Here is a 72,089-nt window from a genome sequence, read left to right as displayed (position 1 = left end):
GCGCCAGCTTGACTGTAATTTAGAAAGGGAGACACGCTGTGCCTGGCTCCATGTGCAGAGGGCAACAGCCTGCTTGGAGTCAAATGGGCTGGAAGGGATAACCCAAGACATCTTACACAAGTCCTGGGGCAGTCTCTGAGTACCCCATGGATAGTGAGAGCAGGAAAACATGAGGGCTCCAACAGAGTCCTGTGTGTGTGAGAGTGAATGTGAATGTGTTCGTGTGAGTGTATATAAGTGTGTAAGTGTTTGCATTTGTGTGAATGTGAATGCATGCGAGTATGTGAATGTGACCATTTGAGTATGTGAATGTAAGTGTGAAAATGTGTACAAGCATGTGAATGCGTACAAATGTGAGTGTGCGTGTGTATGGCCATTTATGCGTTTAAGTGAATGTGACTGTATTTGTGCAAATGCATGTGTGTGAATGTGTGTGTGACCATATGTGTATGAGTGTGCCTGAGTGTAGGTGTGTCATGTGCATGAGAGTGTGTTTGCGTGTGTGAATGTGTGTGGTGTCTGAGGGTTCCAGGAAGGAATCACATAACCAGAGGTTTCCATGGCAGCTGAGATACCCGCTGGTCCTTAAATAATTAACCAGCCAGAGCTTTTAAATACATTTCAAAACAAATATTCATTTCCCTTTAATGCAGTGCTGATTCCCCTTTTACGCACTGCCTGAGGCTAATGCGAGCCTGACTGCAGTTCTCCCTCGGATGCAGCAGCAGCATCTTAGGTTGTCGTGGAAAGCAGTTCCTGTTGTCAGGGGACCAGCCCAGGACCTCACCTTACCCAGAAGAAGGAGAGGGTGCAGGGAGGGAGGTGCTCTTCCACTCCCCTTCAGAAGGTGGCGTTCGGGATGTCTAAGGGGTCAGCTGTATCTCCGCTCCCGCACTCCTGTTCACTTGCTAAGGGTCTAGCAGGCAGACTCCTCTGAAGAATTTCCTCCTGCATATGCCTCCTAAAAGAGAAGTCTCCCCTGGTGCACAGCCTTTCCAATCATTTTGTTCTCTGGTGACAGTTCACCCTGACTAGGGCGAGTGAACCCAGCTTCTCCTCTCTCCTCTGCATACCACAGTGTATGTACCATCTTGGCATATGTAGCCTCTACCTAAAATCCATCTGCTAATTTGCCTCCTTAGGAGGGAATCAGCCATCTGACATGGCCGTTGCATTATTTTCTGTTCTTATATATCTGATCTTCTCATACCCGCATCCCAGAGGCCTAGAGCTCCATAGAACTGGGTGTCTGTGTGTGCTTGTGGGTGGGGTGGGGAAAGGGTGTGCTAAATATTTTGAATTATGCCTTGTCTGGGTCTGATGTCTGAGTTTTTCAACCTCAGTGTCATTTGGGTCAGCAAGCGACATTTGGGGAATCTGGTAACCACAGCATCAGTGGAGAGGCCCATGAGCCAGAGTTCGCATCACAACTCTGGCATGATGCTTTCCTCCTAGGTGACAGCAGGGTCGTCAACTCTGCCATGTTTAATCACCATCCCAACAGGACTCCGGTCAAGGCAGGCGGTGGTGATGGCTCTGGACTATATGCCAATTAACAATAACAATGAAAATAATGCAGCCAGTATTTGTCGAATACTTACTAGCTCAAATGTTCCGGATTAGGTATTTTACCTGCATGACCTCATGGCCTCCTGACCTTATTATGTATGACAAGGTATTATGATTAACCCCATGTCACAGAGGAGGGAAGCAGGCCCACAGAGTTTACTTAATTTGCCTGAGGTCCCAAGATGGCCAGTGCTGGGGCCAGGATTTGAACCTCGAACTGTATGGTCAATGCCTTTAGCCACTATGTTCACTCATGTGAACAGACCCATAGCTTGGGGAAGAGCAACCCAACCCAGTCCCTAAAAAAGAATCTGAGTGGACATGGATAAGGTCTGAACATCCTCAGTGGAAGTTCTGTGTCCTAATTGAACTGGGGTCCACTTGCCCACACAGTAAGACCAAACACCCACACTGAAGTTTGCAGTGGGAAGAATGAGGACATTCCTTTGCAGGGCACCAAGCAAGGAGAATTGAGCAGCTGACACTTAAGACTCTACCTCACTGATGGCATACAAGCAAGAGTTCTTACAGACAGGGAAAATTTCAGGAAAGCAGAAATTACAGGCAAAATCATAAATCAGTACATGGAGATTTTACACTGGTTTGGCCTCAACAAGTGGGATATCTTGAAGTAAGACCTTACAGGTTATAGGTAGATTAAAAGAGTTTCTGATTTGCAATTCGTTAAGGAAGAGAAGTTTTGCTTCAAAATTGGGATCAGCAGAAAAGAAGGATAGCTCTGGCTTGTGGGTGTGACTTCCCCCAGGCCCTTTAGGAAGAAATTTAGAACAAAGAATGATGATCAGAGTTCAGGGCTCAGCTCCTCGACCTGAGGTCTGTGTGCCAGCAGATCCACTTGGTGGGGTTTAGGGTTTCTGAAAAAAAACTCAGGAACATATGTTAAGATGTTACCTTTAGTTTCTATCAGGAACCAAACATCCTGTGACTCTAACTTCCTTGGCTATTGTTTTAAGCTGCTGTTGCCTTCTTGCTTATTATGTTGCCCATTTACTTCCCAGGGCTAGCTAGGTGTCTGGAATTTCCCTTGAATGAACTAAGATTTTACGTCACTTCCATGCTTGCAAAGCGGTGTATGGGGTGGGGAGGGTTAGCAGAGGGCCCTTAAGAGGAATTCCCACTGTTTCAGGACCAGGAGCCTCACGCATGAAGAGAACATAGAGTGGCAGTTACAAGGTGCAAAGGGAGGAGACTTGAGGTGCCAGGCTGGAGGGTGACCCCACAGCAGAGGTGGAAGCAAGTGGACACTCAGGGTTTGTGAGTGGCTGTTTTTTCAAACCTCAGGTGTGAGAAATGAGCAGTTGCAGCTGTTAATGATGGTCTCAGTCTGTGCAGTAGGATGGTTGTCCAGTCCATCCCACAGCTCTGTGCCTGCAAGGTGAGGGATACCATTACCTGCCTGTGGGGAGCTGAAGAGGAAGCAACAACTGAGATGTGCAGAAGCTGCCAGAACCCAGCTGCACTGCCCTCTATGGCCTGTCCACCCTCCACAGCCCTGCCCTGCAACTCTCCGCACTCCTCTTTGCTGCCTTTGTTTCTCTGTTCTCTGCTGTCCTTTTCTTCACTTTGTCATCCATACCCTCATTCAACAGACATTTGTGGGGCACCTATTATGTTCCAGGTAAGGGAGATGCAGCCTTGAAAGCTAGAGCCTCTGCCCTCAAGGCATTTATAAAGTAAAGCACAGAAAGATACAGACACACGGCGTGGTCAGTTCTGCAACCCAGAGAAGCAAGGGGCCATGACAGAGAGAAAGGAAAGATGAAGGAGACAGGCATTAGTTGACCTTGCTTTTGATGGAGGAAAGCAGAAGGGAATGTGATTGTTAATTGTATGTGTTAACTTGACTGAGCTAAGGGAGGCCAGATGGCCAGTAAAATATTATTTCTGTGCATGTCAGTGAGGGCGTGTCCGGAAGAGATTGGCATTTGAATCAGCAGACTGACTAAAGAAGGTGGCCCTCCTCAATGCCAGTGGGCACCGTCCAATCTATTGAGGGCCTGATTAGAACAAAAAGGCCAACATATACACCATGGAATACTATGCAGCCATAAAAAAGGATGAGTTTGCATCCTTTGTAGGGACATGGATGCAGCTGGAAACCATCATTCTTAGCAAACTATCACAAGAAGAGAAAACCAAACACCGCATGTTCTCACTCATAGGTGGGAACTGAACAATGAGATCACTTGGACGTGGGAAGGGGAACATCACACACTGGGGCCTATCATGGGGAGGGGGGAGGAGGGAGGGATTGCATTGGGGAGTTATACATGATAAATGATGAATTGATGGGTGCTGACGAGTTGATGGGTGCAGCACACCAACATGGCATAAGTATACATATGTAACAAACCTGCACGTTATGCACATGTACCCTAGAACTTAAAGTATAATAAAAAAAAAAAAAAAAAAAAGAAAACAAAAAGGCCAGGGAAGGGCAAATTCACTGTCTCTGCTTGACCTGGGGAACCCCTTTTCTCTTGCCCTTGGACGTTGGTGTTCCTTGCTCTCTGGCCTTCAGACTCGGACTTGGACTTAAACCATCGGTGCCCTGGTTCTCAGCCCACTAGGCTTGGGTAAGAACTATACCACTGTTTCCCTGGACCTCCAGCTTGCAGATGGCAGACTTGGGACTTCTCAGCCTGTACAAGCATATGAGTCAATACCTCATAATAAATCTCTTTTTATATATCTGTACATATTCTGATGCTTCTGTGACTCTGCACAACCCTGATGAGTACAGTGGATGAGGCATCTGAGAAAATGTCTCCTGAGTCTTTCTCACTCCTACTGCCTAAGCCCAGGGGCACAAACAGGACTTCCAGTAAGAATTAACTCTCTAAGTATCGCTCCAAACTCACAGCTTCTCTCCTGAGAGCATCTTCTTCTTCCTACCTTTGCCCACTGCCTGAGCACCTCATCCTGGACTTTCTTTGTTCACTTGCATAAGTCCTGAGGTCCCTGGAAGGTCAGCACTCACTTCTCCCAGGCTGGTGTGGTCTGAAATCCTTCCTTTAACTTCTAAGCATGGCTTAGAGGAGGATGTGCTTTGCCAAAGTTGAATCAAGCATGCAACATCCACCAAATGACCCAAAGTTAAATAAATACTGTGCAAGCAATTTACGTGCTCTGAGAGAATCAGTGCTAAAGAGCTTTTTTGAAGAGTCAGGAGAAGGACCTAATGGTAATCACAGTCTGCGTTTGCATGACACAATGTGGTTAATAAATTCCTTAACATGCCCTCTCGTTGGTTTCTTATTGCAATCATCTGTGATGGTTGTACAGTAACCCTCATTTGATGGGTGAGGGAACGAGGGCTCTGTAAGGGCCAGTGGCTTGCCCAAATCTGGACTCAGCTGTGAGGCTTGATGCAGAGTCTACACCTTTGGGCTCCAGGTGCTGAGGCCCTTTCCCCCTTACTCAGATAAATCAGTGAGGAGAAGGGCAGCAAATCCAAGAAAGAATACAAGCATAAGAACAGCACCAATTGGGAGTGATCATAGCCACGTGAGGCCCCCAAGCAAGTTCCCTTCCAACCTCAGCTTACTTAGGCAGTGGGGCTCCTGCCCAGGCTGAGAAAACCTTGAGATTTAATATGTGGTCAAGTCAGATTTTAGACTGAAACAGCAAAATGTCAGTGATACCAAGGGGTAAACATACAGAGTCCCAGACTGACTGTCTTTATGCAGTGTCTATAACACCAAGCAAATGGAGAAAAGACAATCAGGAATGAGTAAAGGAGCAGAATTTTTGCTAATTTCTCACACATCATTCCAAATGTTTTACTATGGAAAATTTCAAAAATACATAAAAGAATGCTCTTAATTGTTTTAATTTTTATTTTGATATAATTGTAGACTCATGAAGCTGTAAGAAGTAAAACAGAGAGGTGCTGTATAGTCTTCATCCAGTTTCTCTGAAGAGTAACATCTTGCAAAGCTATAGAACAAAATCAAAATCAGGAAATTAGCATTGATATCTAACCACCCAACAGGTTCACCTTGGCTGCTGCCTAGATAGAGCTGTTTTATCAAGACAGGGGAATTGTAGTAGAGGAAGAGTAATTCACACAGAGCTGTCTGTATGGGAGACTGGAGTTTTATTATTACTCAGATCAGTTTCCCTGAAAACTCGGGGGTTGGGGTTTTTTAAGGACCATTTGGTGGGTAGGGGCCAGTGAGTTTGGAGTGCTGATTAGTTGGGTCAGAGATGAAATAGTAGGCAGTCAAAGCTGTCTTTTTGCACTGAGTCAATACCTGGGTGAGGGCCATAAGACCAGATGAGGCAGTTTATGGATCTGGGTGGTGCCAGCTGATCCAGCAGGGCCTACAAAATATCTCAAGCACTGATCTTAGGTTTTTACAATAGAAATGATAACCCTAGAAGCAATTTGGGAAGGGTCAGAATCTTGTAGCCTCCAGCTGCAAGACTTCTAAATCATAATTAGTCCTGCAAAGGCAGTCTAGTCTCCAGGCAGGAAGGTTTGTTTTGGGAAAGATTGTTTTCCTGTTTCCAAGTTAAACTATAATCTAAGTTCCTCTCAAAGTTAGTTCAGCCGACACCCAGGAATAAATAAGAACAGCTTAGAGTTTAGAAGGAGGATGAAGTTGGTTATGCCAGATCTTTTTCACTGTAACAATTGTCTCAGCTATAATTTTGCAATGGCAGTTTCGGATATAACCCACCATACTTACTCAGAGGTCACTAGTTTTTTGTATGATCATTTGTGTGTGTACATATTAGTTCTATGCAATTTATAATGCATATAAATTCTACATACGTAGATTTATGTGACCACCACCAGAACCAAGGTACAGAACAGTTCTATCCCAAGGATTCCCTATACCATCATTTTGTATCCACATCAGCCTCCTTTATCCTCCCTAATCCCTGGAAACCACTGATCTATGATCCATCTCTATAATTATAATATTTTAAGAATGTTATATAAATTTACATGTTAATATGTAAATATATGCATTATGTAAATGTATTGGTATGTTATATAAAATATTAAAAGATAAAGTAAACTTCAAATACAATTACTAGAGACAAAGAGGGACATTATATATTAATAAAAGAATCAGTCCTTATTTATAAGAAATTCTTTTAAATCAAATCCTTTGAAAGCTAATTCCTGGGACTTCTAGGTTTTTATAGTTAACATATTAATTTATTTCTGACTTCAATAAATTGTTAACTTCAAAGTTTTAATTTATATCTTTAAAATAAATAAAAGGATCAATTCACCAGGAAGACATAAAAATCCTAAATGTGTATGCACCAAACACCAGAACCTCATGATACATGAAGCAGAAACTTGATAGAGAAGACAGGAGAAATACAAAAATCTGCAATTATAGTTGAGGACTTTTGTGCCTCATTCTCAGCAATTGATAGAGTACTAGAGAGAATATTGGCAAGGATATAGAAGAAATTAACAACACCTTTTGTAATGCAAACAACCTTTTGTGATGCAGAAGGTTTGTAAGACAAGTCTCAATCAATTTAGATGTTTATTTTGCCAAGGTTAAGGACATGCCTGTGACGTAGCCTCAGGAGGTCCTGATGACAGATGCCAAAACAGCTTGGTTTTATGCATTTCAGGGAGACCTAAGACATCAACCAATACATGTAAGATATACATTGATTTGGTCCAGAAAGGTGGGACAACTTGAAGTGGAGGGTTGAGAGGGATTGGGCTTCCAGATCGTGGGTGCATATGTGGATTCAAATATTTTACAATTAGCAGTTGGTTGAAAGAGTTCATCTAAAGACCTGGAATCCATTAAAGGGATTGTCTGGGTTAGAATAAGGGATTGTGGAGACAAAGGTTCTTATTATGTAGATGAAGCCTCCAGGTGGCAGGCTTCAGAGAGAATAGATTATAAATGTTTCTTATCAGACTTAAAAAGGTGCCAGACTCTTAGTTCTCTTCTAGATGACGGACAAGACCTGGGAAGGGAAAGGGATTCTCTGTGGAATGTAGATTTTTCCCACAAAAGACAGCTTTGCAGGGCCTTTTCAAAATATGTCAAATAAATATATTTTAGGGTAAAATACTTTGATTTCTTTCAGGGTCGGCTATCTCTCATGTGATGCTGTACTCATGTCACACCAGAATTTGGTGTCTTGTTGCTACAAAACGTCTTAAGAGCTCTGTTTTAATGTTAATGCTGGTTCATTGTGCCCGACTTTCAAAGGGAGGAGGGTATAATGAGGCATGTCAAACCCCAACTTCCCACCATGGCCTGAACTAGTTTTTCAGGTTAATTTTGGAATGCCCTTGGCCAAGAGCAGGGTCCATTTAGATGGTTGTGGGACTTAGAATTTTCTTTTCAGTTTATACAACCAATCAACAAGATCTAATTGGCATACGTAGAACTCTGTCTAACAACAGTAGAATACAGTTGACTCAAACAACATGGTGAACAATTGCACAAGTCAACTTGTACAAGGATTGTTTTTTCTAAAATACAGTATTCATGGGATATGAAAGCTGTGTATATGCAGGGCTGACCTTTCTTATATGTGGGTTCCACAGAGCTGACTGCAGGACTTCGGTATGAGTGGATTTTGTTAGTAGAAGTCGGGGACCGGGGAGTAGGTCCTGGAACCAATCCCCTGTGTGTATCGAGGGATGACTGTATAATTTTTTTTCAAGCAACCATGGAAAATTCATCATAATAAATTATATCCTGGGCCAAAAAAAAAGAGTTAACAATGCTAAAATAATTGAAATCATCAAAGATATTTAACATCATTAAACATTAGGAAAATGCAAATTAAAATCACAATGAGATATCACCACATACCTATCAGAGTGACTAACACCAAATACTGGTGATGATGCAGAGCAAGTGGATTACTCACACACTTCTGGCAGGAATTTAAAATGGCACAGCCACTCTGGAAAATGGTTTTGGCAGTTTCTTACAAAGCTGAACATGTACTTATCTATATGACCTATAAATTGCACTCCTGGGCATTTATCCCACAAAATGCAAAACTTATTTTCGTGCAAACACCTGTATAAAAATGTGTATAACATCTTTCTTTATAATAGTCAAAAGCTGGAACTAACTTCAGTATTTTTCAATGGGCAAGTTTAATCAAATTGTGTACATGCCTATCATGGAATACTACTCAGCAATCAAAAGGAAGAGACTTTTGATGTGTGCATCACTAGGATGGATTTCAAAAAACATTACACTCAGTGAGTAAAACTAACCTCAAAAGGTTACATAGAGTGTGATTTCATTTATAAAAAATCTCAACCACTTTTAGGAGGAAATACTAAAAAATGTTGTTCTAAGCATGCCAACCATCATGTCCAGCTTTTCATAGGAACCACGGCTCTGAAACAGATGGAATCCACTGCTCCAGCACCTGGCTTGCCCTTGTGTGCCACCCTTTCGTTGTTGTTTGGGGGATGTCTCCCCTTAAGGTAGAAATGGCTCTGGATCAAAGCCAATATGTCTCATGCAATTATAAAACAAATTATAGAGTCACAGAATGTTAGAGGGAAAGAACCCTTAGAGATGATCTCGTTCAGCAGTTCACAACTCGGGCTGAGCAATGGCATCACCTGAGGAGTTTTCAAATAGACTGATGTCTGGGGCCTAACCCCAGAGGTTCTAGTGTAATTAATTTGAGGAAGTTTCCAGGCATCACTATTTTTTTAAAAGCTCCCCAAGTGATTCTGAAGTTCAGCCAGGTTTGAGAACCACTGACGCATCCAAGCTCCTCATTTTATAGATGAGGAAACTTTAGGCCTCCAGAGGTGAAACAGTAGTCCACGGTAGGCCACATGGCCAGACTGTGTTAGAGCAGTCTCTTGAATCCCTCCCCACTGTGTGTGTGGTGTGTGGCACTTTCACATTCATTGTCACATCCATCCCCCTTACAAGACTTTGAGGCAAGACTCACACTTATAATTACTCCCATTGTAGAGATAACACAAGTGAGGCACACAGAGAGAAAATGGTGTGCTTAAGATACTGCACATTGCAACAGAGAAAAACCACAAGTTTGGCCTCAGCTTCTAGCCCAGCAAGAGGACCTAAAAGGAGAGCTGAGCATTCATTTATCAAGATGATGTGATTGAGAGACAAACTACAAACCCAAGCATATGGAGGACTACAGAGCTTTCCAAGGGCACCCTCCTGGACCAATTTCTCTTGCATCTGTTCAACGTAACTCATTAAAGTATCCCCAATTTTCATAGATCTTCATCTGTTACTGTCAGCCCCTATTGGATCTCCATTTGCACCCAATTTATCTCTGCCCCTTACTAGGAATGAGAACGAACAGCCCCTGCCCTTCTCACTTCTGAGGTTGCTTATTTACAATTGCGTTTCAGTGCAAATTGGCCCATTTATTCATTAGTTTTAATGGGTCCCTTTCAATGTCTAGTTACCATCAGAGATGTTATAATCGTTCACTGTAGCATCCTGGGTGTCTACATTTTATTGAATATGGTTTATGACAGTGGGAGTGGGGGTGTGGATGTGGAGAGAAGGGCACGAAGAAGGCAAAATGAAGAAGCTAAGCCTGCAATAGACAGCTTGGTCCCTTGGGGATCTTGGTGTTTAAGGAGGTCCCGGCAGTGACTGGTGGAGGGCAAGCAAGTCCAAGGGCTGTCTCTCAGGGATTCTCTGAGAGCTTGAAGAAGATGCCCCAAACATCCAAAGAGGAACGAAAGCCAACTCTTGTCTTCATGCCAAATACACTTGCTGACAGTTGTCTTGGTGCCGTCACTGCTTGGAAACTAAATGCCGTCATTGTTGTTTCTCAGCTAAATCATTTTACAAGAAGCATCTGTGAAATTTAAGATATGTATCAGAAAATGTCAGTGGTGTTTTTGGTTTATGTGTTATTGCTTTTCTTTTATTCTTTTTATTTTTTATTTTTTTTAAGTTGAAACTGGTTCTTATCTTTAAGCCAAGTGAAATTGTGTGTACAGTATTCAAGAAATAAACCTTTAGCAGGCAACATCTCCCAAAAGGCAGCCCATGGTTCTGGAAAAACATGGGACTTGAGCCACAGCCTTGGGTTTGGATATGGCACTTACTAGCTTTAGGGCCAATCCTTTGCATTTGAGTTAGTTATACACAAAACTTGGTTAAATCACTCAATGGGAGTTGTATGTGTGCTTTAAATACCAACCTTACAGTAAGATTTTTAAAGTCTGGTTAAAAAGGATAAAGACTCATGAGGTCCTTTTTAGCTGGATCTAGGCAGAACACAAGGTCAATTCTCCCTCTGAATTTGCAGGTCACTAAGTCTCCTCCTTCTGGTGCTGATAACTTACTCATCATTGCACCTTCGTAATTATCTGCTCTTTCATCCATCTTCCTGTCCGTCTATCCATCATCCATCCATGCATCCATCCACCTAGTCATTCTGTAGCCCCCATTACCTTTCGTTTGCAGGAAGCCTCGCATTAGAGGTTTTAGGGAATCGTTCCTGTAGCTGGCCACTCTGCTAACCACAATGTAGTTGAAAGCTCCAGCTCTGAAAGATACTGGCTTAGGACTGTATTGACATTCCTAGGCCGTAGGCATTTATGTTCATAGACCCTTTAAGTCCATTACAAACTGTGTGTGTGTGAATGTGTGTGTGTGTGTGTGTGTGTGTGTGTGTGTGTGTGTTTGTAAAATATTTTATGACTGTGATGGTATAAATATAAACCAGGATGGAGTATATGTTTTTTTCTGATTAAAAATAATACATTTGGGGGGATCCCCAAAAGTATTGTGGGCCTTTGCCTTCATGCTTATAGTAGAAATACAGTCCTAAAGCTGATCTCTGCTCCCAGATCCAAACAATACTCCCACTCACCTTTCTAGAAAGGTTGTCTTTGTCTAGCTAGGAGAAACCTCTGAACCTAAAGATGATTTCAGCTTGAAAACTAAAATGTATTCTGGGTGAGTAATGTCTAGCCTAGGAAAATCCAACTGGGAGCCAGAGCCCAATAAAATATTCATAGAGTGAATGAATGAATGAGTGAACAGTTTACTTTTATAGGATTGTACATCTCACCTTTGCTTCAAGAGAAGATAATCCAAAAATTGTAATCAAAGGCTGTGTTTACTTAAAAAATGCCAACTGGTGCCAACTAATCAACCAAGTTCAGAAAATATAGGACATTCACATCAAAAGAAAGGATGGGTGAGCACCTAAGGCCACATGCCAGATTTGTTTTTTATAGAAACACATAGCAATTTTGTTAGGTTAAAAACAGGCATGAGCTAGTGCCATCGTTTAATGGATCACCTACAAAATCTAGGCACTTTAAATGCATTATCTTTCACTCTCACCAAGCTAAATATTTTAACTCCATTTTATAGTTGAGAAAAGGGAGGAAGAGTGATTAAGTGACCTGCTCAAGACCAGGGACCCCTATGATGTTGTTGCTACATGGCCTTGGATAACTTCCTTACCTTGCAGAGGTTGTCCAGGTATTAAGTGCAGCTCGTATGCTATACATTACTAGGCAAATGCAAATAATCTTTATGTTATTTTCAATCGTAGTTTAAGAATAAATTAATGGTAATACTTATATTTTTGAAACTTGACTCCCCAAGGTTTTGTGAAATTTCTAAGCAAGTCACGAGCAAAAGAATAAAACTTAGAACTGGGATTCTCCCTCACCTGTGGAGTGCCTACCTTACCTTACCTGCCTTACCTGTGAAGTGCCCACCTTACCTTACCTATCCACCTGTGGAGTGCCACTAAAGAGACCTTGGAGAGAAGACACATTTAGGGTGACCAGATCCTTCCTGTTTGCCCAGGACTTTTCAAGTTTTAGCTTTGAAAGTCTTGACACCCCTCAGTGATCCTAGACTTATCTTCCTAACCTGCTTCTGGTTCCTACTGAAAGCAAAAGGGGGCTTATTAGGAGGCAGATGCATTGTCTTCATAGCACCATGCATGCTGTATGTAATTGTCCTCTTATTATGGGTGAAGAAAGTGAGGCTCAAACAGATGCCCAAGGTGACCAGCTGTGAAACAGGGATGATCTGAATCAGTGTCTCTCATTCTCAGAGTCATGGTCTTCCTTTTACATTGTGCTCTGGGAAAGACCTCCTGGCCTGAGTGGCCTCTGTGCTCAAGTAGCATCTGTCACAGAAGACCCAAGATCTGTTTCCTCTGAAGGGATTCCCAGCAGCAACGATCAGGAGGTGGTTAATTTGGTGCAGACAGGATATGGTTAATGTGGCAAAGGGTTTCTAACTGCAGGATGAAGGCATCACGGTCTGTTATTTTTGGGGAGGAGGGTGGGAAGCTTGCCTGGAAGTGGGTGGGAGGGGAAGATGCTTCGGAGCCTGCCTGCCCCGCTTTATTATTAGGTTAATTGAAACCATAAAAACAAATTCCGATTTGCATTAAAGCCCTGCATAGCAGATGGCGACAAGTTCCGAGGATCATAAAAAGAGGATTGAAAGTTATAAAGCATCTTGGGCTCATCAGTGCCAGAGTGCTAGAGGAAAGGCATTGTGGGAGATGGGCTGCAGCCCTCTCCAACTCACAAGTCAATGCCCGGGACTCCATGACCCCAGTCCTGCACCCCGTACCCCCTCCTCGTGTAGCACACAAATTACCCACCTGGGATAGGTTGTTTTCCCCAGGGCTCATAAGTTCCAGAAATGTCAAATATTTTTCCTTTTGCTCACTCTTATAGCATGTCTTCACATCAACTTTCTTTGGGGAAAACAAAGTTTGCCTTTAGTGCCTCTTTATCTCTACTCACGGGCATGAGTCAGTTGGCGCTGCTATAAAAAATACCAGGGACTGGGTGTCTTCAACAATGTGAATGCATTTTCCACAGTTCTAGAGGCTGGAAAGTCTAAGATCAAAGTGTCAGCTGATTCAAGTCCTGGTTGAGGGTTCTCTTCCTTGTTTGTACATAGCCACCTTCTTGCTGTGCCCTTACATGGCAGAAGGGGTGAAGGATCTCTCTAGAATCCTTTTTTGGAAGGCACTAATCCTATTTATTAGGGCACCACCCTTATGGCCTAACAATGTCCCAGAGGCCCCACCTCCACATACCCTCACATGGGAGATTAGGGCTTCAACATATAAATATGAATATTCAACGTATAAACCTGATACGAAAATTCAACATATGAATTTTGGAATGGGAAACAAATATTCAGCCATAGCACCATCTTTCTCCTTTGAACCTAGTACTATTCTTGCTACCCATCCCCAACAGTGTCAAATTTGTCACTCTCCCCTAAATATCTTTCCTTGGGAGTTCTCAGGCTCCTAACATACCTTTTCTGTCTTAGTTTGTGCTGCTGTAACAAAGTACCATAGACTGGGTGGCTTATAAGCAACAGAAACTTATGTCTTATAATTCTGGAGGCTGAAAAGTCCAAGATCAAGGATCCAGCATGATAGAACGTTGGTGGGTCCTCCTTCAGGTTGCAGACTGCTTACTTTTCATTGTACGCTCACATGACAGAGAATAGAGAGGAGAAGTAGGTTCTCCTGTGCCTCTTATAAGGGCACTAATCTCAATCAGGAGTGCTGTATCCTCGTGACCTTATCTAAGCCTGCTTACCTCCCAAAGCCCCACCTGCACATACCATCACACTGGGGTAATCCCCGGTTTTGACATATGAATTTTGAGAGGACACAAACATTCAGTGCATAACGTGTTTCTTTTTCCTTGTCCACTGAATCTGCCACGTCTCTCTGCCACTTCTCTTTGCCCATTCTCTTCCAGAAGAATGGAAGCTAATGAAGTGATTCACATTCTCTGTCTATGGTGAATACTTCTCTGTGATATCCCCACCCTTGCCCAACCACCTCCTCACTTTCAGTAATCGAGAAAACAGAATTCTTTAAACAAGAAGCTCTAAAGATCTCAGTGCTGCCAGTGGTCCTCCCACCCATCTCAGAGAAGAGGACCCCTGCTCTGCCACACCTCACACCTCATCCCAATTTGTCACATCCCCTCTGGACTTGGCTCTGTCAGTTATCTTCTTTCTCCTGCATCTTTGAATTTTTCTCTCTCCTCTGGTCTTTCTCTGTCTACACAACCGTCCTAGAAATAAATCCCCACCCCGTCCTGGCTCCCTCTTATTCGATCTTCAGCACAGCCTCCAGCCTCTCCATGGAGTGGTTTTTGCCTACTGCCTCTGCTTTCCTGTTTCCATCCCTGCCATGTCACTAAAATGCCATCCACTTTGCCCCCTCTCAACCTCCATGGGGCTGTTTGGCCAGCCCGTATCTGCTTGTTGACCTGCAGACACTATTTGTAGAAGGTCAAATGTTCCATATGCCTTCAAAGTGTATCAGGAAAGACTATTTCTCCCCCCACCACCCATACATGTGATTGGAGATCTTATAGGACTTTGTATGCACCTCTATAATTCAACAACAACAAAAAAGTGCTATCATGGTTACTCAAGTGTGGTCCTACCCTCTAGAATGTTGTGTTCTTTGAAGCCAAGGGACCCTACCCTGGTCACCCTTGTCTTTAGTTCTGGTAAGACAGGCATTCAGAAAATGTGTTGTTACTTAAAGGGAAGATCAGAAGAATGCCATTTCCATGGTAATTTCCTGCTGATGCCTACATAAGGAGTCTGAACAAAGTCTTCGTGCCAAGCCCTTGCCATCGTGTCATTGTAAGGTTGTCTTCACCAACCTGTAATTTAATGGGTCACATATTTAAGCTGCAGTACAAATTGAGTTTTCTAAGATGTGAAAGGAAGGAAAGGCAAGAGTAGACATTCATCAATCTTGTACTGTGTAGGAGCCACCATACTAGTCACTCTGTATGCATTCACTCAGGCAATCACTGATAGGCAAATGTTTTAAACCATATTATTTTAGAGAAGAGGAAAGAGAGGCCAAGGAAGGTTAAGCAATTTGGACGTTGGGGACAGAGATAAAACAAGATTGGCTATTTGTACATAATTGTTGAAACTAGGTGATGGGCACATGGGGGTTTGCATTAATCAGGGTTCTCTAGAGGTACAGAACTAATAAGATAGATGTATATATGAAATGGAGTTTATTAAGGAGTATTGACCCACACGATGACAAGGTGAAGTCCCACAATAGATCATCTGCAAGCCAAGGAGCAAGGAAGCCAGGCTGAGTTTCAAAACCTCCAAAGTGGAGCAGCCTACTGTGTAGCCTTCAGTCTGTGGCCGAAGGATGAGAGCCCCCAGCGAACCACTGGTATAGGCTCAAGAGTCCAAAAGCTGAAGAATCTGGAGTCTGATGTTCGAGGGCAGGAAGCATCCAGCATGGGAAAAAGATAGAGGCCAGAAGACTTAGCCAGTCTCATCTTTCCACCTTCTGTCTGCTTTTATTCTGGCCTTGCTGGCAGCTGATTAGATGGTGCCCAACCAGATTGACAGTGGGTCTACCTCTCCCAGTCCACTGACTGAAAGGTTAATCTCCTTTGGCAGCACCCTCTCAGACACACCCAGGAACAATCCTTTGCATACTTCAACCGATCAAGTTGACACTTAATATTAACCATCACAGGATTTATTATACTATTCCCTATTTTTAAATATGTTTCAGTTTGTTCTATATTAAAGTGAGGAAAAAAGCTGCTCACTATCACTCAGCTAGTGTATTAGTTACCTATTGCAGCATGACAAATTATGCCAAAGCTTAGCAGCTTAAAACACTGCACTTTGATTATCTCCCTGTTTCTGTGGATCAGAAATCTGGGCTCAGCTTAGCTGGATGTTGTGGGTTCAGGGTCTCTCATGGGCTGCAGTCATCTCCAGGTTCAGGTGGGGTGGTGAGGATCAGCTTGTAAACTCATGCATGTCAGAGCCTCCCTGGCTGTTGTCCAGAGATATCCGTTCTTTGCCACATGATCACTGCCATAATATTACAGCATGGCAGCTAACTTCCTGTAACGTGGGGGCTCTTAGAGACAAGGAAACGGAATGCCTGAGATAAAAGCCACAGCTTTTTTATAACCTAATCTTGGAAGTAACACCCCATTACTCTACTGCCTTCCACCCATTAAAGTTAAGGGAAAGCCTACATTCCAGGGGAAGGGGCTACAGATGGGTGTGAATACCAGTGGGGGCCCTCTTAGAGGCTGCCTATCAGAGCTCCAGAGCTAGGAAGTGCCTTCCCTAGGCTTTAAACTTTTTTCCATTTAACACCAAATTATGTGTTTTTCTACTGCTCTCAGCACCCTCATGGATTCACCATTGACAGGTTAACACTTCAGTTCCAATTCGCTTATCACATTGATCCAGCACAGTGCAGGTCTGTTTGCTGAGTGTGACTTGGAATTTGGTTCCAGTTGGAAACAGGGCTTCAGCATCACATGAATCTAGAGCATCATTGCCACTTGTGAAATGGAAAGTAACAGATGAGAAGCACGAAAGCCTCCTCTGAGAAGTGGTCCAGTGGGAGCTCTGGGCGGCAGAGTGTAGGAAGAGGAGCTTTTGACAGGGGTATCCACTGAGGGCAGAAAACTGCATTATCTTTTTACCATCAGCCCCCAGCAGACTGTCTAGTAGACGGTCCTTCCATGTTTGTGGAGCAAACACAAATGCATAAAATGAGAAGGGGCTGTAGGTATGTTAGAAAAGGAGGTGGAGAACCGAAGATGGCCGAATAGGAACAGCTCCAGTCTCTAACTCCCAGTGCGAGCAACACAGAAGACCAGTGATTTCTGCATTTTCAAATGAGGTACTGGGGTCATCTCACTAGGGAGTGCCGGACAAGCGGTGCTGGTCAGCTGCTACAGCCTGACCAGCGAGAGCTGAAGCAGGGCGAGGCATCGCCTCACCTGGGAAGTGCAACGGGGAAGGAAATCCCTTTTCCTAGCCAGGGGAACTGAGACACACAACACCTGGAAAATCGGGTAACTCCCACCCCAATACTGAGCTTTAAGCAAACGGGCACACCAGGAGAATATATCCCACACCTGGCCGGGAGGGTCCCACGCCCACGGAGCCTCCCTCATTGCTAACACAGCAGTCTGCGATCTAACCGCAAGGCAGCAGCGAGGCTGGGGGAGGGGTGCCCGCCATTGCTGAGGCTTAAGTAGGTAAACAAAGCCGCTGGGAAGCTCGAACTGGGTGGAGCTCACAGCAGCTCAAGGAAACTTGCCTGTCTATGTAGACTCCACCTCTGGGGACAGGGCACAGTTAACAACAACAACAACAAAAGCAGCAGGAAACTCTGCAGACGCAAACGACTCTGCCTGACAGCTTTGAAGAGAGCAGTGGATCTCCCAACACGGAGGTTGAGATCTGAGAACGGACAGACTGCCTGCTCAAGTGGGTCCCTGACCCCTGAGTAGCCTAACTGGGAGACATCCCCCACAAGGGGCAGTCTGACACCCCACACCTCACAGGGTGGAGTACACACCTGAGAGGAAGCTTCCAAAGTAAGAATCAGACAGGTACACTCGCTGTTCAGCAATATTCTATCTTCTGCAACCTCTGCTGCTGATACCCAGGCAAACAGGGTCTGGAGTGGACCTCAAGCAATCTCCAACAGACCTACAGCTGAGGGTCCTGACTGTTAGAAGGAAAACTATCAAACAGGAAGGACACCTATGCCAAAACCCCATCAGTATGTCACCATCATCAAAGACCAGAGACAGATAAAACCACAAAGATGGGGAAAAAGCAGGGCAGAAAAGCTGGAAATTCAAAAAATAAGAGCGCATCTCCCCCTGCAAAGGAGCGCAGCCTGTCGCCAGCAACGGATCAAAGCTGGTCAGAGAATGACTTTGACGAGATGAGAGAAGAAGTCTTCAGTCCATCAAACTTCTCAGAGCTAAAGGAGGAATTACGTACCCAGCACAAAGAAACTAAAAATCTTGAAAAAAGAGTGGAAGAATTGACAGCTAGACTAATTAATGCAGAGAAGGTCATAAACGAAATGACAGAGATGAAAACCATGACACGAGAAATACGTGACAAATGCACAAGCTTCAGTAACCGACTCGATCAAATGGAAGAAAGAGTATCAGTGACTGAGGATCAAATGAATGAAATGAAGTGAGAAGAGAAACCAAAAGAAAAAAGAAGAAAAAGAAATGAACAAAGCCTGCAAGAAGTATGGGATTATGTAAAAAGACCAAATCTACGTCTCATTGGGGTGCCTGAAAGTGAGGGGGAAAATGGAACCAAGTTGGAAAACACTCCTCAGGATATCATCCAGGAGAACTTCCCCAACCTAGTAGGGCAGGCCAACATTCAAATTCAGGAAATACAGAGAACGCCACAAAGATACTCCTCGAGAAGAGCAACTCCAAGACACATAATTGCCAGATTCACCAAAGTTGAAATGAAGGAAAGAATCTTAAGGGCAGCCAGAGAGAAAGGTCAGGTTACCCACAAAGGGAAGCCCATCAGACTAACAGCAGATCTCTCAGCAGAAACTCTAAAAGCCAGAAGAGAGTGGTGGCCAATATTCAACATTCTTAAAGAAAAGAATTTTAAACCCAGAATTTCATATCCAGCCAAACTAAGTTTCATCAGTGAAGGAGAAATAAAATCCTTTACAGATAGGCAAATGCCTAGAGATTTTGTCACCACCAGGCCTGCCTTACAAGAGACCCTGAAGGAAGCCCTAAACATGGAAAGGAACAACCGGTACCAGCCATTGCAAAAACATGCCAAAATGTAAAGACCATTGAGGCTAGGAAGAAACTGCATCAACTAACGAGCAAAATAACCAGTTAATATCATAATGGCAGGATCAAGTTCACACATAACCATATTAACCTTAAATGTTAATGGACTAAATGCTCCAATTAAAAGACACAGACTGGCAAACTGGATAAAGAGTCAAGACCCATCAGTCTGCTGTATTCGGGAGACCCATCTCACATGCAGAGACATACATAGGCTCAAAATAAAGGGATGGAGGAAGATCTACCAAGCCAATGGAGAACAAAAAAAAGCAGGGGTTGCAATCCTAGTCTCTGATAAAACAGACGTTAAACCATCAAAGATCAAAAGAGACAAAGAAGGCCATTACATAGTGGTAAAGGGATCAATTCAACAGGAAGAGCTAACTATCCTAAATATATATGCACCCAATACAGGAGCACCCAGATTCATAAAGCAAGTCCTTAGAGACTTACAAAGAGACTTAGACTCCCATACAATAATAATGGGAGACTTCAACACTCCACTGTCAACATTAGACAGATCAACGAGACAGAAAGTTAACAAGGATATCCAGGAATTGAATTCATCTCTGCACCAAGCGGACCTAATAGACATCTATAGAACTCTCGACCCCAAATCAACAGAATATACATTCTTCTCAGCACCACATCGCACTTATTCCAAAACTGACCACATAATTGGAAGTAAAGCACTCCTCAGCAAATGTAAAAGAACAGAAATTATAACAAACTGTCTCTCAGACCACAGTGCAATCAAACTAGAACTCAGGACTAAGAAACTCAATCAAAACCACTCAACTACATGGAAACTGAACAACCTGCTCCTGAATGACTACTGGGTCCATAATGAAATGAAGGCAGAAATAAAGATGTTCTTTGAAACCAATGAGAACAAAGATACAACATACCAGAATCTCTGGGACACATTTAAAGCAGTGTGTAGAGGGAAATTTATAGCACTAAATGCCCACAAGAGAAAGCAGGAAAGATCTAAAATTGACACTCTAACATCACAATTAAAAGAACTAGAGAGGCAAGAGCAAACACATTCAAAAGCTAGCAGAAGGCAAGAAATAACTAAGATCAGAAGAGAACTGAAGGAGATAGAGACACAAAAAAACCCTCCAAAAAATCAATGAATCCAGGAGTTGGTTTTTTGAAAAGATCAACAAAATTGACAGACCGCTAGCAAGACTAATAAAGAAGAAAAGAGAGAGGAATCAAATAGATGCAATAAACAATGATAAAGGGGATATCACCACCGACCCCACAGAAATACAAACTACCATCAGAGAATACTATAAACACCTCTATGCAAATCAACTAGAAAATCTAGAAGAAATGGATAATTTCCTGGACACTTACACTCTTCCAAGACTAAACCAGGAAGAAGTTGAATCCCTGAATAGACCAATAGCAGGCTCTGAAATTGAGGCAATAATTAATAGCCTACCAACCAAAAAAAGTCCAGGACCAGATGGATTCACAGCTGAATTCTACCAGAGGTACAAGGAGGAGTTGGTACCATTCCTTCTGAAACTATTCCATTCAATAGAAAAAGAGGGAATCCTCCCTAACTCATTTTATGAGGCCAACATCATCCTGATACCAAAGCCTGGCAGAGACACAACAAAAAAAGAGAATTTTAGACCAATATCCCTGATGAACATCGATACAAAAATCCTCACTAAAATACTGGCAAATCGGATTCAGCAGCACATCAAAAAGCTTATCCACCATGATCAAGTGGGCTTCATCCCTGGGATGCAAGGCTGGTTCAACGTTCACAAATCAATAAACGTAATCCAGCATATAAACAGAACCAAAGACAAGAACCACATGATTATCTCAATAGATGCAGAAAAGGCTTTTGACAAAATTCAACAGCCCTTCATGCTAAAAACGCTCAATAAATTCGGTATTGATGGAACGTACCTCAAAATAATAAGAGCTGTTTATGACAAACCCACAGCTAATGTCATACTGAATGGGCAAAAACTGGAAAAATTTCCTTTGAAAACTGGCACAAGACAGGGATGCCCTCTCTCACCACTCCTATTCAACATAGTGTTGGAAGTTCTGGCTAGGGCAATCAGGCAAGAGAAAGAAATCAAGGGTATTCAGTTAGGAAAAGAAGAAGTCAAATTGTCCCTGTTTGCAGATGACATGATTGTATATTTAGAAAACCCCATTGTCTCAGCCCAAAATCTCCTTAAGCTGATAAGCAACTTCAGCAAAGTCTCAGGATACAAAATTAATGTGCAAAAATCACAAGCATTCTTATACGCCAGTAACAGACAAACAGAGAGCCAAATCATGAATGAACTTCCATTCACAATTGCTTCAAAGAGAATAAAATACCTAGGAATCCAACTTACAAGGGATGTAAAGGACCTCTTCAAGGAGAACTACAAACCAGTGCTCAGTGAAATCAAAGAGGACACAAACAAATGAAAGAACATACCATGCTCATGGATAGGAAGAATCAATATCATGAAAATGGCCATACTGCCCAAGGTTATTTATAGATTCAATGCCATCCCCATCAAGCTACCAATGACTTTCTTCACAGAATTGGAAAAAACGGCTTTAAAGTTCATATAGAACCAAAAAAGAGCCCGCATTGCCAAGACAATCCTAAGTCAAAAGGACAAAGCTGGAGGCATCACGCTACCTGACTTCAAACTATACTACAAGGCTACAGTAACCAAAACAGCATGGTACTGGTACCAAAACAGAGATATAGACCAATGGAACAGAACAGAGTCCTCAGAAATACTACCACACATCTACAGCCATCTGATCTTTGACAAACCTGAGAGAAACAAGAAATGGGGAAAGGATTCCCTATTTAATAAATGGTGCTGCGAAAATTGGCTAGCCATAAGTAGAAAGCTGAAACTGGATCCTTTCCTTAATCCTTATATGAAGATTAATTCAGGGTGGATTAGAGACTTAAATGTTAGACCTAATACCATAAAAACCCTAGAAGAAAATCTAGGTAATACCATTCAGGACATGGGCATGGGCAAGGACTTCATGTCTAAAACACCAAAAGCAACGGCAGCAAAAGCCAAAATTGACAAATGGGATCTAATTCAACTAAGGAGCTTCTGCACAGCAAAAGAAACTACCATCAGAGTGAACAGGCAACCTACAGAATGGGAGAAAATTTTTGCAATCTACTCATCTGACAAAGGGCTAATGTCCAGAATCTACAAAGAACTCAAACAAATATACAAGAAAAAAACAAACCACCCCATCAAAAAGTGGGCAAAGGATATGAACAGACATTTCTCAAAAGAAGACATTCATACAGCCAACAGACACATGAAAAAATGCTCATCATCACTCGCCATCAGAGAAATGCAAATCGAAACCACAATGAGATATACCATCTCACGCCAGTTAGAATGGCAATCATTAAAAAGTCAGGAAACAACAGGTGCTGGAGAGGATGTGGAGAAATAGGAACACTTTTACACTGTTGGTGGGATTGTAAACTAGTTCAACCATTATGGAAAAGAGTATGGCAATTCCTCAAGCATCTAGAACTAGATGTACCATATGACCCAGCCATCCCACTACTGGGTATATACCCAAAGGATTATAAATCATGCTGCTATAAAGACACATGCACAATATGTTTATTGCAGCACTATTCACAATAGCAAAGACTTGGAATCAACCCAAATGTCCATCTGTGACAGACTGGATTAAGAAAATGTGGCACATATACACCATGGAATACTATGCAGCCATAAAAAAGGATGAGTTTGCGTCCTTTGTAGGGACATGGATGCAGCTGGAAACCATCATTCTTAGCAAACTATCACAAGAACAGAAAACCAAACACCGCATGTTCTCACTCATAGATCGGAACTGAACAATGGCATCACCTGGACTCGGGAAGGGGAACATCACACATCGGGGCCTATCATGGGGAGCGGGGAGGGGAGAGGGATTGCATTGGGAGTTATACCTGATATAAATGACGAATTGATGGGTGCTGACGAGTTGATGGGTGCAGCACACCAACATGGCACAAGTATACATATGTAACAAACCTGCACGTTATGCACATGTACCCCAGAACTTAAAGTATAATTTAAAAAAAAATTAAGAAAATAAATAAATAAATAAATAAATAAATAAATAAATAAATAAAAGAAAAGGAGGTGGAGCCCATTGGGAGGAGACCAAAGTCTGACCCACACTGAAGGTGTGGCCCTAGTGGGCCAGATCCATGGGAGGGGGTAGGAATCCTTCCCCAAGGGCAGGCCTCTGCAGGTAGTAGTGTAGGCTGAGCAGCTTCCCAGGGTCCCTGGCCACTCATTCATGGTCTCCTGTGTCTCCAGAGATGTCAGTCACTGACCCTGGGACCCAGCTTTGGGCCCTGCCAACATGACTAGTAGAGGGCTTTCTACCAGAGTTTTCAGTGTGTGTGCCTCATAGCCCCAGGGTTTGTAGAGGTGACTCAGGTGCTGCTGGAGTCACCCCTACAAAGGGAAGTTGAAAGACAGGTCACTGGACTCCCAACTTCTGCTCCCACAGTGGTATGGTTTTGTGAGTTGGTTGAGAGCGTGGGTATACCTGGGCTTACAGGCTTTCTTCTTTGAGCCTGCATGGTTTTCAAATTTCAGCTCCATTACTAACAAGCTGTGTGACTGGGGCCTAGTGATATAGCCTCTTTGTTCCTCCCTTACTGGTCTATAGAAGAGGAATGGTAATGGTATATATTACTTAGGCTTTGTACATATGAAATAATTCAATTCATGTAAAACTCTTAGAAATCAAATGTTAGCATAAAAATTATTATTATTATCATATAGGTGGTCTGCTGTTTTGGGTTGTGTTTTGCCTGTGGGCTGGAATGACAGGCATCTTGTCCCTTCTCAGCAAAGCTTCAAGAAGCCCTCCCAACCCAGAGGGGCCCCAGGGAAGTGACACTTTTTGCTTTCGTCTCAGACAGGTGAGAGGCAGGCACAATTCCAATCCCAGGAGGCACTGGGACTGGAGAGGGGGGATGGATTTCTTGTAGTTTTTGTTGTTGTTTTAATTTCTGAACGCATTTCTCCAAGGGTTGGGGGAGGCTGCAGAGCGCGGGGAAGTCTGAGCACCCAGGAGCCTGTGCGGCTCTGATTAGATGGCTTAGGCCCAGCAACAGCAGCTGTTAATCCTGACTATTAATTAGAAGATATGGGGAGAGAATACCAGTCTGTGAGCTCAGTTAAGCCTGAGCAGCACTCTGCCTTCTTCTGCAGTGTAATCCACTTTGAGACTTGGGAAAGCGTGGGGCCCAGGAGAAGCACCAGGAGGGCTGGCACGGGCAGATACCTGCCGTCAAAGGCCCAGATGTCTCTGCTCCCAGAAGTTGCCAGCTCTTCCGTGGGGACGGCACTTTACAGTTTCCTAAGCCCATTCAAATGTGCTGCAAAGGCACCGGTCTTTATTCCTATTTGGAAGGCCAGTAGGGGAGCCTTGGAGAGCCTGTGGGAAATGCAACAATGAGTATAGGGGCCAGGGCTCCCCCAAGGCCTGCACCCCCATGTCTTGCTCTCCATGAGGACCTGGCAGGAGAACTGCTGGTGCTTCACTTGCTTGGAAATCAAAGCCTCTAGGACCCGCTGATGACTTTGCAGGTCATTGTGTTTGACCTGATGTCCTTGTTCTTGCTGGTAGGAATGGAGCTGGCCATGCCTACAGGGAGCAGTTTCCTCTCCTAGCTCTAGAGGTTGCTGTCCAAACTCCACAGCCTGGTCCTCAGGATTCTCTAAACTTACCTCCTGAGGTTCCCCACTGCCACCAGCGACCCTGTACCTGGACCCATCTCCTTACAGTTTCTAGAGAACCCTAGTCCTGATCTCATTCTGTCTTCAGCACCACCATGAGAGAAGTCACGCTAGGAATTCAAGTCTCTCATTCTAAAGATGGGAAAGCTCAAGGGGTGAGACTGCTCAGGTCAGGTCATCAGAATAAGAGCAGGGAGCAGGCTTGAGATGCATGTCTGCTGATTCTTTTGTCTGATCCTTAGCATAGGCATCTCCACTTCCATACTTTCCCTCCAGTCACTCTTTGGGCTGAATGATTTTCCCCACTCCCCTGCCCTTACAGATATCCTCTGTTCATTCAGGGCCTCTCAAGTCTTTGTTTCCAAAGGGCCTTCCTCAACTACATGGTGTCCATTTATCTTCCTTTCTCCTGAACTCTCCTGAACATCATTGATACCACGGGCACATTCTGCACCAGGAAAGGATGTGTCTGGGCACCAGTTCCTGGTTGAGGGAGGGAACATGGAAATGAAATGGAAGGCTGGGGCTCCAGTCCTGGGTGTCATTTCTGACCAGCTGTGTAAACTGGATCAAGTGCTCCACTCCACCAGTCCTGTTTTCCCATCTATGAAATAAGCAGCTTTGTCTGTGGTGGGGGATGGCTGAGAGTCAGGGATGTAGGTGAAGGAGGTATGGGAGAAGCTATGCAAAACTGATGATTTCTAGGATTGCATCATCTCTGAGGTAAGTTAAAACAACTGCTGAGAACTGACATAGCTAGAGCTGGGCTTTCTTTTCTACCTTCTCCTTTCCCATCTCATCAGAAAGCACTTCATGGAGTAGCCCAGGGAGAATGCAGCAGCTGCCAGGACTGAAGGTCCAGAATGTGAACTTTGAAAACAGAACATCCAGGCTGAAACTCTGTTGGTGATGATGATGATGATGATGATGATGATGATGATGATGATGATAATCTCAAAAAATTTTTGAATACTCATCATATAGCAAATTTTATGTTAAGGCTTTACATGCATAATACCAACTACTCTTCGCAGAAAAACAGGAACTGTTTTATTTGTTTTACAAGTAAGGAAACAGAGGCTTACAGGGGTTAAATAATTTACCATTCTGCTAGCAGGCAGCATTTTGGGTTTTTAATTCACACTTTGTAATTACCAGTGCTTGCATTCACTGCAAAGTTACACAGTCTCTTCAAGACTCAGTTTCTTCCCTGAAAAAAATGGAAATAAAAATATGTACATGTTTATTATTGGTGCTTTGTCTAAGTAGTATCACACGTGTGGCCTGCTTACTGTTCTGTTACTGACCCTGGTTCATTTCAGGGTCTCAGTCACAGGCAGCGTGCTTCCTTACTCAGTGAGATGTGTATGGCTTCATAGGGAAGTGGTGCACTGCCATAAAGCACCTTGCACTCTGGTCACTTTGAGATCAATCTCTATCAGTTATTCTCTGTCCCATCTACACAGTTCTACTTTAAATAGAAAAGCATTTACAGATGATCTAGCTCAAATATGACACTTAACAGATGAGAAAACTGAGACCCAGAAAAGCCAGGGGTCTGCTTAAGATAGCATGGCCTTTTGTAGACACAGAAGGGATTTATACCCATGCCTTGTCCCCTCCAGGCAAGGTTCTTTTAGTAATCATCACATTAGATGCATTACACGTCAAATTGGCCGTATCTTTTTGCTGTTTTAAACTTTTTATTTTGGGATTCTTATAGAGTGACATGCAGTTGCAAGAACTAATACAGAGATTCCCTTTACTCAGTTTCCTCGAATGATAACATTGCATGTAACTACAGTACATAGTACAACCAGGGTATTGACATTGGTAAAGGCAAAATACAGTTTTTGCATCACCCCAAGGATCCATCATGCCTTTGTACAGACACACTAACTTCCTCCTAATGACCCTCTCTTAACTCCTGGCAACCACTAATCTGTTCTCCATTTCCGTAATGTTTTTCAAGAATGTTCCATAATGAGGTTGCCTTTTTTCACTCAACAGAATTCTTTGGAAATTCATTCAGATTTTTGCATATATTAATAGTTTGTTCCTTTCTACTGCTGAGGAGTACTTCATGATACGGACGTACCACAGTTTGTTTAAACAATCATTTGCAGATGTCTTTCACATCTGTATTGTTTCCAGTTATTGACTATTACGGCTCTGGCTGCTGTGAACATTCATGTACAAGTTTTTGTGTCAACGGAAGTCTTCATTTCTTTGGGATAAATGTCCAGGAGTATGGTAGTTGCATGTTTACTTTTATTTTAAGAAACTACCTAAATATTTCCCAGAGTAGTTGTATGTTGCTTTTTATATTCTCATTACCAATGTGTGCGTAATCCAGTTTCTCTGTCATGGTCAACACTTGGTGTTGTCTCTATTTTTCTCTTTAGCCATTCTGTTAGGTATCTAGTGATGTCTCATTGTGGTTTTAATTTGTATTCCCCATTGCCTAATGATGTTGAACATGTCATGTGCTTATCTGCAACCTGTATACTCTCTTTGGTGAAATGTTTCTTCATGACTTTTTTTTTTTTTTTTGAGACTGAGTCTTACTCTGTCACCCAGGCTGGAGTGAAGTGGTGCAATCTCAGCCTACTGCAACACCCATTTCCAGGGTTCAAGCGATTCTCCTGCCTCAGCCTCCTGAGTAGCTAGGATTACACTTGTGTGCTACCACGTCCAGCTAATTTTTGTATTTTTGGTAGAGACAGGGTTTCACCATGCTGGCCAGGCTGGTCTTGGACTCCTGACCTCAGGTGATCCACCTGCCTTGGCCTCCCAAAGTGCTGGGATTACAGGTGTGAGCCAAGGTACCTGGCCCATGACTTTTGCCCATTTTGTAATTGGATTTTTTTTTTTTTTTACCATGGGGTATTGAGGTGTTTTCATATACTGTAGATATCCATTGTTGGATGTGTGGTTTGCAAATACTCTTGTCCAGTCACTAGCCTATATTTTTATTGTATTAACATGGCATATTGCAGAGCAAAAGCAACTTTAATAATGTTCAATTTATTATTATTACTTTTTGCCTGTGGAAGTCCAATTTTCTAGCACCATTCGTTGAAAAGGCTATAATTCCTCCATTGAATTGCTCTTGTACTTTTGTCAAAAATCAATTGGCTTTATCTGGGTAGGTCTATTTCTGCATTCTGTATTCTGTTTCATTTATTTATGCATCTATTCTGCCACAAGTCTTAGTTATTACAGGCATATAACAAGTCTTGAAATTGAGTAGACTAATTTCTTCTCATGCTCAAAATTGTTTTAGCTATTCTAGCTCTTCTGCCTTTCCTTATAAATCTTAGAATAATCTCATCTACAACTACAAAAGTCTTGCTAGGATTTTGATAGGAATTGAATTAAACCTGCACATCATTTTGCAGAGGATTAATATCCTTACATTGTGAAGTCTTCTGACCCATGAACATTGTATGTCCTTATTATTTATTTAGATTTTCTTTGATTTCTTTCATCAGCATTTTGTTGTTTTCAGCATACAAGTCTTCAACATGATTGGCTAGATTTACACTTAAGGGCTTCATGTTTTCTGAGAGATTGTAAATGGTGTTGCATTTTTAATTTTGTTGTTCATGTGTTTATTGCTAGTATATTAAATATAACTGATGTTGTGTGTTTATCTTATATTCTGAGACCTTCTGTAAGTTTTTCTGTCATTATTGTTTTGAAGGGGGAGTTGGGAATTACTGTGTAGATAGTTGTGTCATCTGCAAATAAGATCAGTCTTTTACCCCAAGACTGGGAACAAGATAAAAATGTCTTCTCTCACCATTCTTGTTTGACATAATGCTAGATGTTCTAGCCAGTACAGTAAGGTAAGAAAAGACAAGACATACAGATTAGAAAGGAAGAAATAAAACTGACCTTATTTGCAGATGTCAGTCTTTCACCACTAATATAATGTTACCTGTGGATTTTTGTAGATACTCATTATGAAGTTGAGAAAGCCTCCTTCTATTCCTATTTCTCTGAGAAATTTCATCAGATTGTTTTATTAAAATATTCTATCAAATTCTTTTTCTGCATTGAGTTATGTGATAATATGATTTTTCTTCTTTATCTGGCTAATAATGTAGTTCCTTTTTAGCTGGCTTAGAAAGCTGGTTCAAAGTATTGGATCAATCTTTTATCCTTGAAATAAACCCCACTTGGCTATGGTGTAGCATTAATTTTCATATATTGCTGAACTCTATATGCTAATATTTTGCTAGGAATTTTTTGTCTATATTTCTAAAAGATATTATTCTACAGTTCTCTCTCTCCCTTTCTTTCTTGTACTGTCTTTGCATGGTTTTGCTATCAGGGTAAAACTATCCTCATAAAATTAATTGGGATGACTCCCCTTCACTGTTTCACTCCTGTTTTCTGGAAAATATTTTGTAGAATTGATGTTAATTCTTTCTTAAATATTTGGTAGAACATTTTAATAAAACCACCTAGGCCTAGAGATTTTATTTTTATGAGTTTTTAAACTATGAATTTGATTTATTTAATAGTTACAGGATATTCAAATTTCCTGTTTCATATTAGATGAGTAGTGGTAATTTGTGGTTTTTTACAGGAGTCAGTTTCATCTAAATTATCAAATTAATGTGTGTAGAGTTGGCCACAGTATTTCTGTATTATTTTCTGAGGTCTGCAGAGTCTATAATGATAGCCCATGTTTCACTCCTGACATTGACACTTTGAGTCTTCACTCTGTTTTCTTTGTCAGTCTAGCTAGAGGTTTGTCGATGTTACTCATTTTGTCAAAGAATCACTTCTTTGTTTTATTGATTTTTTAAATTTTTTTCTGTTTTTATTGATTTCTACTCTTTGTTATTTCATTTTCTTCTGCTTGCTTTGGATTTCTTTTGCTCTTCCTTTTCTAAGTTCTTATGGTGGGAGCTTAAATGATAGATTTGAGAGCTTTCCTCTTTCCCAATATATATATTTAGTACTATAAATTTCCTTTTCAGAACTGCTTTAGTTATGTACCAAAAGTTTTGGCATGTTGTATTTTGATTTTCATTTAGCTCAATATATTTTTTCAATTTCATGTGACAGTTCCTCTTTGACTCATGGGTTACTTAAAAGTGCATTGTTTAGAAAACCGGAGGAATCACATTACCTGACTTCAAATTGTACTACAGAGCTATAGTAATCCAAACAGCATGGTACTGGACCAATGGAACAGAATAGAAAATCCAGAAATAAATCCGCACACCTAGGTGCCAAGAACATACTCTGGGGAAAAGATAGCCTCTTAATAAACAGTGCTGGAAAAATTGGATATCTACATACAGAAGAATGAAACTAGATGCCTATCTCTTGCCGTATATAAAAATCAAATCAAAATGGATTAAATAATTAAATCTAAGACCCCAAACTATGAAACTACCACAAGAAAACACTGGGGACACTCTCCAGGACATCAGTGTGGGCAATAATTTCTTGAGTAATACCCCATAAGCACAGGCAACGAAAGCAAAAATGGACAAATGGGATCATATCAAGTCAAAAAGGTTCTGCACAGGACCGGGTGCGGTGACTCACGCCTGTAATCCCAGCACTTTGGGAGGCTGAGGTGGGGGGAACACAAGGTCAGCAGATCGAGACCACCTGGCCAACATAGACCCTGTCTCTACTAAAATACAAAAAAAAAAAAAAAAAAAGAGTCGGGTGTGGTGGTGTGTGCCTGTTGTCCCAGCTACTCGGGAGGCTGAGGCAGGGGAATCGCTTGAACCCAAAAGGCGGAAGTTGCAGTGAGCCAAGATCGTGCCACTGTACTCCAGCCTGGTGACACAGACTCTGTCTCAAGACAAAGCTTCTGCACAGCAAAGGAAACAGTCAACAAAGTGAAGAGACAACCTACAGAATGAGGGAAAATATTGGCAACCTACCCATCTGATGAGGGATTCATAGCCAGAATATATAAGGAGCTCAAACAATTCTGTAGGAAAAAAATCAAATGATTAGATCAAAAAAATTGGCAAAAGATTTGAATGGACATTTCTCAAAAAAAGACATACAGATGGCAAACAGGCATATGAAAAGGTGCTCAACATCACTGATCATCAGAGAAATGCAAATCAAAATTATAATATGAGATATCATCTCACCCTAGTTAAAATGGCTTATATCCAAAAGACAAGCAATAACAAATGCTGGCGAGGATGTGGAGAGAGAAGACCCCTTGTACACTGTTGGTGGGAATGTCAATTAGTATAACCACTATGGAGAACAGTTTGGAGGTCCCTTAAAAAGCTAGAAATAGAGCTACCATGCAATCCAGCAATCCCAGTGCTGGGTTTGTACTCAAAAGGAAGAAAATACACATATTGAAGAGATACCTGCACTTCCATGTTTGTTGCATCACTGTTCACAATAGCTAAGATTTGGAACTGGCTTAAGTGTCCATCAACAGATAAACAGAGAAAGAAAATCTGGTACATATACACAGTGGAGTACTATTCAGCCATAATAAAGAATAAGATTCAATCATTTGCAACAACATGGATGGAACTGGAGGTCATTATGTTAAGTAAAATAAGCGAGGCACAGAAAGGCAAACATTGCATGTTCTCACTTATTTGTGGAATCAAAATCAAAACAGTTGAACTTACAGAGATAGAGAGCAGAATGATAGTTAACAGAGGCTGGGAAGGGGAGTTTGGGGTGGTGGGGAGGTAGGAATGGTTAGTGGGCACACACACAAAAAACAGAACGAATGAATAGGCCCAGTATTTGATAGCTCAGCAGGGTGACTACAGTCAGTAATTTAATTGTACATTTTAAAATAACAAAGTATAATTGGATTGTTTGTAACAGAAAGGATAAATGCTTGAAAGGATGGATACCCCATTTTCCATGATGTGATTATTATGCATCACATACTTGTATCAAAATATCTCATGTACCCTTCAAATATATACATTTACTAGGTACCCACAAAAATGAAAAATAAAAAATTACCAAAAAACACAATAAAATAAAAATTGTTAGGTGCACTGTTTAGTTTCCAAGTGTTTGGAAATTTTCTGGTTATAATTTTACTATGGATTTCTAGTTTGATTCCATTGTAGCAGAAGGTACTATTTACAATCTCAATACTTAAAATTTGTTGAAGTTTGTCTTACAGCCCAGGATATGATTTACATTGGTGTGTATTCCATTAGAACTTTAAAAGAATGCATATTCTACTGTTGTTGGGTAGAATGTTATAAATGTTGATTACATTCTGTTGGTTGATGACATCGTTGACTTCTTTTATATCCTTGCTGATTTTCTGTCTAGTTTTTAAATCATTTGTTAAAAGAGGAGCATTGAAGTCTCAAACTATAATTGTGGGTTTACTAGTTCAACTTTTAATTGTGCAAGTTGTTGCTTCACATATTTTACACCTCTGTTGTTGGTGCATACGCATGTAGGATTGATATGTCTTCTTGCAGGTTTGACCCTTTTATTATTATATATATTAGACTCTGGTAATTTTCTTTGCTCTGAATCCTATTTCATTGGATATTAATATAGTCATCCTTTGCTTCTGTTGGTTAATGCTTTCACGATATGTCTTTTTCCATCCTTTTCCATTCTACTTATTTATGTAGTTATTTTTGAAGTAAATTTTATAGGTAGTCTATAGTTGGGTCATGTTTTAATATATTTTACCAATCTCTTTTAACCGGTATATTTAGATCACTTACATGTAATGTAATTAATTATATGCTAGGGCTCAAGCCTGCATTTTTGCTTCTATTCTATGTTTTCTTCTTGTGTTCCTTGTTTATATTTCCCTGTTTTGTTTTTCTTGTCATCTTGTGTGTTAATTGAACATTTTATGGAATTCATTTTTCATTTATCTGTGGTGCTTTTAAATGTATGGGCTCTTTGGAGGTTGTCTTAGGTAATAAGTTAAATAGACTTTTCTCAGTCTACTTGAATCATTTTATCAGTTCAAATGAGAGAGCTTTATCTCTCTTTATATCCTGGTACCCTCCCTTGTTTGTAATATAATTTAAATATTTTCTCTACATTTAGAACTACTTCAGATGGTATTGTAATTTTTCATTCAACAATCAAATATAGTTTAGAAAACTCAAGAAGAAAATGAAACTGTATTGTATTTGCCCATATATAAATACATATATATATTTTTTGCTTACCATGTTTTCTTCCTCCCTACATAAATGTAGATTTTTGCTATAGTCCCACAAGTTCCTGAGTATCTGTAGGTTTTTTGTTTGCTTCTTAGATTTTTTCTTCCAGTATACTTTTTTTCTTTGTTGTTAAGATTGGGTGATTTCTTTTTTTTTTTTTTTTTTTTTTTTTTTTTGTGAGACAGAGTCTTGCTCTGTCACCTAGGCTGGAGTGTAGTGGTGCAATCTCAGCTCACTGCAACCTCCACCTCCTGGGTTCAAACAATTCTGCCTCAGCCTCCCACGTAGCTTGGATTACAGGTGCACACCACCATGCCTGGCTAATTTTTAGTTGATTTCTGTTGTTTTATCTTTCATTTCATGAATTCCTTCCTTGGACTCTTTCATTCTTCTGAGCCCATTTATTAAGCTTATTTTAATTATTGTATTTTGCATTTCTGAAATTTCAATTTGGTTCTCTTTGATAGCTCCTATTTCTTTACTGAGACATTCTATGTAAATTTCATTTCCAGTGGGCTCATGATTGCTTATTTGAGTATCTTTATGATGGCTGCTTTAACATCATTGTCAGATAATTCTAACTTCTCTGCCACATTTGCTGTTGGCATCTATTGGTTGCCTTTTCCATTTAGTTTGAGGTTTTCCTGATTATTGGTATGACAAGTAATTTTCTATTGAAACCTGGATATTTTGGGTTATGAGACTATGAATTTTGTTTAAATGTCCTATTTTAGCCAGCTTTCTTTAATACCATCCAGGCAGAGAAGCGGTTGTGCCAACTTGCTGCTGCTGACTACAAATAAAAGTCCAGGTTTGCAACTTGGATTCTTTTGCTACACCCAAGGAGTGTGGTTCTTGTTACAGAGATGGGAGTTCTGCTCCCTGCTAGGCCTCCACTGATAAGTCTCTGGTTGGGAGGGGTTTGAGCAACTGATTACTATTCCTTCTGTATTCTATACTGACACTAAGTGGGCAGCAGAGTGTGGCTTACTATCCCCTGGTAGGTAATGCTGAGTTGATGTTCAGGCCCCCTACTTGCTCTTCTCTGCTACTACCCCAGCAAAAAGCTGGGGCTCCTCACTTTACCAAACAAGACTGTAAGTCTAGGCTCCCTACTCTACTTTTGCTGGCATGGGTGGAGGTGGGATTACAGTCTTTTCTGTAGTGTTTGACTGAAGTAGAGCAGTTATTGTCTAAAAGTTTTATGTCTTTCTAGGTTGTTCTTTTCCTACTTGTTTGGCTAGAAAAAGAAGACTTTTGTTTAATCCTCGCCTACCTATTGGTATTTCTGGGTTGCTGGTTTTTCAGTTCCAAATAGGAGTGTACAAAGCAGAAAGGAAATTCACGAAACTTACCCCCATGTTGTTCCTTAGGTTCTGAAGTCCCCAGCCAGTTTCCCTTCTTTTCTTCATTTTTCAGAGTTTTCTTATATCTGTTTTATATATAACATGCAGGATTTTTAGTTACTTTGTGGGAGGAATAAGGAAAAGTATGTCTAGTCCATGGAAATCCCAGATATATATTTTATCACTGCTGTTGTATCAGAGGGAAATTCCATTTAGGTAAGTGAATTTTCAAAGAAAAACTTTGTTAGGAATACATAAAATAGTGTCAGGAAATATGGGATCAAATCTATCAATCCAGCAACATTTTCTTCCTGGCATCATCTTTTTAGGCAGTCCTCGTTTTTCAGTGCCTCTTTTTTTTTTTTTTTTTTTTTTTGAGACGGAGTTTTGCTCTGTCGCCCAGGCTGGAGTGCAGTGGCTGGATCTCAGCTCACTGCAAGCTCCGCCTCCTGGGTTCACGCCATTCTCCTGCCTCAGCCTCCTGAGTAGCTGGGACTACAGGCGCCCGCCACCACGCCCGGCTAGTTTTTTTTTTGTATTTTTTAGTAGAGACGGGGTTTCACCGTGTTAGCCAGGATGGTCTCGATCTCCTGACCTCATGATCCGCCCATCTCGGCCTCCCAAAGTGCTGGGATTACAGGCTTGAGCCACCGCGCCCGGCCTTCAGTGCCTCTTAACTCATGCACCATAAATGGTCTTCTTCTGGAGTGTGAGTTGTCCGTAACCTCCCTCTGAAATTATATATAAAGTTTTATAGTTCATGCATATACATGTTTATCTGTACAGGTTATAAACTTTTTAAAAGAGTCTCCAAGGGCATATAGCCTCTCAAAGTTAAGACTCTCAGCTCTAGGAACTGTAAATGTTACCCTTTTTCAAAACACCATCACCATACTTCCCATGCAGGCCGCTTTGCCTCTCCTGTACTATGCTTTGGCATTGTGCCATTGAGAGGCTCAGATTAATAGTCTAACAAATGTCATCGTGGGGATTTTGCTAAGAATGTTTTCCTCTAGAGCATGGTGTCCTCTTCATGAGGACTCATGGGAGAAATTCCTCTTGGGCCTCATCATCAGGAAGAGCTGAGTTCTGCTTTTCTGCTTACAACTGGCATTCTTTAATAAAATTTCTTCCTATTATAGGCAGTTTGCTTCTTGCAACCATGTGTTTTATCCTGTCTTTGTTTTGGCTGTTGGAAAACCCAGAGTCACATTTTGAAGCACTCAATTGCCACAGTACCAGATCTAATGGTCTGCATTCAATGGTGTGTATGTTAGTTTTTCCTTTATTTTTATTGCCATATTTTCTCTCATAGTCTCCTTAATAACTCCCTTGAGTATTTATTTCATTCTTTTGTATTGTGGGCATTTTATACACAACATCAAATACTTACAGTAAGGAGCAAGAATAGATATATAGATGGACAAACAGAAAGACAAGTAGACTTATCCCTTGAGCAGTGTTGGGGTCTATTCTGTCCAAATGCCATGGCTTCAGCACAGTGACAAGGATGCCTCGTGCTCAATCATCATTCCCCAGTTGCCTTTTTACTGTTGTACATACCTGCAAGGGAAGAATGCTTGTCCCTAAGCTGAAGTCCTGCTTTACCCCCAAATTCCCAAGTGGGCTTGTTTGAAGGTGGTAAGAAAAGAGGGTACCTCCTTAATAGGGTAGAATGAGTGATAAGTCCTGGAGCCTCCTTCCCATCTCTTTTCATCAGACCACCTGCTTGATGGGCTCTCTTCACTATAGACCCTTTAAAAGTAGGTCCAAAATACACAAGTGCAAGAGAGGAAGCTACTCTCTTCCTTTGTTTCCTATCTTCCCTCTAGCCAATCACTCTCTCAAGAGATCATTTTATAGGATTATTTTATTATGTTCCCTATTCCATTGTCAAGGCAGGCAGAGCTGCAGTGCTTTAGGGGATCATGGCTTCTGGCTACTTGCAGCATGAAGTGGAGTCGTGCTCACATCAGGGCTTCCTGGTTGTCCCCAAAAAACCATGGAGACCTTGACAACTAGCATATACTGTTTCAGATAATAAAATATTAACTTCCTCACAGGGTTGAGGTGACCTGCAACTTCACTGGTAATCTCCACCTGTAATCCTTACCTATAAATCTCACCTTACAGTTGAAGATTTAAATTAGATAATATAATTAAAATTGCTATGTAAGTTATAAGACATCATGAAGATGCTAGTTGAGATTACTATCATTATTATCATTGCCACCAAACATACCTCTTTCTTTCCCACCTTGGAGTCTTAGCTCATATTGTTCCTCTGAAGTGTCTGTCTCTCCTGGTCTCAGGTCAGTCTTTGTCTGTCCCTCAAATACTTCTTATTCTCCAGCCTGTCACTGGACTGTCAACTTCTCCTCTGTCTCATTTGTGTTCTGTAAGACCTTAAAGAACTAAACTAGTGATTCTCAAACTATAGAGCACTTAAGAATCAGCAGAGAAACTGGTTAAAATAAAGATTCCTGAACTCTACCCTATTTTTTAACAGGAATCTCAGGCATTTTTAACACAGGTGGTCCAACTGCTAAGCTGCTTCCTGACCATGGAGGATCCCCATGGTCAGGAAATATAGGTCTTTATGTTAGTTTGTCAGGGCTACCATAATAAGCTACAATGGATGGTGTGGCTTAAACAACAGAAGTTTACCTTCCTTGTGATTCTGGAGGCTGGAAGTCAGAGATCAAGGTGTTGGCAGGGTTGGTTTCTTCTGAGGGACTATCTTTTCCCTATGTCTCTTTATATCCTTTTCCCTCTCTGGATGTGTCTGTGCTCCAGTTTCCTCATTTCATAAGTACACCAATCACACTGGATTAGGAACCACCCTCATGAGCTCATTTCAATGTAATTTCCTTTCTAAAGACCCTATATCCAAACATGGTCACATTCCCTTATCAGGGGTTAGGACTTGAACATATGAATTCTAGAGGGGCACGATTCAGTCAGTAATAGTTAGATACCCAAGGCAGTATTTCTGAAGACCCTTTGGAAAAATGAAAAGGATTTATGTATCTGTTAGGACTGAGTTTAGCTGCAAATAACAGAAAGCCAACAGCAGTAGCTTAACAAGATAGAGGCTATTTTTTTCACTTTACAGTAAATCTCAGGTGAAAGTCCAGGACTGACTGAACAGTCCATAATGCCCTGTAGGTGCCTGGCTCCTTTTATTATTCTGCCCTGGCATCCTTTTCGTGTGTCTCTCTTTGGAGGCCAGAATATGAATGCTGCATCCTTGGGAATCTCTTGTCCATTCTGGTCAGGAAGAAGGGGTAAGAATAAGGCAAAAGTTATGTGTCAGCTGAGTCAGCTGTTGTATACCTATTTGTATATACAAATATATTGATAGGTACATATATAATACAACAGACTTACAGGAAGTACAGCCTGGAGATACTCACTTCTACCTTATTGGCCAGCACTAGTTCACATGTCCATAACAGATAGGAGGGAGGAAATATGCCAGGGGACTCAGTAAGACAAAGAGAGATGCAGAAGGTAGCACAGACAAGGTCAGATGTTAGAAATCAGGAAAAGCAAACAAAACAAAACTAGGAGAATGGGGAGAAAGAGAACTGCATCCCAGACAAGAGATGTAGGCAGTCAGTGTTCTTTGCAAAAGACCTTGCAGCAAGAACCATGTGTGGCATTGTGGAGCAGCCGTACCTGTAGCTCTGACCCTGGAGCAGGGATGACCTTCACCTTCCTTTGGGGCCGGATCTGCTTTCCCAGGCGGAAGCAGTTAGTCACTCTCAGCCAGAATGTAATTGCTAATACCACTCCCACTTACTGGTAAATTGTCCTGTAGTTAACCTTCATCTGGGCTCCGGCTGGAAGCCCACTCCTGCTGTTCAGAAGGCACACCCAGTGGTGCTGAAATCTCCCCAGGTTTTGTCTCTGGAATTGCTGCTTCTGACAAGATGGTGCTAGACAAGAAGAAAAAGAAACTCCCAATTCTGGCACGTGTTCTTTTCCACGATGCATGGGGCTAAGATGAGTGAGCAATTATGCCTTGACAGGTTTATTTCTCAGAATATCCTATGATAACTCTGTTGCACACAGCCTCCTGTTCAGGAATTATGGGAAGTACTGCTGATGTCTACCATGTTGTTTAGGTGGAGACAGAATGAGAGTGCACAGCAAAGAGGTTAAGTCAGCCCAGAGGCTCCTCTCTGAGTCAGCACCAGGAGTTGAGACAACCAATCCTTTCAGTGGATCACTTCTTTTCAGGTCTCAGACCCATAATCTCCACCACATAGAGGAAACTCTGATACTATAACTGCAGGTCTGTAAACATACACCTTTTAGATTACCCATCAATTTCTTGAAAAATGCAAAGAAAGATGAGATGGGTCAGTCCTGCAAGTCCCTCTCAATGGCTCCAAGTATGGTAAAACATAGAATTGTCCTGGACACCATCATTGCTAGCTAAAGAGCCTTTCCTACAGCATGGGCCCTGTGATGTGAGTTTCAAGGGCAGCAGATGGTCTTGTTAAAAATGCTTATGCACAAATATTGTCCACATGAGCACAGATGGATGCCAGATAATGGAGAGAGCACCATAAAGAGAGGCAGGAAGTCTGAGCTCTGCAGGTTACCTGGGAGAGTCTCCATACCAGTAACTTTGCCTCTCTGGTTTGACTTTGATGCTTCCTTCTGTCTCCAGGACATTGCCCTTCTTTCCCTCACTGAATTTCTGCCTTACGTAATTTTTTGGCAATGCCCAACAGGTAGAGGAATGGAGGCACAGTGAACTAGGACAGGCTAAGAGGTTAGATGTGCAATATTAGCTCCGTAATGACCCAGGAGACAAGAATGCAGGGTTTTGAATCCAAGAGGAAGTGATGAGTACCAATCTAAGGGTGTCACCAAATGAAAGAGATAGGAATAACTAAACTATTTTTCCTACTCTTGCACTCAACACTGGAAACAATACTTCAAGTCTGATACCAGATGTGTCAGGGTTTACCAAGCAGTTCTCCAATAGACCTCAAGTGGGTGTCCTAAAAGCCCAATTCTAACACTATCTACCAGGAGTCAGCATCCATTCCCACAAGTTAAGGGCTCAATTCCACAAGACTGTCTCCACTTCACATGCCTGTTGTGAGTCCCCGTTTGACCAGCTATAAATCAGAGTTCTCCTCTTTAGGTTCAATTAATTTGCTAGGATAGCTCACAGAATGTAAACAAACACCTTACTTCTGTGTACTCATTTATTATAAAGGATATCACAAAGGATACAGATGGACTGTCAGATGGAAGAGATGCACAGGGCGAGGTAGGGGAGAGGGGGCATGGAGCTTCCATGGATACGTGGATAGTTCCCTGCACACCTTGGAGCTATCCAAAGGGTGCCACCCTCTAGGAACTTCCATGCATTCAGCAATCCAGAAGCTGTCTGAACTTTGTTCTTTTAGTTTTTGATGGAGGCTTTATTATGTAAGCATGATTGCGTAAATCATTGGCCATTGGTGAGCAATTCAACATTCAGCCCTTCTTCCCTCCCCAGAGGTTGGAGGTGTGGGACCGAAAGTTCCAACCCTCTAATCACATGGCTGGTTCCCAAAGCTATCCAGGAACCCACCAGAAGTCACCTCATTAAAACGAGAGATGTTCCTATCACCCAGGAAATTCCGAGGGATGCAGGGGCTCTGTGTTAGATGCTCCTGTCTCTCGGGAAATTACAAAGGTCTTAGGAGCTCTGTGTCAGGATGTGGGACCAAAGGCCAAATATGAGAATAAAATATCTCCCAGTTTCCCTACCCATAAGAGTTTTAGGAGCTATATGTCAAGAACTGGACAGGGACCAATATATACATATATTTCTTATTATTTCACACCAAGGGACTCAGGGACGAGGCAGACAAGTCGTTACAGACAGCGGAGGCCCAGATCTCAGCCTGATGTCAAGCACTGGTGCGTCTGGACTTAGGGAGGTGGAAGTGCCATAGCAGCCTGAGAGCATCAAAGGAGTAGGGCAGAGGCTCTGGGGTCTGGAAGGGTGGCTGACACTGAGACCCCTAGATGGGGAGCTATGTCAGCTTGAAAGGGTCTGCCTGATACAGGGTTTCCCTAAAAACCACCAAGGTCAAGGGGTCTAAAATTCAAATGTCTCCAGGGGCCAGGCAAGTAATAAAACAATGACTAGGACATCCTTACGTAAAGTAAGCTAGGTTCAGGAAAAATTCCTGAGTACTCTATTTGGAAATTAAGCAGCAACTTTGTTTCACTTCCTTCAAAAATATATATTCTTGCCCCTGGATTGAGATCTTTGCTTTCTGGGTCTATTTTTGTTTTCCCACTTTTAATAGAGATTGTGCAGACAAAAGCATACACGTTCTCTGAAAAAATGGCAAATCCTGTTGGGCCGCTATCCACAAGTGGTGAGGATCAAATTGTAGAGTCTGTCTCCTGACATATACTGTTTAAAGGAAGCTGACTGCTGTTACTCCACACCTCTAGACTGCCATCACACTGAACTCAATGCTGTCAGAACTTCAGACGTTTTTAAGAAGGTCAAAATTTGGATTTTTAGGTGAAATCTCTAAATATTTAAATGTTGGCTTTTAAGAAAAAAAAGTCATAAAATACATACAAAATATGTCAGTCGGCTACAAGTGTGTGACTTCCATCATGGACGGAGGCAGTGGCTGTGGCTTTTAGGAACTGGGGAGTGGCCAAGGTAGGGGTTGAGGCTGATTATTGGTTTGTCCTAAAATAACAGATTGCATAAAAACATCTAGATTCTATAACATCCATTGCTTGATATATTCAGAAGGCATAGCTTTTTGCAGGCACCCCTCAGTATAGCAGGCAGTATTGACAGGTGCCTGCAGACATAAGCTGCCTGGCGTCCACAAGAATTTCCCAAGTGTATGTAAGGCTTGGGTGGGAGAAAGTAAAATATTTTGACATTAGGCTGAGCTTCTCTATTTTCCAATATACTATGTACACTATTCCCCCTAGGAATCAATGCTTATGAATTCATTAAGTCCTGGAGACCGTGATATTTGCCGGAATACAAAAAACAATCGGCTCCAACCAGAACATAAATTGCAACGTAGAAAAACTTTTGTAATTTAATTTTCAAGTGAATATAAAGAGGTTGTACGTGACTATAGCTTCAATGCACTAATAATAGGATGCAAATGAGATAGGAACATATTCACTCTCAGGAGGTGGGCAGGAGGGGTGGTGAGGGAGAGACAGCTTGCTGGTTGGAAGAAAGGACACCTCTGTCCATTCTGTATCTACGTAAAGCCAATCAAAGGAAAGTGAACTAAGTGTCTAGGCTACTAATTACTGATTCAGTATTAAAATGCAGATTTCCCACTGCTGAGATCCAACTTGGCTAATTTAATAGTAAGAAACTGTGCCTGTGTGTGTGTATGTGCACAGGTACACTGTGATTTGTGGAGACATCCAGCCACCTTTGCAGGCAGCTGAGCAAACTGTGCTCTGCTGGTTCAGCCTGTGTCTACATGGGCAACCCCGCTCGCTCATTTATACTGAAGACTCATTAGAGCAGTCAAACAACTCTGGATTTGCTTTTCCTGAGCAATTGAACTGAGCAGATAAATTAAATCTGTATTTTGGCTCAATGTAGGAGTAGCCATCCCTTCCTTTCTTTTAAGGACTGTCTAAGAAAAGACAGTCCTTAAAGAAATAAGAACACAGCACTATGAGGTCCTTGGAGAATCTGCTGGGTATCCCACTGTGCGAGGCAAGTCATGCTGAGGGCCCGATGGTGAGGACACTACCTTCCTACTATGCTCTCTCTCAGACATCTCTGCACCCTGGCTCCTGAGGGTCCAGGCTTCCTGGGGATATGGTCATGCTTTGTCCTTTTAAGGAAAACTCCATGTCACAGGAACACAGGCTTGGTAGAAGCCTTCAGGGCCATACTCTCACTTTATGATGCAAAATCTGAGGGAGAGAGGGAGGGAGAGAGAGCAAGCAAGCTTGTCCAACATCAATGCCTCAATCTAAGGCTTCTGATTTCAAGCTAGCTCTGTTTCCCAAGCTGCTGTCCCTTAAGAAATCTGTTCCTGGCATGCCCCACCTTGGCTCTCTAGGGTCAAGTCTACTCTAGGTTGAAAGGTTTGGAATTTTGGGGGACTTTTCAGTCTCCTCTAGTCTTTGAAGAACATATGCTTCCAACCTTTCTTACTAAGAATCATCCAGGAGGCTGGGTCTTCTGAGCCACTTCAGGGGCCCAGTGGGGTGACACGTGAGCCCCTCCCCTCCAGAGTCGTTTAGAGGAGATGAGACTGTTGCTGGGGAAAATGTTTCTTTCACCTCTGTCCAGTAACTTGTTCCTTACCCACTCACAACTTCACCACTTTTAGCTCCCCTTCTTTCTGGAAGAGCAAGGTGCTTTCTTCTTTGTGGATAAATCCAGTGTCACTTGATTAATACATCAGGAATCTACCAGGATGACAGATGTAACAAAGTGGCTAAAGATGCAGCTGCTGGTGTCAGACCCAGTTTGAGTTCTAGCTCCAACACTTACTAGCTGTGTGACCCCAGTTAAGTTACTTAGTATCTTTAAATCTATTTTTCTATACATAACATTGGAAGTAATAATATTCTTGGTTGCTATGAGGATTAAATGCGATAATGCATGTAAAGTACTTAGAACAGTGCCTGGTACATAGTAAGCATCCTGTAAACATTCCTTACAAATAATATTAGTATATTGTATTAGTATACTGTCCTCTGCAGAAGCACCTGCATTTTCAGAGACATCTGGCTATGAGAAGGTGATACTTAACCCAACATGATGCCGCACCTGATCATGAGCACTTGGGTATCGGGCACCATCAAGAGGTCTTTATTTCAGAGGAGAGACTTATTGGAGCACCTCAACATTCTCCCACACTGGATCCCTGGCATTACTCTGTGCATAAGGCCAGGCAAGCCAAGGTGGCAGATGCCTAGTGAATGGGGCAGAGTTGGCCATCTTTGTGAACCATAAACAAAGTAGCCCAAGAAGGAGAAGTCACAGCAACAGAGAGCTGGGCTGGGAGTTTCTCGGGAAGCTGGAGGCAGCCCAGGGCCTCGTGTTCCTAGAGCTTTCCGCCTCTCCTCCCTGGACGTTTTCCAGCCCTAAATAGTTCTGTTGTTCAGCTTTGGCTCTTGCCTGACATTTGAAGGATGAGCTATTAACGATACTAAATTAATAACGGTTATAGAGTATATTTGAGAAGATCATAAAAAAATCAGTAATGTCATCATGTCAAGCAAAGTTTCTGATGGTTTTTTTTAAATTATGCATGTCTTTAATTTTTTTCCCTTCCAACATTGATCCGGAGCTTTCAGAGGGACATTAATCTACCTGACCACATCAGAATCCTTAATTATTCACGTCCAGCAATATATCTAATTCTACAGAAATTCCTCATGGACTTGCCATTGTTGACATGGAAACTGGCAGCTCAGTTCTGTCCATCTGCTCACCCAGGCCAGCCCCTCACACCCCTCCAAGACACAGAGATTTCCTCTCTGCTTTGACACACAGATGCCTGGGCTTACAATTCAAGGAGGTATAATTTCACCTAGTGTGATAACTGTAGAGGAGATTTCCCCCTTGGGGAAGGACAAGATGGGGGTTGAGGAAAGGATAGTAAACTTAGGGAGTGTGAGCCCTCATCTGCAGGACTCTGGAGTGGAGACCCTGAGCAAGTTGTTCAGACTTCGTCTCTCCTTGTGCCTTAGTCAAATGAACTCTGTGACTGCCTCACTGAGCTCAATGCTGATGGTAGCCAATTAAAGTCACGGAAAGCCCATTTTAGACCAGCAGAGCCAGGGAAGTGCGAAAGAACAAAGAAAATACTAATGCTGGTAATGACAGTCGTGACAATATGAGATACAGTCATTCGGTGGCCGGCGAGTGGTTTGCTGGAGAGAGTGGAAGACTCTCCCAGTTGCTGAGACGGCAGACAAAAGTGCAGAGCTTCACTGCATAGGCATCTTTTAGTGGAGAAAACAGTTACTATGGTGTTGCTTTGTATAAAGCCTTCATGGGGCAGCTTCCCAATGCTCTCAAGTGGGTAGGGAGGGAGGCTAGGGCAGAACAGTTCAAATTGGCAGTGTGAGCTCAGATGCCCCATTCCTCTGTCCTCCACAAGGCCATGGGCAGGACTGGTAGGATCTCAATATCGGTTGCAATCTGTGTCTCTTTGTCTCTCTCCTCTCTGGCTTATTCCCTGTCTCCTCCCTTTTCCTCCCCCTCCTGTTCTCTTCTCCTTTCTTCTTCCCTCCTTTTCTCCAATCAACACATGATCTGTTAAATTTCACTCAACAAGCATCTAGCGAGAGTTTTGACTGTGTCATTTGAGGACTGGAAATCACTGCTGCCGTTAGGGAGGCTTGGAGTCAAGTTCAGAAGACAGGACTCATTCAGGGCTACTAGAGCTGAAGGATTCACCCCCTCCATTTCAGGAACCCAGACTTATCAGGGCATGTTTTTAAAATTATTTTTTACTATGACCTCAAAAATATATCTCTGTGAAACAAACAGCCAAGAGGTTTTGGGAATTGGTAGTTAACTCTAGAAGAGTTGCATTTGGACCCTCTGATATGGTTTGGCTGTGCCCCACCCAAATCTCATCTTGAATTGTAGCTCTTATAATTCCTATATGCTGTGGGAGGGACCTGGTGGAGATAATTGAATCATGGGGGCAGTTTCCCCCGTACTGCTCTCATGGTAGTGAATAAGTCTGACGAGGTCTGATGGTTTTGTAAGGGATTTCCCCTTTCACTTGGCTCTCTGTCTCTCTTGCCTGCCACCATGTAAGACATGACTTTGCTCCTCCTTACCTTCCACCATGATTGTGAGGCCTCCCCAGCCATGTGGAACTGTGAGTCCATTAAACCTCTTTTTCTTTATAAATTACCCAGTCTGGGATATGTCTTCATTGGCAGTGTGAAAACGGATGACTACACCCTCCAACAGGAGGGGAAGGCAGGCATTACTTGGTAGGCGGGACACTGACTACAAGCAAGGAAACGGTTGGCACTGCCTGGGCCCATGCATCAATGGACTGGAAGGAAGGAGAGAGGCTTTTATGGGGGCAGGGGAGGGGGTCACCACGAAGAACCATTCAAATGTTCTCACACTAGCCCAAGGTCAACAATTCATTCCTAGTTCCTAGAATCCATATTCAGTATATTCTTGTAAGTGAATGAAAGAATAAATGCACGTATGAAAGGCTGCCTTGAATAAAAGAGGTAGAACAGTGGAAGGGTAAGAATTCGAAAAGCACAGCTATCCAAGGGCCTACAAGTATTGTAGCTCTAGTAGGAGAAGTTTAAGAGGGAGGGAGAGATGGCAACACCAGCCCCACAATCGCGCCCATATCAACCTGTGTGCGTAGGAGAAACTGACCAGCGGTTGAAATTCCAATTCCGACTGGGAAGCTTAAAAACATATTGATCTTAGCCTCAGTAATTGATTTAATTGGTCTGGGGTGTGGCCTGGACGTTGGACATTTTAATAGGTCTTCAGGTGATCCTAATGAACAGATAGATAGATTTGGGGATCATCAGTTCAGGAAGCAAGAAAATAAGACTTAATTGAAACTAGGGTTTGTACTGGGAAGCCATGGTAGGGTGTTTTATCGAGTGACTTATAATAAACCCATTTTCTCAAGAAAAGTATAGGCCTAGGAATGTAGGTTTGTTCTGAAAGGAAATGAGAAGTGTCAGCAAATAAATGGGTTCCGGATGCACAGCTATAGTTCCCGTGGACTCCTCTGAGGTCAGCCACATCCTTACATAACCCTAGGCTGGAGTCACAGGGTCAAGTCTCAGCCCTATAAGGAGCCATAAGACTCCTAGCTAGCAAGCCTTAACTTTTACTGCACACCTACTCTCTCAGGCTCAGAGAGGGCCAAATCCACTCACACTATATATTTTAATGTTCCCAGAAACCCTTAAATGGAGGAACTGCAGGGTAGACATACAAGAGGCAGTGGAGTTCCAGTTTAGACACCTTAGAGGGACTTCCCTGAAGTCCAGAGAAGGCTTGGTTCAGAGTTCTCACTGCTTTCCACTTGCTGGGAGCAATCTGCGAATGACTTCGAATTACCATGTCATTGGAGTCCACGAAAGGAGAGACCCGTGTGTTTTCTTCAGCCTCACCTCAGTATCTCTGCTGCATGACATAAGGCTTGGCTTCACGTAGTGGCTCTCTAAGCCTATATAAAGAGGAAGGCTACGAATGAATGAATGAATGAATGAATGAATGAATGAATGATTGTATAGTTCCAGGCACTGGCATGAATGGGAAGAGAAGCTATTCAGTTGGTATGGAACACATTCCTGGTGTCACAAATGATACTACACAGGCAGCCACAGGGTAAAACTAAGCTGAATGAGTTTGTAGCAAATGTGCTATTCTTCCCCATGAGTCTGACAGCCCCATCTCCCAGTCAGCACTCCAGGGCCCTGCGGGTAAAGAAAACTGCTTTGCTGCCCCCAGGGGAGTAAGTCTGAGGCTCTTCAGGCAGCAGCTAGCTTTGAAGGCTTTCTCTTCTGCTCTGGGATTAGGGGACTAAAGGACCCCGGACTGCAGACTTTAAGGAGGCCCTCACTCTCAGGTGCTCACCCTGCCCTCGCGTGCCCCTGAGGGCCAGCGCCTCCTTAAGTCCCGCCTCATAGACACCTGTCCTTTCTCACCCTAGTCCAGGCCTTGCTATGACTTCATAAAGAGCATACAGGACTTGGAGCCAAATGAACCTGGTTGCAATGAGAGGGTTCAGCCCCCAGCAGCCAAATACCCTTGAGCAGGTCACTTGATCTCTCCAGGCTTCCCTTAGCTCATCTGGAAAATAATGACTGTGTCTCAAAGGCTGATGAAGGGGAATAAATGAGCAATGTGTTTCAATGAGACAGTATCGGTGAGTGAGTCTAATGCTATTTGAATCGGTTTATCAGTCCCATCGCATGCAGTAACCCTCTCGCCCCGGCCATTCAAGAGGAGCAGCCACTGGGATGAGTTGCAGGTGAAGGAGGGTCTGGGAGAGTTGCTGCTCATAGTGGTGGCTGCGCCAGTCACTGTAGCAGTGTTCCACGTCCAGCCGGCGCTTCTGACCGAAAGACCAACCACCTTCCTTTCTCTCGTGGCATTCTGTAGTTCTGTCTGTCTGCTTGCCAGGAGCCTCCTGTCCCGCCCACTTTGTCAGGTCTCTGGTTTCTAATGTAGGCTCTGTCCTTTCTCCATTTAGCCGCAGAAGTGGGGCATGGCTTGGCGGCAAGGGTGGGTGCTATGGCACTTCCAGTTCCACAGTGAGCTGTGGGCCTGAGCTTTGCAAACAGCCAGGGGAGAGTTCATTGACCAGCATTGAGTGGAACCATGCCTGGCCACTCATCCAGTCACCACTGTCCAACTGCAGGCCCCAGCCGGTGCTGCAAGAAGCTCATCACCCCAGAACAAGAGGCATTTCCCTCTGTAACACCTCCCACCATCAGTGGTGCCCAGCAGCTCCACACTGCTGCCCACTTTACCCTCTTAGAGTTTCCTTGCTGCCCCTCATATATTTGGTGATTTCTGTCAATAGTCCCAATTTCAAATACTCTCTCCCTCTGGAGCAAAGCGTGGCGAGCTCCTCATTGAACCCATCTTCTTCCTTTTGTTCATGCTGTCCCTTAGCATGGAGTGGCCCTAGCTCCCATCTGCCAAAGCTAGCAGATGCTACCGGTGCCCCATTCGTATCCCCTCAGCCTACCAGCCTGCAGTCCTCAGCTCTCTATGTCTCTTGGCCTGAGGACATTCTCCGGCCAAGGGAATGTCAGAAAGCTCCTGGCAGGAAGCACTGTCAATTCTATGGGGCACTGGAATGGGTAGATATACACCGCAGCTTCCTGGCCCCTCGGCAGGGTTGAGCCCAGTTGCAAACAGGGATGACTTGCACAACAATGGACGCTTTCTGGGCCTTGCTGCCTGTCCTGACTCACATTCTTACTCTCCCTTGGGCTTGATGAGAACATCTGCGCATCTCTCATGCGAACTCCTTTTGCCCAGTCTTTGTCTGCCTCTGGAGGCATTCAGGCCGGGACACTCAGGATGCTCATTCTCCTGGATCCGTCACAGCCTCAGCTCCTCCATGGCCTCATCTACAGGTCTTTCCCATATCCTGTGCCTCCTCCTTACCCCAGCAAGTCACTAAGACAGTGCAGTCTAAACCGTCCTCACATCCTGCTTAGGGTTACCTTAATGTTATTCTCCAGCCGGGAGGGGCCCACAACTTCTGCTCCTTTGTAATACCCCAGCACTGGCACTGGCAGTGCATACGTGGGGCCTGGGAACACCTTGATTGTAGGTATTCATGGAGGAATAATGCCCTGCTTAGGAGAAAGGTGATGGTGTATCTTTTCATCTGAATAGGACTTGACAGTTTAACAGCATTATTACATTTACTTGTTACCGCCTTTGATTCCAACAAAGCATAAGTTTGTTACTTTTCTCGTGTGAAAAGTGAGGTGGATGAGGCTGGAGGTGTGGTGAGTTTCTGATGGTCACATAGCTCAGTGTGTAGAGGCATGTCCTGAGCAGGGCCTCTTTCCCTCCAAACCTTACCTTGTTCCATGGTGCTGGCTGCTCCTGTCTCATATGCAGATGGTTAAACTGGGTCCTCATGATGACTCTGCAAGGCTGCTATTATTAAACTCATTCTGCAGATGAGAAAATTGTGACTCAGAGTATAAATTACTAAAAGACACTCAATCAGAAAGTGGCAGCAGTAAGACTTAAAACTCGGGGACTAGGCTCCTATATGGGAGACAGAGTATGAGAGAAGCCTTCCCCCTGATTCCTTCACCAGTCCTGCTTGTTGCTTTTCTAATGGGTTTGCACATGCATGGAGGGGGTTAGAAAAGGAAAAAGCGAATGTGACAATGTAGTCACTCTTTTTTTGGAGACAAAGTCTTGCTCTGTCGCCCAGGATGGAGTGCAGTGGCGTGATCTCAGCTCACTGCAGCCTCTGCCTCCCGGGCTCAAGCAATTCTCTTGCTTGAGTCTCTTGAGTAGCTGGGACTACAGGCGTGTGCCACCACAGTTGACTAATTTTTGTATTTTTAGGAGAGACGGGGTTTCACCATGTTGGTCAGGCTGGTCTTGAACTCCTGATCTCGTGATCCACCCGCCTCAGCCTCCCAAAGTGCTGGGATTACAGGCATGAGCCACTGTGTCCGGCCAACAATTTAGTCACTCTTAATCCCCAAAATCAGTTCTTCTGGCTGGTTTTATGACACCACGGTGTTTCAAACTTTTTATTTTCTCTTCCAACACAACATGGCTTGTGGGTTCTGCATTTCTCCCTCCCCCACAAATTTCTACCATGCCTAAGACTGAACAGGTGCTTTCCGTTGTTGTTGAGTTTGCAAAAGCAGACCTCCACTGTGGGAACAGCAGCAAGTGTTCTAGCCCCACCCTTGCAGGACATAATACTCACAATTCTCATCCACGATGGGGTAGCATTTAAAGTTTTTTTTTTTTTTTTTTTTTTTTTTTTTTTTTTTTTTTTTTTTTTTGAGATGGAGCCTCACTCTCTCACCCAGGCTGGAGTGCAGTGGTGTGATTTCAGCTCACTGCACCTCTGCCTTTCAGGTTCAAGTGATTCTCCTGCCTCAGCCTCCTGAGTAGCTGGGATTATAGGCACCTGTCACCACACCCAGCTGATTTTTGTATTTTTAGTAAAGATGGAGTTTCACCATGTTGGCCAGGCTGGTCTTGATCAAGGTATTTTTGTTGCTTATACCTCTGTGTAAGTATCAGAGCCTTTGTTGGAAAGAGTGATAGGAGTAGGCATTGAAGAAAGACAAAGGACTTGACTTCACATTTTTGTTTTGTTTGGTTCCCAATAGGGTAGATAGGCAATGAATGCAATTTGCCAATGAACTCTTTGATGAAAGCAGTTAGCCATTGTTTGCTTGGCATGCCCAGAATTTATTCTTTTTTTTTCATAAAAACTCCATATGGAATAATCCAAAGACCAATTAATTTGAAAAGTGTTTTCCACTATAGCGGAAAAAGTATTTGAAGTTAGCCCAGCCGACTTGATCTCTATAATCTGTTCATTGACTTTATTATTTACTCAGTGTGTGACCCAAGGTAAGTCACTTAACCTTTCTGATGCTCCATACCCTCATTCATAAGATGACAACAGCATAATAAAGCTTACACCTGGTATAGAGTTGGTCCTTGATACATATTTGTTCTAGGAATGAATGAATGAATTTCAAGGTTGTTAAGAGTATTAAATGAGATAAATGTGGGTGAAATGCTGTAGACTGGTAACTCATCACTGTTTTTCTTTCTGGTTTAGAAGGCTAAAAGTCAGTAGGTACCACTGAAGGAGATGTTTATGTGACGAGAGGATGTATGTGGGTTGGGGGTGGGGTGGAAGAGACTGCTGCAAGTGGTAAGCTCTGGAGGAAGAAGGCAGGTGGGAAATCACCTCTCATGGCCTTTCGTGGCCTCTCCAGCCAGTGTCCCAGCTCTGGTTGTCACTTCTTGACAGCCCCCAAAAATCCTAGGGTGAAAAGTTGTTTCCATGACAACACTCCATCCCAAGTAAGAGATCCAGGCAGTCACCTTCTCTTCTTCCCTCCCGTTTCAAGCATTAGGTGGGAGAAATCAGCTTTCTGTATTCTCTCTCCCAGGAGGTGGCTGAGTGGCCCAGGAAGGAGAGAGAGGGAATGCAGAGATCCTGAGTAGACGCATTTCTTTGAGCTGCTGACCTCCTGATTCCGTTGCACAGGAGGCACAGCCAGAACATCCATGACTGTAGCTTAGTCCCCAGTCTGGGTCTGATGCAGCCATGGACACACTGTCTTCTCCATCTTACACCCCTATGGCAGCTGCTGTGGGGGGTCCCACATCACTCCCATCTCATCTATTTGGTCTCATCCCAAGTGTCACTTCCTCTAGGAAGTCTTTCTTGACAGCCTCTCCTCCAACAGACAGTAACGGGCTCTGGTCATGAGCATCCATAGCTCCTGATGGCCCCTTTCTATGGTTTGTAAGGACTTTGACTGTACTTTTACAGCTGAAATCCTGGTGTCCAGCACAGTGCCTGGTACCTAGTAAGTTCTTAGGACATGTGTATGGAACAACGAGATGTGTCAATGCATCTACCACTCCTTCCCTGACCCTTCCCATCACAGTCAGGGTCACAGAAGGGACCATGTATCAGGAGTTAATGACAGTCTCCAAATGACCCTTTGACCCACTCACTTGTACAGACTACTTACACTCTTGGTGACCTCACAAGAATATTAGGGGAGTAAAGTGGTACAATGCTTCTAAAACATGAAGCTGTTGGGTAACTATGGCCACAGAAAGAAATTTTTCTTATGGTGTTTCTTTCAATCCAGTTCTTAAGATCAATGAGTAGCTAATATCAATTAATATTTTTTAAGCATTTATAATGGACTAGGCAGTGTGATAAATGCCTTCTGTGCATCATCCTCATTGCATTGTCACAGTGACAATGAGAGGGAAGCACTACAGTACTTTCCCATTTCACAGATGAAGCTCCTGGGGCTTAGAGAGGTTAAATAACTTGCCTTCTCCCACCAGACCTTATATTCACGGAGCTTTCCCCTATCTGGAGGCACAGTGACCCAGGTTGCCTTTTGAGTATCTTCAATGGCTGTACCTCTGTTCAAAGCAAGATTTATTGACGGAGCTAATCAATTAAGCAATCGTTATTTATTGAGTCCCTCGTGAATTATTCAATATTTATTGAGCAGTCTCTGTGTAGCCAGCACTTGTTCAATGAGCCATGGAGGATACAAGTGAGGTGCAGGATTCAGCCTTCATCTTCAGGGAGCTTGAAATCTAGCAGGGAATCGGAGTGGGGAGGTTGACAATATTAAATTACATGAAGAAATAAGTACTCACATTTTACATCAATCAGCACAAATGGCAATATTATATTCAAAGAAAGAGAAGAGACAGAGCCTCTCTAATATTCAATATAGAGTAAGATTCATGAAAACGGTGGGACTTAGTATCCTTCAAAAGCAGGTAGCAGTAGGCTAGGAAAAGGGTGGAGAAGAAGGTATTTCAGGTGTGAAAAAGCAGCATAGGCAAAATCACAGAATGTGCAGGGGATGTTTCAGCACTTAGCACAGAGAGATCCCAGTAAATGGAGGGTGCTAGCTAGAGAGTTGTTCTTACAGAAAACATTAAATACAAGAACCCCGGGCTTGCTTCCTCAGCACCCAGCATGGTGCCTAACACAGAGTAAGCATTCCCTATGTGTTTGTTGAACTGAGCTCATAAAATAATAATAATAATAAAGGAGACAGTCAGTCCCTGACCTGCACCAGGAACTTAGCATCTGGTAGAATGGAAAACATATGTATGTATCTACTTATGGCACAAATCAAAAGTGCTAAGTGCTGTTGATACTATGATAAAAAAAAAATTTCCCAGAGTAGGTAATATAATTCCTCCTCTTTGTAAGCATCTAGAAGTGCTGATAAAATTGAAAAAAGTAACCATATTTTTTAATGCATGCGCTGAATTGACAAGAGAAAAAGCGAAATCCCTAGAAGTAAAAAATGAAGTAAAAACACAAATCTGAGAATTGGAAGGAGGACACTTTGGTCAATTTGGATGAATGTAAGTACAATGATGCTCCCTCCCTGAAAAAGTTCACTTGCCAGCAGAGGCAGCCCATTCTCCTCCACCCCAAACACCAGCTTATCCTTGCTTAAAGACCAGCTAAAGACCTCACCTACAGCAGTTGTGAAGCTATACTAAAGTCTTGGGCTTTTGCCAATCCCCAGTGATTGGAACCTCTATTTCTGTAGTTGTACAGAGGCAAGAGACAAAATCTGGATCCATGCAAGGGGCTGGGGGAGTTGAGTTAGAGACCTCCACACAGAGCCAAGACATTGAGTGATCTCACCCTCAGTGTAAGATGGGCCACACCCATGCTGTGTGGGGTGGCCTCTGATCTCCACCAGGCTTTGCTCCAATTGGTAGACTATAGTAATATCTGTGATCTTCGGGGATTAGGGATTAGTGTCAGGTCTCAGCGAATATTTAGTAATCTACCTCACCAAAGACTGGTTAGTTCCCTTTCTTCCAGGCATATGAATCATGATAAATGGCTATAGGTCTCTGTGGGTGAAGTTTAGGAAAACAAATACGCAGCATAAACTCACATCGGGGATGTAGAGTCCTTCCTTAGAGTCACCTAGTCTCTCCTTTAATCAAGAGCCTCTGGGTTGGTGAACTGCCTCAGTTCTTAGAATTAGGTGAAGGGCCACAACTTTTGGTGCCAAGATTTGGGTCATCAGTCTTGGAACTTTTTCAATTATTTATGTCAAGTAAAACATCACTTTCAGCCCTAGAGACTGAGTTAGTAACAAACTAATTTCATTACTAAGCATTCCACAAATCAATTAGGTTCTACCAAAGACTCCTTTGAAGTCTACCCGTTATGAGTCTACCCATTATGATTACCATAAGTCAAACTTAGAGATGTTAAATACCTTGCCCTCTCCCACCAAAGAAGGTTATTTAACATAACTTGCCCTCTCCCACCTTCTTTGGTGAGAGAGGGCAAGTTATTTAATGTCTCTGAGCCCCAAGAGCTTCATCTGTAAAATGGGAAAATACTGTAGCACTTCCCTCTCATTGTCACTGTGACAATGCAATGAGGATGTACAGAAAGCATTTTTTACAATGCCTAGTGTATTATAAATGCTTAATAAATGTTCATTGATATTAGCTGCTTTTTAGGCCCTATTGCATTTTTTTTTTCAGCAAAGGTGCCCATTGTGGTTTTGTTGGTTAAGGGCTGCCCCTTGGCTTCTACCACTGCTGGGTACTACCATCTCCACCAAAATTACAGAACCATCTACCATGACCCATCCTTCCTACAGAGAACAGGCCCTATAGAGCTCTTCAAGGAGGCTGGCTTCTCCTTCACCAATCTATTTCCCAGTTTGTTTTGTTTTGTTTTGTTTTATTGTTGGTATTTGGTTTTTATTTATTTGTTTGCTTTTTGGTGAAGAAAGTGTCCTCTGAGCCCTCCAGGGAGATATTAGAGTGAGGATAAGTGGGTCTCACATACGACACATCACTCCAGTTTGCCCATGTCTTTGCAGAGGTTGGATTTCTTCCTCTGTATTATATCAAAGAAATGTGGCTTCATCATTCACTGTAGTTTGCTGATTTCAAGTTGCAATCAACCTTCCAAGCACACTGTTAGGGCACTTCTCAGCTGTTCTAACTAACACACCAAATCTATAATCTTCATTAAGTGCACTCATATCAATACATTTGACCCGATTCTACACAGTGTTTCTTTTTCTCTGATCTGGCACTCCTGAAATCTATTGCCACACATACTCCTCGTTTATTTTTTTATCGTTTGAATTAGCTCGACCTTGCAATTCATTCACTATGTAAAATAACCATTTCCCTGAGCCCTGTAGGCAATTGGGAGTGGTGAAGGTGGGTCTTAAAAGACATCAGGCCACCTATGCAAGGTTACTGCTTCAGTTGGGGTTTTTAGCTGACCTTTAAGCAAGGATAGGCTGATGTTTTTGGTAGAGAAAGATGGGCTGCTTCTGCTGGTAAGTGGAATTTTTTAAGGAGGGAGCATCTTGGCTTAAGTTCATCCAAATTTACCAAAATATCCACCTGCCAATGCTCACATCCCTTTCTTCCTTAATCAGTGCCCTCACTTTTACATAAGAAATTTAGGAGAGTCATAAATTCAATTTGTGTTGTAATTCTCAAGCTACAAGATCAAATTTTGCAATGAATTTTTAGGTACCTTGGTTAATAGCTATGGTCGATGAGATAATATTTTAGTGCAATTATAGAAACATCTGGTTTCCTGACGTTACCTTGAATGAGAGTTTAAAGGACTGAGCTTGTCATTTTCTTTCTCTAAGTCATATGTATTCAGCCCACCCTACCATCCTTGATGTTCTCATTTATTATCAAAGTCTATTAAGTAACCAACAAGCTGGGTCTTCATAGCCTTGCCTTAAATAGTAATTCATTTCAAGAATTATAGGTGTTCATCAAGAGACCATAAAGAAATTCAAAAAACAAGCCAAAACTGTGAGAAGATGTTTGCTACATAAACAGAAAGGGTTAGTATTCAGAATATATAAAGAACTTTTATGAATCAATAAGAAATCAGGACAAAGATATCACGAGGCATTTAACATAACAACACTGATTCACAATAGTTATTAGAGGAATGGAAATGACAACCATCTACTATTTAGTGCCATCAAAATCAGACACAGAATTTCCTGAGTCTGACAATATCAAATATCAGCAAGGCAATGGAATTTCCATACACTAGAGATGACAGTGTAAATTAGTCCAAGTACTTGGAAAATAATGTGGTTTTCTGACAAAGCATAAAATGCAAATACTCTACCAGCCAGCAAATCCACTTCAGGAGAAACTCTTGCACATCTGCAAGGATGATTATAACAGAAATATTTATAATAGTAAATATTTTGAGGGAAAATCTACCAACAAAAGAAGGTATAAATACAGTGTGGCAATGTATAGTAAGTGCAAAAGAATTAACCAGAACTCCCTCTATTAACATAGGTGACCATTACAATATACTTGGGATGGAAAAAGATTGCAAAATGTGATTCAATGTATAAGACATTCATAGATAGGAAAATCCAACAATATATACTTTTAAAATAAATACCTGTGGTGCTCATGATGAGCTTGGAGCATCGTGGACTATTTGCCTCACCTAGGCACTTGCACTCACGTGGCATTTGCACCCACATGAACTTAAATAAACCTCCATTGTGTTGGTAACGACACCGACAGCATAAATGCTCTGATCCCTATTTTTGCAAATGAGAGACATTAATCCTTCACCCAACAGTGTGCAGCAGGTGGTAGTGAGAACTAAAACCCAGATGGTCTGGGTCCAAGGTCACAGTCTTTTCCCACCTGACCACAGCCAACACGTGTGGCCATCTGGTAACCCACATCTCACTCATCTCTCCTCTTCTGACCGGTAATGTCTCTATGTCTGACTTTTATGCTGTCTTTTAGTCAGCTCCTCACGCTGTCTCTTGTCTCCAAGCCCAGATCTTAAGGGGAATCTTGGGGGTGGGACTGTGCCTTAAGTAATTGCTATATTTATTGTGGTGTTTAGTACTGGTTTAGACACCAAAGAAGTTCTTATCAATCAATTAATCAATTCATTGAAGGTGAGTTAGAAAAGTGGCTCATAGAAAATCCTCCCGGACTAGAAACAATTGGGCAGGACATGAAATTTCAGAACGAAGTTGGTCAGGGGCTGGCGGCAAGCATATGTGGTGAAGGCAGCTGAGTTGCTTAGGTGGGAGAGCACAAAGATCCCGTTGACTACATAATAAAAGCTATGAACCATCTTCCCAAGAGAACACACATCTGCAAACACACAGACACAAAATTCTATACACATGTGAACCTCAGGATAAGGATCTTGGGATATAGCACTGGCCTGGAATTAGAGTCAAAGTGTCCAGTGATGTCAATCTGCTTTAGGGACCAAACCCATCCTAATGAGAGTGTCTTACCAGTGGCATTCGGGGAGAATTCTGCCTGAAACTCATCTCTGAAAGTCCTGGGTCTCCTCAGTCTCTGGTTATCTCACTTTCTCTTTGCATTAGCTTTTCAAATTCACCTTGATCTCTAATCAGGCCTTCGTGTATTCTCCCCATCTCACCAATTTTGGCCAGCTCTTCTCACTCTGGTTTCCTGCTCACAACTTCTTGGACTTAGTGCCCTAACCTCTGGAACTCCCTGTAGGTGGACACTTGGCCAGGCTCAGCCTGGGATTCCAGGTTCTCAGCTTCCTTCCCTGATTCGAGCCTAGCCCTGCTCCAATAAGACCTCCCTGGGTGTCCCAACATCAGCACTTTCTCAGTCTCTGATCATCTAAGTAATCTCTTTCATCACCCCAAGGCTCAGGTGCCTTGCCTGAGAATGAGGAAAATGACAACTATCTTACAGCATCATTGAGAACACTAAATATGAGCTCTATATGTGTATTGTATGTATGCAAGTGTGGGGCTCTGACAGAAAAAAAGTGTGACACATTTGCTGATCGAAGGCACTATTTTCTGTTTGTAGCTTATGTTGAATAAAAGTACCATAAAATTATTATTATTACCATCATCATCAATAAGGAAAGTGGCTGTGGGGTGCCAGAATTCTTTTCACCATATGGCAATGGATACAGCTTTATTAGAGGAAACGCCAGCTCTGAGCACGCCTTACCTGGGAGCAATGGAGGTGTCAAAGAGAAAGACTAAGGCCCATGATGCATGGCTAGTTCACCTACAGGTGGCCCTTAAGCTGCTCCACACTGCATTTGGCAGGTTTGAGGATTCCAAAGCTTAGAAGGACCCAGTAGCTGGCAGTGCCCAGGGGAGGCCTGCCTTTGAGCCCTCTCTATCAGATCTTAACAAAGGCAGGGGCTGAGCACTGGTCCTGGGTGGCCTATTTTCGGGATAATTGCCATGCTGCTTTTTTGGGCGTCTTGCATCCAAGATATGGGGATGAAGGTCAAAAATGGGGAGCCGTGGGCTGGGTGTGGCAGCTAATGCCTGTAATTCCAGCATTTTGGGAAGCTGAAGGAGGAGAATTGCTTGAGGCCGTGAGTATAAGACTAGTGAGGCCTTGTCTTTACAAAAGACAAATTAGCTAGGCATGATGACTCATTCTTGTAATTCCAGCTACTCAGGAGGTTGAGTGGGAGGACATCTGAGTCCAGGAGTTCATGCCACTGCACTCCAGTCTGGGTGCCCGAATGAGATCCTGTCACTAAAAAACATTTTTTAAAATTGGGCGTCTTATCTCACCTCTATATCCCAGGCTTCCCCACAGATACTCTAGCAGCTTCTAGAGTGCCTTAGCCATCAGCTCGGGGCCCAGCCTGACTCCACTCTGCCATTGCTGGCCTAATCACAGGCCCTCCTCCTGTTTCTCCAAAGGTCTTCCTGTCTCCTGATCACTTGTTCCATAGTCAACCCCTTCCTTGCTGGCTAACTCCTTCTTTACCCTCATCCCCTGCCCGATTACTCCATACATTACTTTCTAGGCAATAATCCTTTAGGTTATTGTTAGTAACAGTTTAATTGTAGCTATCATTGATGAGTTAATATTAGCCATCATTTATAGAGCAAATGCTAGATGCCACGTCATCCACTGAGCATCGTAGATGCATTATCTAAACTTTACAACATTCCTAAGAGTTGGATTCATTATCTTTCTGTTTTTATTTTTTAATTATACTTTAAGTTCTGGGGTACATGTGCAGAATGTGCAGGTTTGTTACATAGGTATACACGTGTCATGGTGGTTTGCTGCACCCATCAACCTGTCCCCCACATTAAGTATTTCTTCTAATGCTATCCCTCCCCTAGCCATCCCCCACCAGGCCCCAGTGTGTGATGTTCCCCTCCCTGTATCCATGTCTTCTCATTGTTCAACTCCCACTTATGAGTGAGACCTTGTCATGTTTGGTTTTCTGTTCTTGTGTTAGTTTGCTGAGAATGATGGTTTCTAGCTTCATCCATGTCCCTGCAAAGGACATGAACTCATTCTTTTTTATGACTGCATAGTTTTCCATGGTGTATATGTGCCACATTTTCTTTATCCAGTCTATCATTGATGGACATTTGGGTTGGTTCCAAGTTTTTGCTATTGTGAATAGTGCCACAATAAACATACACATGCACGTGTCTTTATAGTAGAATAGTTTACAATCCTTTGATCCAGTAATGGGATTGCAGGGTCAAATGGTATTTTGAGGAATTGCCACACTGTCTTCCACAATGGTTGAACTACTTTACACTCCCACCAACAGTGTAAAAGCATTCCTATTTCTCCACATCCTTTCTAGCATCTGTTGTTTCCTGACTTAATATCGCCATTCTAACTGGCAAGAGATGGTATCTCATTGTGGTTTTGATTTGCATTTCTCTAATGACTAGTGATAATGAGCATTTTTTCATATGTTTGTTGGCTGCATAAATGTCTTCTTTTGAAAAGTGTCTGTCCATATCCTTTGCCCACTTTTTGATGGGGTTGTTTTTTTCTTGTAAATTTGTTTAAGTTCTTTGTAGATTTTAGATATTAGCCCTTTGTCAGATGGACAGATTGCAAAACTTTTCTCCCATTCTGTAGGTTGCCTGCTCACTCTGATAGTTTCTTTTGCTGTGCAGAAGTTCTTTAGTTTAGGCCGGGCGCGGTGGCTCAAGCCTGTAATCCCAGCACTTTGGGAGGCCGAGACGGGCGGATCACGAGGTCAGGAGATCGAGACCATCCTGGCTAACACGGTGAAACCCCGTCTCCACTAAAAGAAATACAAAAAGCTAGCCGGGCGAGGTGGCGGGCATCTGTAGTCCCAGCTACTCGGGAGGCTGAGGCAGGAGAATGGCGTAAACCCGGAAGGCGGAGCGTGCAGTGAACTGAGATCCGGCCACTGCACTCCAGCCTGGGTGACAGAGCGAGACTCCATCTCAAAAAAAAAAAAAGAAGTTCTTTAGTTTAATTAGATCCCATTTGTCAATTTTGGCTTTTGTTGCCATTGCTTTTGGTGTTTTAGACTTGAAGTGTTTGCCTATGCCTATGTCCTGAAGGGTGTGGCCTAGGTTTTTTCCTAGGATTTCTATGATTTTAGGTCTTATGTTTAAGTCTTTAATCCATCTTGAGTAGATTTTTGTATAAGGTGTAAGGAATGGGTCCAGTTTCAGTCTTCTTCATATGGCTAGCCAGTTTTGCTACACCATTTATTAAATAGGGAATCTTTTCCCCATTGTTTGTTTTTCTCAGGTTTGTCAAAGATCAAATTGTTGTAGATGTGTGGTGTTATTTCTGAGGCATCTGTCCTGTTCCATTGGTCTATATATCTGTTTTGGTACCAGTACCATGCTGTTTTGGTTACTGTAGCCTTGTAGTATAGTTTGAAGTCGGGTAGCATGATGGCTGCAGCTTTGTTCTTTTTGCTTAGGATTGTCTTGGCTATGCAGGCTCTTTTTTGAGTAGTTTTTTCCAATTCTGTGAATAAAGTCAATGCTAGTGTAAATGAGGACGGTATTGAGTCTATAAATTACCTTTGGCAGTATGGCCATTTTCACGATATTGATTCTTCCTATCCATGAGCATGGAATGTTCTTCCATTTGTTTGTGTCCTCTTTTATTTCATTAAGCAGTGGTTTGTAGTTCTCCTTGAAGAGGTCCTTCACATCCCTTGTAAGTTTGATTCCTAGGTAGTTTATTCTCTTTGTAGCAATTGTGAATGGGAGTTCACTCATGGTTTGGCTGTTTGTCTGTTACTCGTGTATAGGAATACTTGTGATTTCTGCACATTGATTTTGTATCCTGAGACTTTGCTGAAGTTGCTTATCAGCTTAAGGAGATTTTGGCCTGAGACAATGAGGTTTTCTAAATATATAATCATGTCATCTGCAAAGAGATACAATTTGACTTCCTCTCTTCCTATTTGAATACCCTTTATTTCTTTCTCTTGCCTGATTGCCCTGGCCAGAACTTCCAATACTATGTTGAACAGGAGTGGTAAGAGAGGGTATCCTTGTCTTGTGCTGGTTTTCAAAGGGAATGCTTCCAGTGTTTGCCCATTCAGTATGATACTGGCTGTGGGTTTGTCATAAATAGCTCTTACTATTTTGAGATATGTTCCATTGATACCTAGTTTATTGAGAGTTTTTAGCATGAAGGGGTGTTGAATTCTGTTGAAGGCCTTTTCTGCATCTATTGAGATAATCATGTGGTTTTTGTCATGGGTTCTGTTTATGTGATGGATTACATTTGTTGATTTGTGTATGTTGAACCAGCCTTGCATCACAGGTATGAAACCAACTTGATCATGGTGGATAAGCTTTTTGATGTGCTGCTGGATTCCGTTTGCCTGTATTTTATTAAGGATTTTTACATTGATGTTCATCAGGGATATTGGCCTGAAATTTTCTCTTTGTTGCTTCTCTGCCAGGTTTTGGTATCCTGATGATGCTGGCCTCATTTTTCTATTGATTGGAATGTTTCAGAAGGAATGGTACCAGCTCCTCCTTGTACCACTGGTAGAATTCAGCTGTGAATCCATCTGGTCCTGGACTTTTTTTGGTTGGTAGGCTATTACATTACTGCCTCAATTTCAGAACTTGTTATTGATCTATTCAGGGATTTGACTTCTTCCTGGTTTAGTCTTGGGAGGGTATATGTGTCCAGAAATTTATCCATTTCTTCTATATTTTCTAATTCATTTGTGTAGAGGTGTTTATAGTATTTTCTGATGGTAGTATGTATTTCTGGGGGATCAGTCAGCAGTGATATCCCCTATATCATTTTTTATTGCATCTATTTGATTCTTTTCTCATCTTGTTTTTCAGTCTGGCTAGTGGTCTATCAGTTTTGTTGATCTTTTCCAAAAACCAACTCCTGGATTCATTGATTTTTTGGAGGGTTTTTTGTGTCTCTATCTCCTTCAGTTCTGCTCTGATCTTAGTTATTTCTTGCCTGCTGCTAGCTTTTGAATGTATTTGCTCTTGCTTCTCTAGTTCTTTTAATTGTGATGTTTGGGTGTCAATTTTAGATCTTTCCTGCTTTCTCTTGTGGGCATTTAGTGCTATAAATTTCCCTCTACACACTGCTTTAAATGTGTCCTAGAGATTCTGGTATGTTGTATCTTTGTTCTCATTGGTTTCAAAGAACATCTTTATTTCTGCCTTCATTCTGTTATGTACCCAGTAGTCATTCAGGAGCAGGTTGTTCAGTTTCCATGTAGTTGTGTGGTTTTGAGTGAGTTTCTTAATCCTAGTTCTAATTTGATTGCACTGTGGTCTGAGAGACTGTTTGTTGTGATTTCCATTCATTCACATTTGCCGAGGAGTGTTTTACTTCCAATTAAGTGACCAATTTTAGAACAAGTGTGATGTGGTGCTGAGAAGAATATATATTCTGTTGATTTGGGGTGAAGAGTTCTATAGATGTCTATTAGGTCTGCTTGGTCCAGAGCTAAGTTCAAGTCCTGAATATCCTTGTTAATTTTCTGTCTCATTGATCTAATGTTGACAGTGGGGTGTTAAAGTCTCCCACTATTATTGTGTGGGAGTCTAAGTCTCTTTGTAGGTCTCTAAGGACTTGCTTTATGAATATGGGTGCTCCTGTATTGGGTGTTTATATATTTAGGATAGTTTGCTCTTCTTGTTGCATAGATCCCTTTACCATTATGTAATTGCCTTCTTTGTCTCTTTGATCTTTGTTGGTTTAAAGTCTGTTTTATCACAGATTAGGATTGCAACTCCTGCTTTTTTTTTGCTTTCCATTTGCTTGGTAAATGAGCCTATATGTAAATGAGCCTATATGTGTGTCTTTGCGTGTAAGATGGGTCTCCTGAATACAGCACACCGATGGGTCGTGACTCTTTATCCAGTTTGCCAGTCTGTATCTTTTCACTGGGGCATTTAGCCCATTCACATTTAAGGTTAATATTGTTATGTGTAAATTTGATCCTGTCATTATGATACTAGCTGCTTATTTTGTCTGTTAGTTGATGCAGTTTCTTCATAGTGTCAATGGTTTCTACAATTTGGTGTGTTTTTGTAGTGGCTGTTATCAGTTGTTCCTTTCCATGTTTAGTGCTTCCTTCAGGAGCTCTTGTAAGGTAGGCCTGGTGGTGACAAAAATCTCTCAGCATTTGCTTGTCTATAAAGGATTTTATTTCTCCTTCACTTCTGAAGCTTAGTTTGGCTGGATATGAAATTCTGGGTTGAAAATTCTTTTCTTTAAGAATGTTGAATATTGGCTCCCACTGTCTTCTGGCTTGTAGGGTTTCTTCAGAGAGATCCACTGTTAGCCTGACAGGCTTCCCTTTGTGGGTAATCTGACTTTTCTTTCTGGCTGACCTTAACATTTTTTCATTTCAACCTTGGTGAATTTGGTGATTATGTGTCTTGGGGTTGCTTTCCTTGAGGAATATCTTTGTAGTGTTCTGCATATTTCCTGAATTTGAATGTTTGCCTGCCTTGCTAGGTTGGGGACATTCTCCTCAGTGTTTTCCAATTTCGTTCCATTCTCCCTGTCACGTTCAGCTACACCAATAAAATGTAGATTTGGTCTTTTCACATAGTCCCATATTTCTTGGAGGTTTTGTTAGTTCCTTTTTTCTCTAATCTTGTCTTCTTGCTTTATTTCATTAACTTGATCTTCAATCTCTGATATCCTTTCTTCTACTTGATTTGGCTATTGATACTTGTGTATGCTTCATGAAGTCCACGTGTTGTGTTTTTCAGCTCCATCAGGTCATTTATGTTCTTCTCTAAACTGGTTATTCTAGTTAGCAATTTGTCTAATCTTTTTTCAAGGTTCTTAGCTTCCTTGCACTGGGTTAGAACATGCTCCTTTAGCTCAGGGGAGTTTGTTATTACCCACCTTCTGAAGCCTACTTCTGTCAGTTTATCAAACTCATTCTCCATCCAGTTTTGTTCCCTTGCTGCCCAGGAGTTGTGATCCTTTGGCAGAGAAGAGGCATTCTGGTTTCTCCCCATCTTTGTGGATTTATCTACCTTTGGTCTTTGATGTTGGTGACCTTCAGATGGGGTCTTTGAGTGGATGTGCTATTCCTTTCTGTTTGTTAGTTTTCCTTCTAATAATCAGTCCCCTCTGCTGCAGGTCTGCTGGAGTTTCCTGGAGGTCCACTCCAGATTCTGTTTGCCTGGGTATCCCCAGCAGAGGCTGCAGAACAGCAAAGATTGCTGCCTGTTCTTTCCTCTGGAAGCTTCATCCCAGAGGGGCACCTGCCAGATGCCAGCCACAGCTTTCCTGTAGGAGGTGTCTGTCAGCCCCTACCCGGAGGTGGCTCCCTGTCAGGTACCCAACTTGAGGAGGCGTTGTAACCCTTAGCACAGCTCGAATGCTGTGCCGGGAGGTCCACTGCTCTCTTCAGAGCCATCAGGCAGGGAGGTTTAAGTTTGCTGAAGCTGTACCCACAGCTGTCCCTTCCTGCAGGTGTTCTGTCCTCGGGAGATGGGGGTTTTATCTATAAGTTGCCTGGGGCTACTGCCTTTTTTTTCAAAGATGCCCTACCCAGAGAGGAGAAATCTGGCAGTCTGGCCACAGCAGCCTTGCTGAGCTGCAGTGGATTCTGCCCAGTTTGAACTCCCCTCACCCACCCTCCCCGCACGCCCGGTGGCTTTGTTTACACTGTTGGGGTAAAACCGCCTACTCAAGCCTTAGCAATGGCAGATACCCCTCCCTCCACCAAGCTCGACTGTCCCAGGTTGATCTCAGGCTGCTGCTATGCTGGCAGTGAGAATTTCAAGCCAGTGGATCTTAGTTTGCTGGCTCCACAGGGGTAGGACCTGCCTAGCCAGACCATTTGGCTCCCTGGCTTCAGCACCCCCTTCCAGGGGAGTGAATGGTTCTGCCCTCATTTGTCCAGACGCCACTGGGGTATGAACAAAAAACAGCTTTTACAGCTAGTTCCGTGTCTGCCCAGATGGCCTCCCAGTTTTGTGCTTGACATCCAGGGCCCTGGTGGGGTAGGCACCGGAGGGGGTCTCCTCATCTGTCAGTTGCAAACACCATGGGAAAAGTACAGTATCTGGGCTGGAGTACATGGTTCCTGATGCTCAATGCCCCCACCCTGCTTTGGCTCGCCCTCCGTGGGCTGCACCCAGTGTCTAACCAATCCCAATGAGATGAACTGGGGTACCTCAGTTGGAAATGCAGAAATCACCTGCCTTCTGCAGCGATCTCACTGGGAGCTGTTCCTATTTGGCCATCTTGCCTGCTGAGATCTTATCTTCCTTTTATAGATGCATTGTCTGAAGTAAATTGTAGCACCTGCACACCACATCAAGTTGGCTGACTTCAAAGTCTTTACCTCTTACCAATGTTTCTCCACCAGAGAGATGTGCCCTCTTTTAAGGCAACAACATTTTGCATGGATCCCCTTAAATAGTTTTAAGACATCTGAAAACATAAAACTAGTTATTAATTTATTATACTTACCCCCTTAAATAGTCATAGCACCTGAATCTGTCAGGATTGGCGGTAATAACAAAAGTCCCTCTTAGTGGTTGCAAACATTGATTGTTTCTCTGAGTAGAAGGGAGCTCATCTGATCCAGCAGCCACCAATACTGCACCAGTCAAGTCCTGGCAAGAGACAAAGAGGACACCTAAACTGAAGTCTCTGAGGAGCACTTTATCTGTTATTTATTTGTACTATTTACAAGGCAAAGGAGGGGTTAGGGAAAGCAGTAAGTTACAGTTTACTACCAGAGGGCTAGAAATGCTTAGCCGGCCTTACCCTGAAGACACAAGGTGGGGAAGCAGTTACCAGCACCTGGAGAGTGACTGGCAGAGAGGTGCAGCCAACCCAGACTGACCTGGCACCCGGAGCCAAGGGACTTATTCCTACTCTTTGGACCCCATTCACCTCCTGCCCTGCAGTCTCCTGCCAGAACACTCCAGTGGCCAAATCCAACTGGAAGTTAGAATGGAAGGGAGACCATGGACCCAGTTTCTACAGACCTGCTTCCAGAGAAGGCACAGAGGAGTTGGGACACACCTGGAGCAGCACACAGGGAGATACAGGGAGATACTTAGTGCAATCTCAAACGTTGTGAGAGGCAAAGGCGGCGCTGGAGACACTCACACTGCAGCTAAATACTGTGGAGCGTCACTTCGCGCTCATAACTCACTGGCCAGAACTAATCATGTGTCCTGCTCAACAGAAGGGGGCCCCACCATGCCATTTTACCACATGTCCAGAAAGAGAAGAACGGGCTATCTGTGGCAGCCACAAACCCAAAACAAATTTACAGATTAAAACAAAGAAGATGACAGAATCCAAACAATTCAAATTAACAATATAACAACTCAATATTACAGTCAGTATTGCTTTGCTAAAACTCAGTCAACCACCCAGGACATGAGCACATCCAACAGGTCCTCTGAGTTTGGCTTGCCCCTACTTCCACGTGCCTTGTGACAATTCAATTCTCCCACGAACACACCAGCATCCATGAAGTCATTTGGTTTTCACTTGGCAGGAGTGTGCCATTTACATTTCAATTTCCCCTCTGTTCTTTTCTATCTAGACTGCGTCAATTATTGTAGCGCTAATTGTTACAGACATGACCACAATGCCAAGGCAAATGGTGACAATGAAATCAGCGGCTGGTTTTAAGGTAGTTATCTATATGGTCCGGCAAAATGCTTATATCAATTTTTTTGGATTGCCATTGAATCGAAAACAAAGTTTGGCAATTCTCATGGAGAAGCCAGAGATCTCTTAGAAATAGCTTCTACTAGTCCTTTCTTTTTCCTCCTCCTCACCCCAGCACAGGGAAAGCGGAGGTGGTAATACCCTAGTGCACCTGGAAGGTGCAGCTCTTGCTCCTTCCACCCTCATTCCTCTGCTTTCTCACCTTCTCCTCTTTGCAGTGTGTCAATGCTTTCCTTAACTCACGTCCTTACCCATCAGCCCTGACGCCTGGGATACTCTCTTCATTCTCTTCAGCCCCAACTATTTTAAGTAATCCCTGAGTCACACATCTGAACATGTTTCTGCCATATAACGACAAGCTGAGGTTTCCTGAGAACATTTTCTTACTCACTACAACTCTCTGCTGATATCACCCTCTCACATCTACGTGACCAGAGCAGTCCAGGTCTCCAAGCCCTGTATAGTACGTACCTACCTTAGAGACCTCTGGATAGGCCTCAAGTGATCTCCACTTTCTAAAATGGAATGCAACATTTTATGTGTAGGTATTCAAGTACATCTTGTTTGTGGGAGGAGAGGTTGTCCAGAATTTCGTCAGATTCTCAAAGAGGTCTGGGACATAATGAATGCTGATGTTTTCTTCTGTTTCACACTGTTCATTTAAAACTTCATGATACTCATTTCCATTTTGCAGAAAACTTCTCTGTACTTCTGTTAAAACAAAATAATGTATGTAAGATCCTCCATTTATATATGTCAATATATATATTTGAATGCAGACACTATGCCAAACATTGTCTGTGGTCTACCTATAGCCAAGTGTCTCTCGTCTTTCCTGGAAGAGCCTGATTTTGAATGGATATTCATTGTCCAGTGCATCAGATATGTTGGTTTCCTCCTTCTTCCAGTGGTTAATCATGATTTAACTAAGCTATTATTGCACAACAAATTATCACAAACTTAGTAGCCTAAAATAACACATGTGTGATGTCACAATTTCTGTCAGGAGCCTAGCCATGGCTTACCTGGGCCATCACAAGGCTGGACTCAAGAGTCAGCCTGGCTGTGTTCTCCTCTGGGAGCTTGACTGGAGAAGAATCTGCTTCCAAGCTTACTTATTTTCTCGGGGTTGTGGAATATAGGGTGATTGTGGAATATAGGTTTTTTTTTCCTTGCTGGCTGTTGGCTTGAGGCTGCCCACTTAAAGAAAACCTTTCCACCTGGCTTAATTCATCAAGCCAGCAAGCAGAAATCCCAGGGAGACAGAGCCTTATATAAAGTGACATAATGTAATCACAAACGTGATATTCTAACAAAACATACTCAATGATGTTTTCACTCACACACCTTTGCTATCTTCCATTGGTTGGAAAAAGTCTCGTATTCCACTCACATTCAAGGCAGAAGGGATTATACAAGGGCATGGATACCAGAAGGCAGGGAATATTGGGGGCCACCTTAGGGTTTGTGCATAGCATAAACCAGTCTGATGATTTTCATTTTCTTGACAGTGACTCACACATCACCAATGAGAACTAAGAGGATGTCTTACATTTCCTTCCATCCACAGGGCAGGTGCAGAGGATCCAGCATGTTATTCTGAAACCCCAGAAGATGCTGAAGCTGCTAAATAGGAGGAGCCTGGATCCCTGAATGTCTTCATGGAGCAGAACATTCTCCTCACTCCAGTCTACTTGAACCAGAATATGACCTGAGCAAGAAATAAGCCTTAATTGTATTTGACCATTAGAATTTTGGTGATATTTGTTATGGCTGTAAGTCCATGTTGATTAATACAAAGGGATTCTGTAAAGGCTCTTCTCTCTATTGAAAAAGGCTCTTCTCTCTATTGAAAAAAGTTGCCCAAGGAGTGAAGGGAGAGATATTTTCTGTAATTAAGATTGTCATATTCACATAGTATATAGAACAACTACAGCACCTTGCAGTCATATGGGGTTCAACAGAAAGAGGAAACATTTCCTGCTGTTGAATTAACCAAACTGGAGTTGTTATAGTAAAATTTCCTCAATCTTTCAGCCACATTTAGTTCAGTAATCTATTATTTCTGGTTAAAAGCATACCATTTGATACACAATCCAAACCGAATTCTTAATAACCTGTATCCACCATATCTTACCACATCCCGAATCATCTAATACTCAACCACCTAGTTTCTATGATCCACTTACATCAAACATATTCATGTTTGGAAAATTGAGCCAGCGTCTACTGCCTTATCAGCTGATGTATAACAATTTACTTTCTCTGTGCTCTATAATAATGCAAATCTGCTTGGAAAGATAACACATTAAGGGGTTATCAGACCCTAACACCTTGATATAGATGAGTTTATCAGATCCTCTGTTTAACCACTTTCGAATACTTGGCCAGTTCTCTACATTTCATGAAGAGTTAGCATAACCAGTCCAGGAGATATTATATTCAGGATGTGGTCAGTTGTGGAAAAGATAGCTCTGAGGATCTCTTTCCAGGGAAAAGACATGTGGATTGCTCCAAAGATCCTCTTTCTCAGGAAAATGCACATACTACAGAAAGGCTACAGAAAATAAAAGCACTCCCTTATGAACATATTCACAGTCTATTTTGTTGGAATTACAGGCCAATCCTCTTCAGACAGTTGAGTCCAGAGAGGACTGGGAGACTGCCTGACCCCACGAGGTGCTTGACAAAGTCAGATTCCAGGGCCTGTTGGAAGTGACAAACTAAGGCAGAGGTGGCTGGTGGGCTGTTAAAACCAAAGGGGGCGAATGCTCACGGACGAGTTAAGAGGCTCCTAACACTGGGGAGCACATACAGAGGGAGGGGTGTCCTTCTGTTACACAACCTGAATTACTGGAGAAGGGCCTACTGGCGTTCCCCTCAATACAATGCACCTCCACTTCTGAGAGAGGGGAAGGGGGAAAGAGAGATAGATAGAGAAAGAGAGCACTATCTCCCTCCCTTCTCTCTTTCCCTTCCTCTTATCTCTCTGTGGATCTCTTTCAAGTACTCCTAGAAGAATCTGGAGTTAAAATGAGCCTGCATCTGAATTTTACTCCTGGCTCTGCAACCGATAAGCTATGTAATCAAGTCCCTTCCTTGCTTCTTTCTTTCTCACACACACACACACTCTCTCATCAAATGCTTGTGGGTTCTTACTCTGACAAGTCAGGCATTGTGCTAGTTACAGGAGATCATCTGAAAAGAAAATAGCTCCTACTTATAAAATGATGATAGACCAGGTGATCTCACAGGTATATATTGATGACTAGTTTCTTCTTGCTAGCTCTGCTTATGCACCTCCCTCCTTCAAATCAGCATCCTCACCTGCTTTCCCAAAGCCCTTTTGCTATTCCTTCTCCCTCTGAAGTACCCTTTTTGACCTAATATCAAAAGGCATCACACCCCTTTCCCTCCCCCACGCCACCCATCCACTTCCCCAGCATCAGCACCAGGCTGCCCTGAATGCTGTGCTTTCACTCCTTCCATCAGCATGCAGTTACTAATCCCTTAATGTGACCGGAGCAGAAGCCTAAATAACTGCTCCATAATCCCCTAGTATTTGAGCATCCAAAATAACATTTGCATTTTCATTAAGGTCTTAAATGCTCTGGTGGCTTTCTTTTTAAAAATTAGTAATTTAAGTGTTTATTTTTTAAAAATTCAAACATAGGTATAGATATGTTTATGTAGGACTACATAAAGTTTTATACTTTTACAGAATTACATAAATGTGATTACACTGTACATAGCTTCTTACTTTCTTTCTTTCCTTTGTATCTTCTTCCTCTCTCCAACCTCCTCCATACTAATAATTCTCAGCCACAAATCCTCCACAAAACCATGGAACCCATGTCAGCCTTTTATGTATCCTTCCATATTTTTCTCTATTTGTCTAGACTCACACCAGCGTCTAATGATATATGTGAAAGGATGTTCTTGGAGTATGTTGTTAGTGGCAAAGAATGATTGAATGAATTCTGGTACAACAATATATTTCAGTTAGGCTAGGCTGCGTGTTGATATGGAATAACTCCAAAAGCTCAATAATTTAAAACAATAACAATGGATTGATTGCTCATACTATATGTCCAAGTCAAGCCAGTAAAGGACTCTGTTCCCGGGGTCATTCAGGGACCCAGGCTGATGGAACAACCATTACCTTAAATATTTCCAGTTGCTGTGCCACAGGGAAATGAGTTCTGGAGGGCCTCGAACCAGATGATTAAATGCTTCAATGCAGAAGTCATAATTCCTTGGCTACGACTAGTCACATGGCCCCATTCAGCCAAAGATGAGCCAGAATGTACAATTCTATGTGCCTGGAAAAGAAGACAATAAAAGTATTGGTGAATAGCACTAACAACCACCACACACCCCGCACTGTATCTTTATCTATTAATAAAGAGGAAAGAATAATAACATGTCAAGCAACTTAGAGGAATTCTACCAGGAATTGTTGAATGAGAAAATACAGATACAGCTAAATGAGTACGGAATTGCATTTTTTGAAACAATGGCTCAAAAATCTCTACATATGGATTTGCAAGTCTTTATAGGAATATATATATATATATATATGCTATAGATATATATGCTTACCTAGTTATTATCATACATTCTTACATCATAATTACCCTGGGGCCCTTGTTAAATGTTACAATTCCTGGGCCCCAACCCCGACCTAGTGAATCCAGTCTGGTCTGTGCATTAGTGAGAGAGCCAGGGCCTCACACCCAAGGCTGAGTCCTTTATTCTACCACATGTAGCTCTCACCATAGTGATCCACTGATTCCTAACAACTTCCTAAAGAAAAATATTGATTCATTGATTTATCCATTTGTCCATCCTTTTATCTACCAAATATTTATGGAGACTCGACTATCTGCAGGGACATTGCTGGATGCTAGGGATGCAGTAGGGGACAAAGCAAACTTGGTCCTGTTTTGATCTTACAGTCTAGGGTAGGAAAAATGTTTAAAAAGAGGACACCACATTAATTCACATGTACGTATAAATTGTGATAAGGCCTAGGTAGGAAGAGAGTGTCATGGACAAATATAGTCGAGGGACAACTTTTAAATTGGGGAGCTAATGATGATGACTCGCAGTAAAGGCTAAGTAGAGAACTACTGGGGTGGAGACCCTATAGGCAAGGGACACAGAGCTGAGCGTAGAGCAGTATAGGCAGTGGGGCTACCTGTGGGGAGGGCCACAGAAGGGAATAACGGCAGGCCAGTGTGCCTAGAAGACAATGACCTTGGA

General features: G+C 42.5%; 2 long non-coding RNA genes across 2 annotated transcripts; both read right to left on the bottom strand.

The window, feature by feature from the left end:
* Positions 1-30,946: 30,946 nt before the first annotated feature.
* LOC115899734 lies at positions 30,947-49,212 on the bottom strand. Its single transcript, XR_004059349.1, has 3 exons — positions 49,146-49,212; positions 34,559-34,635; positions 30,947-30,997 (listed from the first exon to the last, which is right to left on the bottom strand). It is a non-coding gene; the product is annotated as an uncharacterized LOC115899734 (long non-coding RNA).
* A 3,076-nt stretch (positions 49,213-52,288) lies between these two features.
* On the bottom strand, positions 52,289-67,096 carry LOC115899733. Its single transcript, XR_004059348.1, has 3 exons — positions 67,027-67,096; positions 65,604-65,749; positions 52,289-52,409 (listed from the first exon to the last, which is right to left on the bottom strand). It is a non-coding gene; the product is annotated as an uncharacterized LOC115899733 (long non-coding RNA).
* Positions 67,097-72,089: the final 4,993 nt, after the last annotated feature.

This window comes from Rhinopithecus roxellana, chromosome 9 (genome assembly GCF_007565055.1).
Source record: "Rhinopithecus roxellana isolate Shanxi Qingling chromosome 9, ASM756505v1, whole genome shotgun sequence".
Classification (NCBI taxonomy): domain Eukaryota; kingdom Metazoa; phylum Chordata; class Mammalia; order Primates; family Cercopithecidae; genus Rhinopithecus; species Rhinopithecus roxellana.
The sequence above is the reverse complement of the archived record's forward strand: the minus strand, read 5'-3'. Positions and strand labels throughout refer to the sequence as shown.